This window comes from Gobio gobio (assembly GCF_949357685.1).
Source record: "Gobio gobio genome assembly, chromosome: 14".
NCBI lineage: Eukaryota > Metazoa > Chordata > Actinopteri > Cypriniformes > Gobionidae > Gobio > Gobio gobio.
Genome location: NC_137107.1, coordinates 15,590,612 through 15,662,700, shown reverse-complemented (window position 1 = coordinate 15,662,700; position 72,089 = coordinate 15,590,612). Strand labels below are relative to the sequence as shown.

At 39.4% G+C, this 72,089-nt stretch overlaps 1 protein-coding gene across 4 annotated transcripts; it reads right to left on the bottom strand.

The window, feature by feature from the left end:
- Positions 1-15,814: 15,814 nt before the first annotated feature.
- On the bottom strand, positions 15,815-55,579 carry LOC307137928 (uncharacterized protein). 4 transcript variants are annotated; one of them, XM_079835961.1, is made up of 4 exons: positions 55,348-55,575; positions 55,015-55,132; positions 17,936-18,041; positions 15,815-17,723 (listed from the first exon to the last, which is right to left on the bottom strand). In XM_079835961.1, the coding sequence occupies exons 2-4, from the start codon at positions 55,036-55,038 to the stop codon at positions 16,861-16,863; spliced, it is 993 nt and encodes a 330-aa protein (XP_079692087.1). In that variant the 5' UTR covers positions 55,039-55,132; positions 55,348-55,575; the 3' UTR covers positions 15,815-16,860. The 4 variants fall into 4 exon arrangements, with proteins under 4 accessions (XP_079692087.1, XP_079692086.1, XP_079692088.1 ...); XM_079835960.1 differs by having other exon boundaries at positions 55,483-55,575; XM_079835962.1 differs by adding an exon at positions 50,373-50,470 and having other exon boundaries at positions 55,015-55,542.
- Positions 55,580-72,089: the final 16,510 nt, after the last annotated feature.

Below are 72,089 nucleotides of genomic sequence, written 5' to 3'. Positions count from 1 at the left end.
TTATTTTATTTAATGACATTTATGTCAAAGATACAGGAGAGTGATAATACACACATAGCAGCCAATAAAATCTGTTGTTCAATATCTGACTGCTTGTATTGTCTCATGACTGATTAAAAATTTGCCTTGTTGTGTGCAGTAGAATTTTGATGCATTGCAATGCATCGTAGAATCGAATTGAATCGAATCGTTACCTGGTGAATCGGAATCGAATCGAATTGTGAGGGCAGTCCCAATGCACACCCCTAGTAGATGCCATTCTTCTGATGATGTAACAAGTACATCAGGTGTTATGGGAAGTGTTCCCGGTTCCGGCTGACCTAGTTAATGCAGCCTAACAATAATTGAATTGAAAAAGTATTTTATGTGTATGCCATAGTAAAGAGATGTGTTTTTAGTCTAGATTTAAACTGACAGAGCATGTCTGCTTCCCGTACAATGTTAGGAAGACTGTTCCAGAGTTTAGGTGCTAAATAGGAAAAGGATCGACCGCCTGCAGTTGATTTCGATATTCTCTGTATTATCAACTGGACAGAATTTTGAGACCGCAGTAGACGTGATGGAGTATAATGTGTTAAGAGCTCGCTCAAGTACTGGGGAGCTAAACCATTTAGTGCTTTGTAAGTAACAAGCAAGATTTTAAAATGTATGCAATGTTTAATAGGGAGCCAGTGCAGTGTTGACAGAACCGGGCTAATATGGTCATACTTCCTGGTTCTAGTAAGAACTCGAGCTGCTGCGTTTTGGACGTTCTGGAGTTTGTTTATTAAGCGAGCAGGGTGTGGGATTACAAATTTATAAATTGTTATATCTAGGTTCCAATGTAATAGAATATAACTGAAAACATTATCTATATTGTGTTTTACATTTTGAAGTAAACTTGAGGACATTCTAAGGAGATTAAGTCAGTGTAAGTGTTTGTGCTTCCTGACCATTTAGCATAAGCTCAGAGCACAATATCGTTTGCTGATTGGATTCGCATCTATGCATTTTAATGACACTGTTATGCTGATTGAATTAGGATGGCTGACACCGTTATGTCTGAGGTGTGTCCTTTTACCTATACAACATTTGCATTCCTTTGTTTGCTCCTCCCCTGCTGTAAAATCCCTCCCCCTGAAATGTAGATAAATTGCATTGTTTTGTACTGTTAAGTTAGGCTTAAGTTAGCTAAGTTAGACTTAGTTAGGCAGCATGGTTCTCAATAAAGAGTAACGTCTGCTTAAAGATATCCCAACGTCTCCTGGTCTCTTCTTCAAACAAGGAAAAGGAAGTTCACAACAGTTTTGGTGCCCGTGACTAGTGCTGGGCGGTATAGCGGTTCATACCGAATACCGGTATTTATTTATTTTATGATATGAATTTTGATGATACCGCAATACCGGTATTTGTCGCTTAAACAACGTTCGGAACGCGGCGCAGCGCGTCTTTGTTTGAGAGGGGACCCATTTCATTGATACACTGTAGTAACAGTCAGAGCACAATTGAGATTGCATTACAGCACAGCCTATGGCTGAATCTTATACTCTCATTCACTATTCCCTACGTTATCACTTTATTTGAAGGCGTGAATGAATTTCAATGAAAACGTGCGTGAAGTCGGACAGGCAATGTGTGTACATCGGCTGTACACTCGTTATTGCGGTGCAATGGGATAGAAAGAGTGCACTCAATAACGTCTATAGGGTGTCGGACACCACTACAAAGCGCTGTCCCCTCCAAATAATGCCCTATTTGAGGTTATGGGGGCGATTTCGGATACAGCCCTTGATTACTGTGGAGAATTCAAACTACACGCGGCGCGCAAGAGAGAGCGGTTTCTGCGCGGAGCGCCGTGATGGGTTTAACAGCGTTCTCCATATGGATCATATATCAGATATAAACCGGAGCGAGCGCGTTTAAATTTCTTATGGACATATTTCATAAACTCTAGTGCTCTAGACATGAACCAGAAGCATGTATGCGCGCATATTTCATCACGTCTTATTAAAATGAAATGTATATGCACTGATTACACTGATAGGCTACAACCGTTTGTCTGATCACGAACGCGCTGACACGATGAATTATTCTGCTACACAAAAGACAATGAGGTAAATTAATAAATAAACGGACAATTAAAGGAAGAATGGGCCAAAAAGTAACTGCTTTATTCTTTCTGTGTTAAACTGATCGGTGTCATTCGTTCAGAGAGTGCTCTTAAATGTATTGCAAATATCCACGTTTCTCCTCGTTTTGGCAGTTTGTTGTAGGGTTAGATTTTTAAAATGCTTAAGGTGCCCTCAACTCAACTTTTCATATTCAGATGTCTGTAAGTATGACTGAGCGTGTTGCAGGTCTGTGTTTTATTGGTTGTTGTCTCTCCACAGCATCATTTTGTGGGGGTTTGCACACCTGTATTAACTCTAGTGTGGAATTTTTCTACAATATTCACTCATCATGACAGTAAAATAGGGCATTCTAGTCAATCTCCTGCAGTATTTCCTCTCTTAATCAGTAGAAAATGTGATTAACACCCGGTCATGCATAGGGGAAAAAATACCGTCATGTACTGTGAAACCGATATAACTTAGAAAAATACCGTGATATACATTTTTGGTCATACCGCCCAGCACTACCCGTGACCCGGGTAGAGCTCCTCACCTAAATCCAGAATCCAGAATGAAACTTCAAGCTCCAAGATCTGACTACGTTCCAGACTGAATTCTTTCTGTACAACCAAGGGTTGGTGAGTGTCACTCTATCCAAAAGAACCTTAAAGACCCGTACAAATTTGTTTTCCTCTGCGCTGCCAGGGAAAAGTTATCAGACAGCTGTAGGGTTTGGTTAACTAAGTTATCCTCTAAAAAGTTTGTTTTAGAGATGAGTTACCCTCTGTTTTCAAGCAGGGGAGATTAGCATTGAGCTAATAGTGGTTTAAGCCTCTGTTTCGGCAGGGAACTATTGTTAAGCCTCTGTTTTCAGGCAGGGAAGAATTGGTTTTGCCTCTGTATTTTCAAGCAGGGAAGATTGACATCAAGCTAATAATTGTTTAAGCCCCTGTTCAAGCAGGGAAGAATTGTTTTTGCCTCTGTATTTCAAGCAGGGAAGATTTAGCATCACAAGCTAAGAAATTTTGTAAGCCTCTGTTTTCAGGCAGGGAAGATTAGCATAGCGTGCTAATATTTTGTGTTGTCCTCTGTTTTTTGGAAAGGAAAGTTAACAATAGTTGATGTGTGGTAACAAGTCTGTTGATCAGATTAGTTTTAGTGTTTTGATCGTGTGGTAACAAAGAAACTCACAAAAATGTTTAGAAAGAATGCTGAACTGATCCCAACAACTGAAAAAGGTGGTCTCGCAGCTCCTTTGTGGAGTGCAAATATATTTAGTTGTCACAGAGAAAGTTAGGCAAGAACTAACGCAGAAATATGAGATCCATCCAGACAAGACTTGGTCGATTGATGAATGTAAAAAAGTTTTAGTAGCATGTATTTGCAAGAACAATGTGAAAGGCATTATTTGTTGTCACAGAGAATTTGGTTTAGTGCTAGCTAGACAACAGTCTCAGCATATCTCAGAGCTAGAGAAACGGAACAAAGAGCTCTGTGCTAGAGTAGCATCTTTGACTAAGAAATTGCACTGCAATAAAGCTGCAGAGAAAACTGATGTGAATGAAGTTAGTCAGCCTGTCGTTAAAACAACATATTTTTCTCGTTAAAACGACATATTTCTCTCGTTAAAACGACATATATTTTCTCCTAATAAGGACATGTGTTATACAGTGATGTCTACAACATATTTCTGTATCCACATTAGAGAATTCATATAGCCCATGTGCATTTGTCACACTTCCATGTCTGAAAAGCAGAAGCAAGCTCAGCGTAAAATAGGCTCTTCCGCTGCCTGTATCAGTGGCAATGCCCATAGCACGAAAGTATTGTAATTTATTGATGTAGCCTACAGTTCATAACAGCCACGGGTAGCAGGTGCCATGGACCGCTCATGTTAGCATCAGTGGCGTAACTTCAACCTAGAAATCACGGACCCCAGTGCACAAATATCATAACTATCTATAATAGGCCTACTGTAATATATTGTATGTTATACTGTAATACATATATTCTAGAAATGTATTAAAAAGAGAGATGCTTTCAGCCTTACTCAAAGGCCGCGGAAACAGGCCAGTGGGTTCGTTACGCACGTCAATCCGTTCCCGGCGTTCTTATTTTGCTTCTTATTTATTAAATATAGGCTACAGGCAATTAGTTTATGAAACCTTGATCAAAATTAAAATACAATTTATAGAAAACGAAATTCACTTTAAAGAAATTATTTCTGCAAAACAACACTCAAAACCCCACTCCATGTCTCCAGACATATTGCGAGTCTTATAGCCTATCTTACTCATGCCGACGAAAGCGCCCGCAAATTCTTTAATATTTATACGGTTTTTTTACCACTTGTTATTTTGGCTTGGAATTTCGTTTGTTGGAAATATGAACTGAATTTAGAAATTAAATTTGAAATTAAAAACTTTGCGTTTAATAAACAAAATACATTTTTGAAGCGTTTGGAATGGAGTAGGCTACATGCAAAACGTAGCCTATTTAGATTCATAGTTAGGGTGTTTGTTTAAATATTAGCCTATTATATTATTGTTTTAATTTCATATGTTGATGATGAAAAGTGAGCAGCATGAGTAAGCTAGGCTATAAGACGCGCAATATGTCTGGAGACATGGAGTGGGGTCAGACATGATTTTTATTGAGTGTTGTTTTGCAGAAATCATTTCTTTAAAGTGAATTTCGTTTTCTATAAATTGTATTTTAATTTTGATCAAGGTTTCATCCACTAAATGGCTGTATATTTAATAAATAAGAAGCAAACCAAGATCGTCGGGAATGTATTGACGTGTGTACGAACCCACTGGCCTGTTTCCGCGGCCTTTGAGTAGTCTAAGCCCGTCTTTCTGCTTTTAATAATTTTTTTGAATATATGTCTTATTTACAGAAGGCCTATAGATAGGCTAGTTATGATATTTGTGGCTGCACCAGGGTCCGCCATAAGTTACGGCTCTGCAAGGCGCAGCGACGTTCATGGGGCGTCGCAGTGATTCTTATGTTTATATTTTTTTTATATGTCGAATAAATTATTAATTATTATTGTTCTGCGTAGTTTGAAGAGAAACATTTTTACATCTTTATCCCGGATATATATTTCTTAATCAGGAAGAGGGTGGGGGGGTCAAATGGGGGGTCAAGGCGTTTTTTACCCTGGCGCCGCGAGTGCTGAGTGCACTGTAACTTTACTCCACGTTGCTCCAGGGGGATTGTCCCTGTAATAAGTGTACTGTAAGTCGCTTTGGATAAGAACATTCCCCGTAAGAACTACACGGACCCTAGTGGCATGTTTGTTTCTGTGTCAACATGTCATTCGTCACTACAGACAATCAACACAGAGCAAGTGATATGTGCCTGTAGAGCTGATGATTCTGAATGTGTGCTAGATGACCAGGGAGCTTTTGTTCGCATCTGGTCAGATGGCCTTTTAGCCGAGTACAGAAAAGCATTGCCATTCCTTGATCTAACTTGGTCTAACAAAACCCTCAGAAGTAACCTAGAAAGTTTAGCTATATGGGAAAGGGATGCTGATGTTAAGGCAAAAGTGGGAGTAGCAGCAGCTACGTTTAGCACAAGGAATCCAGACAACAGATGGCCTAAGAGAGAAGGCAAATGTACCTACTGTGAAAAATTAGGGCACTTCGAGAAAGAGTGTAGGAAGAAGTTGCGAGATAGTAAAAGAAATACATTGCATAATTCTGTTCCTTCTCAGCCCACCTACAACTCTGAAGTAGTTCAGATAGAGTACACTGAAACTTTAGGACAGCTTGCTCAGGCTCTTCTAAGAGCACAAAAAGAACAGGAAAAAAACTAAGTGTTGGGGCTGTGAGGAGCTACCTTTCCCCTGTAATCCATCACAATGACAAGAGAATTTTTGTGAAAGGTAGCATCACAGCCCCGAACATTGTTTTACAGCGTGCACCAGTCACAAACCCATCCTCATGTATGATGTCTGCAATGACTGAAGTTTTGTTAGAGGATGAAATGACTCGTGATTGTGTTACGCTTACATACGCAGCTACGAGTGAAATAGCAGAAACTCCCATTGAGAATGCAGAATTGGAGTTGTTAGTTGATGGTTCAGCTCAAGTGATTGAAGGTAACATTACAGCAGCTGCAGTGTTGTGTCAGGGAAGGAAAACTGGGACTCATGAGTCACACTGTAAAGCTGTTCCCCCACCAACAGGGATAGGATAGGACACGGATCAGTGAGGAGCCCAGGAAAGAACCGAATGCAACAGGCATCAGGGGCCAATCCTTGGGTGAAGATTCCCTCATAGGCCTTCCCACACTAGTCCATCCATACCTCACTGTTCTTTAGGTGTCACTGGAAAGAACTACACGGACCCTAGTGGCATGTTTGTTACTGTGTCAACATGTCATTCGTCACTACAGACAATCAACACAGAGCAAGGGATATGTGCCTGTAACTTTTTCCAAGTTACATGACTAGAAGATGGGGCTTATGTTAACAAACATAAGCTATAGAATGGACTGATGAAGGTTTAAATTTGTATTATGTGAGAGTTATTAGAACTCTCAAAGGGGGAAATGTAAAATTACAAATTTTAGAAATGTTTAAAGTACATTGTATTTAGCATTTAAGGTAAAAAATTATGATATCAGATAAATTAGTCTGCTATGCAAATCTTCCAGGCCAGTTCCTGTTCTCTTAATTGTAAGTAAAATGAGCCCCATTTGTCTTTAATGGCTCTTGGAGCCCCTGAGTGATTGAATTATCATCTATGCATTTTGAATGACACCGTTATGATGATTGAATTAGGACGGATGACACCGTTATGTCTGCGGTGTGTCCGTTTACCTATACAATTACCTATACAAAGTTTGCATTCCTTTGTTTGAATGTCTCCTTCCTTGCTGTAAAATCCCTCCCCCTGAAATGTAGATAAAATACAATTTACAACTCATTTTAGTAAGATTTGTTGGAAGACTTGTTGGAGGACCTCAGCGGAAGAACAGCACAGTTCTCAATAAAGAGTAACGTCTGCTTTAAAGATATCCCAACGTCTACTGGTCTCTTCTTCAAACGAGGAAAAGGAAGTTCACAACAAGGGCAACCACCCAGTAGAGCATTACAATAATGAGGTCATGAACGCATGAACTAACTGTTCAGAATTTTGCATTGAGAGCATGTGCCGTAATTTAGATATATTTTTAAGATGGTAGAATGCAGTTTTACAGATGCTAGAAACGTGGCTTTCAAACGAAAGATTGGTATCAAAGAGCACACCCAGGTTCCTCACTGACGACGAGGACTTGACAGAGCAGCCATCAAGTGTTAGACAGTATTCTAGGTTACTACTTGTGGAGCTTTTTTGTCCAATAATTAAAAATTCAGTTTTTTCTGAATTGAGTTGCAGGAAATTACTGGTCATCCAATGTTTTATATCAGCTATGCATTCCATTAATCTCGTGAATTTGTAAGTTTCGTCAGGGCGTGAAGAAATATAGAGCGGAGTATCGTCAGCATAACAATAAAAACTTAACGCCATGCTTCCTAATGATATCTCCAAGTGGTAGCATGTACAGGGTGAAGAGCAACGGTCCTAGCACTGAGCCCTGCGGTACTCCATACTGAACTTGTGATCTGTGTGATATCTCTTCATTTACTGCTACAAACTGATAACGGTCACATAGGTATGATTTAAACCATGCCAATGCAATTCCACTAATGCCTACATTCATTTTCGTCGATAGTATCGAATGCAGCGCTAAGATCGCGTAACACTAATAGAGAGATAAAGCGACGATCGGATGATAAGAGTAAATAATTTGTAACTCTGATGAGAGCAGTCTCAGTACTATGATACGGTCTAAATCAGGGGTCTCCACACTCGGTCCTGGAGAGTTTAGCTCCAACCCCAATTAAACACACCTGAACCAGCTTATCAATGTCTAACTAGGGCCTTGTAAGACACTGATTAGCAGGTTCAGGTGTGTTTATTTGAGGTTGGAGCTAAACTCTGCAGGACAGCGGCCCTCCAGGACCGAGTGTGGAGACCCCTGGTCTAAATCCTGACTGGAAATCCTCACAGATACCATTTCTTTCTAAAAAGCAGTGTTGCCACAGTTACTTTGAAAAAGTAACTTAGTTACTTTACAGATTACTTGATTTTAAAACTAACTAACGTTTTTGCCAACACTTTATTGGAAGTGCATTTTTAATAGTAACGTCAACAATGTATCTCCTGAAATTGTATCTCCTAAAAAAATACTTGGACTAATTTTATAAAATCTAAACATGTTAATGAAAAGGTACAAATTACTTTGTGTTCTTATTAAATACATTTATGAAAAACAATTTATATGACATTTTTTAATTTATATTTATATATGAATGTAAATAATTATATGGGCCTACACAAATAATATCAAATTACAAGATTTATAGTTTATTGTAAACCTGATGTGCAGCTCTGTAAAGGGACAACAATTATATGATCGATACGTGAGAACAATATATTTTTTAATAATCTTTAAGTGCACAAAACTATGAAAATATATGAAACGCTTCAAAACAGAGCGGCAACAAAGCGCTTATGCGCATCCCGGGTGCAGAATGATGCGCTTAAAGCAACATGGAATCAGAGGGCGCAGTGCAGCGCGAGTGCACATTGAAAAGCTCACGGCATAAAGAGAAGATGAGTGTTGAGCCCACAAATCCTAGTCTACTATGTAGCCTATATCAGTCCAAACATTCACTGATTATTTGTTTCTTCACAAAAGTTTTAAATTCCGGTTATTGTGCGTGTGATGCTAATTAATAGTCCTTGTGTTGTCACCTGGGTAGCTCGAGCACAACATCTTTCAGAAACCGCTAGATAAACTCCAGCAAGATAAATTATTTTATCAACATATCAAGTATTATAACGGGAATATATCATATGGAGTGAGCTTTACCGTGCTGCTGACTGTAACCGAACGCGACGCGCAGTTTTGCTGAACGGAGAATGACAGAGCAGCGGAGGAAAGATATTCAGCTATGGAATGGCTTTAGATGACTTTGTAGGCTGCTAGCAAATAATAATATGCGAATAATGATTGCTGAAGGATAATGTGACGATATATATTTCTGATGATTATTTAATTATCACGACATGCCTAATCTGAGCAAGTGACTGCCTGTCTTGAGTTTTTTCGACTGACGGAGCGGCCGCCTCGTAATTCTCCTCTATGCAGGAAAACCCCTGCTGAGACTCAACAAGAAAGCAAAAATATATATTTTTAGTAAGGAAAATGACAAAAATAGTAACGCACAGTGACTTGGATAAATTACTTTAATCTGATTACTGGTTTGGAAATAGTAACGCGCTAGAATGCTCGTTACTGGAAAAAAGTAGTCCGATTAGAGTAACGCGTTACTAAGTAACGCGTTACTGGCATCACTGCTAAAAAGGAACATAATTGTGAAGACACTGCCTTTTCAAATATTTTTGACAGAAAGGGTAGATTTGAGATTGGCCTGTAATTGACTAATTCTGTAGGATCAATTTGTGTTTTTTTAAGAAGTGGTTTAATAATAGCCAACTTAAAAGTTTTCGGTACATATCCTAATGACAACGATGAATTAATGATATTAAGAAGAGGATCTATGACCTCTGGTAGCATCTCTTTTAATAGCCTAGTTGGTACAGGGTCGAGCATACATGTTGTTGATTTTGATGATTTAAAGAGTTTAGCCAATTATTCTTCTCCTATAGCAGTGAATGAGTGTAATTTTTCCTCAGTGACACTACAATGCTCTGTCTGATGTGATACTGTAGTAGACGGCTGCATGGTTAAAATTTTCTTCCTAATATTATCAATCTTACATGTAAAGAAGTTCATAAAGTCATTTCTGCTGTGCTGTTTACAAAAATCAGAAGTTGAAGCTTTATTTTTGGTTAATTTAGCTACTGTATCGAATAATTACCTCGGGTTGTGTTTGTTTTCTTCCAAGAGAGACGAGAAATAAGCAGATCTAGCAGTTTTTACGGCCTTTCTGTATGCGATCATGCGCTCTTTCCACGAATTACGAAAGACCTCTAGGGCTCGGGTGAACTCGTTGTACCACGTGTGTTGTATCTTCCCCCATTTGTTAAAGAAATGAAGCCAGCGCAAGTTCTGCCAGGAAGACTCAATCATTACGTCACTAATTACCTGCTCATCTATCCAATCATATCCTTTTTCTGTAGCATAAAAAGGTAGTAATTACTCATGTCTGAGTTCGCAGATACCGTCGCTTCAGCGCCACCATCCTCCCCACCACCACCAAGATGGGACCTTTCCTCCTTTTTTTTCCATGTCGGTTATTTCGGTTTTCACGTGACTCCGCCCCGTCAGTCACATCAAGTGCAGTTTGCAGGCACACAGACAGGCACAAATGGATTTCCTTAACGGCTGAACACAGCAGACAGAAACTTCACAACAGTTGCAGAAGTAACGTCAGGTGCAAACCCAATCTCTGGTCATTTATTGTAGTAATCAATGAGTGTCATTGCAAAATGACAACCTTGGGGAGCATTATTCAAAGGCCCGACTACATCAATAGCCAGTTTCTCCCAAGCAGTTGTTGGAGTAGGCACAGGACAAGGTGGAGCTGCATGGGTAATAGCAGTCTTGTCATGTTGGAGACAGGTGGAACAGAATTTGATGGCATTTTCCACTTGACAGTCCATGCCAGGCCACAAGTACAAGTCCCTCAGTCTCTGTTTTGTGCGCACTATCCCTTGATGAGTGGCATGCACCAGCTGGATGAACTTTGATTGCAAAACTTCCGTCATGATCACTCGGTGAGTACCACAAATTACATATCCATCTTATACAGCCAACTTATTCCGGATACGATGATATGGAGCTATAGCAGAATTCTAGCTTTTTGCACTATGAGGCCACCCCTTTTCAATGCAGGTCTTATCCTGTTGAAGGATAGGACAGGCATCACAAGACCTCCGCTCCTCTACAGTAACAGCTGCAAATTCAGGAGACAGTAGAGCCACCATCTCAGGCTCTTGGTATTGGCTGTGGTCAGTTGATGGAAGCGGAAGTCTGGACAAACAATCAGCTGTGACTGTCTCGGCCAGGTTTGTATTCCACGCTGTAATTAAAAAAAGGGAGGCATGCAGACCATTGGGCAATTCTCAAACCTGCACCTCCAAGGCCTTTTGTGGAAAGCAGTGTAGATAAGGGGCTGTGGTCAGTGCAAAGTGTGAAATGGCAGCCCCATAGGTAGGTCCGCCATTTTTCTGTATCCAAAACGCATGCCAAGGCCTCTTTTTCTGTTGTAGAATACTTCCTTTCACAGTCAGACAATGTTCTAGATGCAAAAGCAACTTTTTTTTCAGTACTGCCATGACACTGGGTAAGCACAGCACCTATGCCATAATCTGAAGCATCCGTTGTGACTGTCGTCGTTAAAGCAGGATCAAAAAAAGCAAGGGCTGGGCTAGCAGTGATAAGATTTTTCACACAGCTGAAATGTTCCTGAGCCTCCTCTGTCCAGCAAAAGCCAGTAGACTTTCGGAGCAATGCACGGAGAGGTTCCACCAATGTTGCAAAATTGGGAATAAATTTGGAATACCAGCCTGCGAGACCCAAAAAAGAATGCAATGACTGGGCATCATGAGGAACTGGTGCTTGTTGTATAGCCAGAACATGATCTGGATTTGGATGCAAGCCTGAAGCTGAAATAACATTGCCAAGAAAAGGTAGCTCAGTTTTCCTGAAGTGGCACTTCTCCTCATTAAGCTTCAAACCACTGCTTTGCAAACGCGGAAGTACAGCTTGAAGTCGTTTCCAGAGGTGTCAAAAGTATTCACATTCATTACTCAGGTAGAAGTATAGATACTAGGGTTTAAAAATACTTCTGTAGAAGTTGAAGTATCAACTCAAGCTTTTTACTCAAGTAAAAGTGTAAAAGTACTGGTTTCAAAACTACTTAAAGTATAAAAGTAAAAGTAATGTAAGGGGAAAAAATGCCATTAAAGGGGTAGTTGCCCCAAAAATGAAAATTCTGCCATCATTTACTCTCAAGTTGCCATCATTTACAAGTTCAAGTAACCCTCAAGTTGTTGCAACCGGTATGAGTTTCTTTGTTCTGAAGATTGAAAAATGTTTGTAACCAAGCAGATTATATGCAATCATTGACTGCCATAGTATTTTCCCCTACTATGGCAGTCAATGGTTGCTCTATCTGCTTGGTTACAAACATTTTTCAATCTTCAGAACAAAGAAACTCATACCGGTTGCAACAACTTGAGGGTGAGTAAATGATGGCAGAATTTTCATTTTTGGGTGAAGTATCCCTTTAAGGACAAAAGATTAGGCCGTGCCACAGTGCATACCCCACCTCCTCAAAAAAACATTTTTCTAAAGGCCATAATGACTATAATGTTATATTAAAAAGTTAATGTTGAACATTTTTACATGCACTTGCGTTTCAGCCGCATATATTCCCATTGAAAATGAACGCATTTTAGGACAATGCAAATACATTAAAGAACCATATTTTGTACTACTGAGCATTAACATGTTTCATGGAGAGGAAGATTTGATGACTAATTGTCTATAAATATTTTAAAGGTGCAAAAAGTCAAAATTCAGAGGCATGTTATCAATAACCATTTTTTGAATGTATGATCAGTGTGGCCAGATTGGGTAGACAATTTCCAGCCCAAAATCCTCACCAAATGTACATTTATATTTTAAAAAAATGGTTATTGATAACATGCCTGGTTATTGATAACAATTTTGCACCTCTTACAATACTTATAGGCAACTAGTCACTCCAAGAAAAAAAAAAAAAAAAACCTTTAACTGACAAAATAATGTGATATTATTTTATTGCCATACCAGTCAATGTTGATAAGCAAGTTACAATTTTATCTCCTTAAAACATAACATTAAAATTAAAAATGAATTAAAACAAATCCCAATAAAACGGATCAAATATGACTATGTCCAGGTAGAAACTGTCAAAACGGCTATCCCTCAGAAAAACACATACATCATTTTCAATGTCAACAGTAAGAAGCCAATTTACGTGCAAAAAGTGCCCAATATAGAGATTGGAAAAAGCAATGTAATAAACAGGCATTTAACACGTTAATGCACACACCACTGCCAAAATGCGTAATTCATTGATACTGTACAATAATCCGTCAACAAATAAATAACAACAATGCGCTTACCTTTGTGTTGCACTTTGCTTTGACAAAACTACAGTATGTCTTTCGTGAAGTACATGGCACATGCACTTAGCACAGTCAAAATGGATTAATGGTTTATTTTTACATCTTTCAGCAGCTGTCGGTGTTGCTAGTTGCAGATAAGTCCTAAGTGTGTATATGATGATGGACAGGAGTCACGGTTATATTTATAAAGAGTCTTCGAGTCACAGGTGTAAGTCACGTTTGAGAGTTGAGTCACTCTCCCACTCTTTACTGTAGATACAACTTTTACAAAGATACAACTGTATATTTATTCCACTGGTATAGCGATCACTGGAATATACAGCTACGAGTTATCGCGCTAAAACCCCGGCTAAAGTCATGAATGAGCTCGTCTGCCTGCTGATCGCTGATTGGCTGAAAGTGCGTGCTGCTCTTCGACGAGAACCCGCCCTATCTGGCAACATGGTGTGTGATTTGTGCAGGTGCAGGCGTGATTGATCGCGTACAACCCAATAGGGTGTCAGAATGGTTTGTGTTTATCCTTCTCATCCAACCACAATCAAATCTGGATATTTTTTTTTTTTAATGACAAGCCGGAATTAAAACATGCCGAAATGGAATAGGAGTAACGAGGCTATTTTTAAAATGTAAGGAGTAGAAAGTACAGATAATTGCTTGAAAATGTAAGGAGTAGAAGTAAAAAGTAGGCTGAAAAATAATTACTCCAGTAAAGTATAGATACTCAAAATTTCTACTTAAGTAAGGTAACGAAGTATTTGTACTTCGTTACTTGACACCTCTGGTCGTTTCTCATGTACTTCTGGATTCTCACCATAGACAATGATGTCATCAAGACAACATTGTACACCATCCTGACCAGCCAAAATTTGAGACATCATTCTTTGAAAAGTACTAGGTGCTGAGGCCACACCGTAAGGGACCCGTGTGAAACGAGTTCATCATGCACTGTAAAAAACACAACTTGAAAAAAGTTGAAATTACTGATTTTGTTGTGTTGGTACAGTAAAAATTCACACACTGTAAAAAACACAAATTGAAAAAAAGTTGAAAAGACTGATTTTGTTTTGTTGGTTCAGCAAAAATCCACACTGTAAAAATCTCGTACAACAAAAGAAAAATCTTAGTACTAATTTCCCCTGGCTTTTTCTTGTTTTTTTTCTGACGAGGAACACTGAGGGATGGATCTTTTTTTATGCTGTCTTATGTTTGAATGACTAAATGAATGATAGGTCGGACTATTTAAATGACTGTATTCTGATTATAGACTAACTATTACGCCATTGATGCTGTTAAAGCTACCTCAGGACATTGAAGATACTGACTCTCCAACAAGTGAGACTTGACCGAAAGTGTTCCAGCTGGCTTATATCATTGCGGAAGTTCTTAGGAACGTTCCGTGCATATGGCCCATTGGGAAAGTCATTCACTACAGCTGCCATTAGAAGCTCCGTTTGCAATACAAACAGTAAGTGTTCTGAGACAGGCGTGTAGCAAATCATAATGTAATAACTGCACATAATGTAATAAGTATTACATTATTATTGTAATACAATCTTCATAATGTAATAGCTTTCTCAATATGTAATAACATCTTGAGCTCATAATGTAATAATTTTTACATTATGAGAAAACTATTACATTATCAACTCACCAAAAACATGTCATTTTCATTACTGTAATGTTTTAAAACAAAAATATTAGTATTCCCTTACAGTACATTTGTAAAAATCTAAAGCAGTGAAATTTAAATATTCATGCAATTATTATTATTATATGTTTATTAAACATAAAGCATTAGTATTCCTTTAGAGTACATTTTAAAAATCTAAGTCTTAACCTGCCTACAAAATCCACCAGATTACTGACACTGCTACTATTATTATTACTCCTCCTCCTCTTCCTTCTACTACTGCTACTATTTCTACTTCTACTTTTAGAATACATATGGTATACTTTCTGTTAAATGACAGTGTTAATTTACAACAACAAAAAAGACCAGTATCAATATACCAGTGAGGTGTGTGTGTGTGTGTGTGTGTGTGTGTGTGTGTGTGTGTGTGTGTGTGTGTGTGTGTGTGTGTGTGTGTGTGTGTGTGTGTGTGTGTGTGTGTGTGTGTGTACGGGTATATGTGGTTTATGAGGACACAAATGTGTTTAATGTGTATTACAACATAAACATGGTTTATGAGGACACTTCCTTTGTAAACCAAATGGCTTAAAACAACAAACAAGTTTTGTGTGATGGGTAGGTTTAGGGGTCGGGTAGGGGATAGAAGATACGGTTTGTACAGCATAATTATTACACCTATGGAGAGCCCCCGTGAACTGCATATTCAAGAATGTGTGTGTGTGTGTGTGTGTTAGGCTGAATGCAGAAACAGAAAAGATCCTGTACAGAACCGATGGCATGTTGTGCATGCGCTGTCAACACAATGAACTAATCGCTCTCTGGGATAACTCATTGTTCCCGATTCATATTAAAGATCATGGAGCCACATTATATATGGGATTTAACCTCAATCAAAAGGTTAAAAAATCAAAGTTTATTAAGAATATAGAAGTATATTGAGATATCTTTAATTATTTTAGAGTTACAGGCACAAACAAATATTCAATTAAGTTGATGGAAAAAACAAGATACATTTCTACTATTTGTTCTTCAGAAAATGTGCGACCATTGAAAATGTTGAATAAAATAATTATTTTTGTTTGTTTTCTTTTGCGCACGAAAAGTATACTCGTCGCTTCATAAAATTAAGGTTGAACCACTGAACCACATGGACAAAACTCGAATCTCATCAAAAATATCTTAATTTGTGTTCCGAAGATGAACAAAGGTCTTACGGGTTTGGGACGACATGAGGGTGAGTAATTATTGACAGAATTTTAATATTTGGGTGAACTAACCCTTTAAGATATCTTTAATATAAGTCACAGGCATGCAAACTTTGGGCAAAAAACACAAGTGCTTTTTTCCATTTTTGAACTGTTACCGTTGGCATATAATGCAGCAAATGTGACTAAATTCAAAAGATTTAACTAATAGATCAACCAATCTCTGTGTAAAAATAAAATAAGGAAGCTGTTCTAAAGTCATTTTACCCCTGAAACTCAAAATCTCAGAAAATTGTCATTCGGACAGAATGACCAAATACATTATATTGAATTACTCTGTAAATATACATCCATCACATTTAATACTTGGGTTTTCTACTTAATTTATATTTGTCTTTCTTCAGAATTTAATTTTTTTAACAAAATTAAAAATTGAGCAGGGAAAGTTTCTGAAATGTGGTTGGTTTTGACAGAATGACCCAAATGTGTTTATGTCTGAGAACCTTTTATACACATACTTGACTGCAGATACTAAATGACATACAATCTGTGGTACAGTACAACTATTTTGAGTATCCCTTATTCTGTCAAATGTATTATATCATCTACAGTCAAATCTGTGGAATTGTAAATGTTCACTTCATATAGAAACACTGATTTATTCTGATGAGAATCTGTTTCAAAAGAGTGAGAATCAGGGCAATGTGCTCATGCACAACATTTGACACCTTCAGTCAATGCTTTTTCTTATGAGTCTGTAGAGTAGATAGTTGGGTGAAACTCTTTCCACAGTGTGAACATTCGTAAGGTTTCTCTCCAGTATGAATTCTCTCATGATCTGCCCAGGATGATAAATAAGCGAAACTCTTTCCACAGTGTGAGCACTCATAAGGCTTCTCTCCAGTATGAACTCTCTCGTGTATTTTCAGGTTTCCTGACAGAGCAAAACTTTTTCCACAGCAAGAGCACTTGTATGGTTTCTCTCCAGTATGAATTCTCTGGTGTTTTTTTAAGTCACTCGATGTAGTGAAGGTCTTCACACAGTGAGAGCAAACATGAGGTCTCACACCAGTATGAATACTTTCATGCTCTTTTAAATTTTGCAGTAGTGAAAAACTCTTTCCACAGAAAGAACAAAAGTGAGGCTTCACAGCAGCATGAACTTTAAGGTGTTGTTTCAAGTATGATGCCACAACAAATGTTTTATCACACTGATCACAGCTGAATGATCTCACTCCAGAGTGAGAGCGCAAATGATTGTTGAGAGCGGTTTTGTGCTTGAAATTCTTTCCACACTGAGTGCACATGAACCGTTTTTCTCCAGTGTGAATTATCATGTGCTGATTAAGGTGTCCTTTACGTATAAAACTCTTTCCACACTGAGAGCATGTATAAGGTCTTTCTCCAGTGTGAATTCTCATGTGTCTCTTAAGGTCTGATTTATGCGTGAAACTCTTTCCACACTCAGAGCAGGTGAAAGGTCCTTTGACTCCAGTTTTTCCAGCTGGTTTCTGTGTGAAATTCTTATCAGTCTGTGAAATGATGTTCCCTTCCTCATTTGTGAAATTATGTTTGTCTTCAGTAACTTCCATCGGATCTAAAATCAACATTAAATTCCCATGATTTAATTGAAGACGGACAAATTAGAAACAAAATCAGGGAGCCCAAATAGCAAAAAACTGTTTACTACAGTATACAGTACAGTAGAGTCTACTAGTATCAAGTTTTATTTTAGATGTATTGTTCTATGTCAGTTTTCATCTTAATGTTCCTCATCAGTCATTAAAGAGAATGAAGAAAAACACCAACCTATTTGTTCCTCTGTATCTTCATCTTTTATTCTGCAGGGTTCTTCCTCAAACTCCATGGTGTCAGTAGTTTCTCCTGAAGTAATTCCTCCTGCTTGCTGCTTCTCCTGTGGGAAGATGGGAATATTCCCCAGCATTTAAACTCTCATTTAGCAGATTATTATCACACTTACAATCACTCTTAATTATTCAGGTGCAAATGTTGGCTCAAATAGTTACACTCTAAAAAACACAACTTGAAAAATGTTGAAACGACTGACTTTGTTGTGTTGGTTCAGCAAAAATGCACACGTTGTAAAAAACACAAATTGAAAAAAGTTGAAAAGACTGATTTTGTTTTGTTGGTTCAGCAAAAATCCACACTGTAAAAATTTGGTACAACAAAGAAAAATCTTAGTACTAATTTCCCCTAGCTTTTTCTTGTTGACTCAACTTTTGTAAATAACAGTTATATGAACTGAAAATAAGTTGTCTGTGACACAAAATAATTTTTTTGTTGACTCAACTTGACATTATTTGTTTTCTGGAGAGATGCAACTGTAACAAATCTTTTGTAGTTGAGCCAATTCAACAATTTTTGTCTATTGGAAACATAAGTTCTTATTAAGAATTAACAGGTTCAGACGTAGAATTTTTTATTGAAAATGTTTGGTCACCATTTTGGTGATGAGCGTTTCCTTTAGTTGGGCAGTTTGACTCTTGGTGTTTTATGTGAGTTTGTGGTTTTTCTAACAGTGTTTACCAAAGCACTTAATTTGTTGCAAAGAAAGCCGTAACCAATGATCAGGTGGTCTAGAATAGATAACATTATAGCATTATAAAGTGGAGTAGTTTACTACTTTTATTCATGATCGAAAGTGATTATTTATGAATAATATATTGTATTTACCAACAAAAGTTTTATGCAGCAGATATGTCATTCTGAATTTCAATTCTGATTTTTAAATACGTTGTGGGAACTTTTTTTTAGACAAAAACACAGACATCAAGAATCAGCATTAATCTCAACAATGGTGACATGTTTCAAGCCACAATACATGCTGGGAGCCATCATTTTAATACTTTGTTGGCTCCCAGCATGCATTGCAGCATGAAGCATGTCACCATTGTTGGGATTCATATGCTGATTCTTGATGTCTGTGTGTGGCAAAATACTATTTTTTTTCTTCTTCCCGTAATGCATTTTAAATTCAGAATGTCTGATCTGCTGCAACAAAGTTTTGCTGGTAAAATAATGTTGTAAAATATTGGTCAGAATTAATATTGTTGATTTATTAGAGTTTGTGAGGCTGAAAACTTAATCATCTTGGTTTCTTTCTTAGCAACAAATTATGTGTTTTGCTAAACACTGTTGCAAAGGCCACATACTCACACAAAGAGGCTAAAGGCCAATTTATACTTCTGCGTCGAGTGCACGCAGAGGGTACGGCGTACCCTACGCATAGACGCGTTGGATACGGCGTACCCTACGCCGTACCCTGACGCGCACCTCTCCAAAAATGTAACAACGCGTCAAATCTACGCGGACCGCAAGCGCTGTGATTGGTCTGCCAGAACCCCTCCCTCAGGTCAATAAATAAATAAAAAATCTGCGATAGGAGTGTGTGTGTGTGTGTGTGTTCAGAAATGGGATGATAGTTCCTTACGTCTGCTATAACACAATATTTTGCAGTCCAGCGATTCTTTATGGTAGTAAATAAATACATAGATCCGCTGAGTATAGTTTATTTATTTTCGCATTTAAACCAAAGATGTTAATCAGTGATTGCATATCAAGAAAAGGGACACATTAGGGTACATTTCGTGAATGAAGTCTCCGTAACAGCAATCGATTGCTCGAGCCACCGCTACTGAAAACAGCGGCCACGAGCACTGCATGATTTCACAAACGCATTCCAGCGCCAGATCGCCTTATTTAACTTTACTAATCAACTAGAGATGCTTAATTTGTATTAGATACAACAACTCAAGCTGCAAGAAAAGCCGCTCTCTCACTGCTGCTGATAATCCGACATGAATGCACACATTCTACACAACAACAAAAAACTGCTTCTTCTTCGGCTGTTGTCTTGATTACACCAACATGCCCGAGGACACTGCCTACTAGCGTCTGCATGTGTAATTGCACATTGACGCAGACAACAGCGCAGAAGTATAAATGCTCACGACGGCGTCGGCTACGCGCGTAGCCTACGGCGTACACTCGACGCAGAAGTATAAATGGGCCTTAACTCCCCAACCAAAGGAAACACTCATCACCAAAATGGTAATGATTTTCAATAAAAAATTTAACTTCTGTTTCCAATGGACAACATTTCTTGAATTGGCTCAACTACAAAAGATTTGTTACAGAATAGTTGCATATCTCCAGAATACAAATAATGTCAAGTTGACTCAACTAAAAAAAAATATGTCACAGACAACTTATTTTCAGTTCGTATAACTGTTATTTACAAAAGTTGAGTCAACAACAAAAAAGCTAGGGGGAAATTGGTACTAAGATTTTTTGTTGTTGTACAACGTTACATTGTTTTTTACAGTGTAGTACTCAAGACCGATCTTAAGACCATTTTTTGAAGGTCTTGGTCTTGTCACGGTCTCAATCACATTTGTACTCGGTCTTGTCTCTGTCTCAGACTTAGTGGACTCAGGATTTAGTTTCAAAACCGGTCAAGACCACAACTGCTGGGATATTACTAAATTGCCGGTGCATTGTCTGATTTATGTATTAACATCATTGATGTGATTGGAGTAAAACGTACTGCTTCAGATGCAATAAATAACTTATTTCTACTTTGATTTATTTGTGCCAGTTTAGAAATGAGGGACTGTGTCAAAAATGTCAACAAAATTAATACAAATGCTCACAAAATTCAAGATATTGGTTCAAAAAAGTATTTGTATGAGATCTAGATTTTTATTTATAACGTAATATCACAAGAGAGCTGTTTTCACAAATTAGGCGTACATTGAAAAGACGTCCACTGAGGAGCCAGAATGAACGTTTTTATGACGTCTGTTTTTGACGTGTTCTGCACGTCCGATATAGATGTTCATGGAACTTCAAGGTTAAAAACTTGTTAAAATGTGCTCATTGTGGACATATTTTCCATTTGTAATTGCAAAGCAACTCGCAGACAGTGTGTGTTTTTCTAGAAATCATGAAAATAAAAGAAACTTTTAGCTCACACCTGTAGACACTTTAGACAACTTAGCATCTGTAGTTCACACATCTTTGGATCATGAGAGAATCGTGGGATTCAATCCAGGATCTTCTTGCTGTGAGGAGACAGTGTTTCCCACTAAGACACTGGTGCTGCCCTTTATCACAGACATAAGACACACTTTGACTATTCCTGTCAGACGTCTACAGAAGCTCTTACTGAGAATTAACAGAGGTTTAGATGTTGATATATATATGTTTCATTTGAAGTCACCATTGTGGTGGGAAGCGTTTGCTTTAGTTGGGCTCTTGGTCCCTGTACTTGTGTTAGCTTTTCTTTGACTGCTGTAACTGTGTGTGTTAAACACAATAGTTGTGGCTGAGAAATCAAAGATAAAATGACATCAGGTGTTGTCAGCTCCTTGTTGATAACTAAATCATCAGAATGCAAGGAGCTAATTTTGTGTTTTAAGTTTTGTGTTCTTGTTAAGCACAATAGTCATTTGTTTAAAGCCACTATAGCCTTGTGAATCTGCTGTATTGGCACCAACAGCATTAAAATGATCACTTATCCTGAATGATGATAAAACAGTATGTGCAAACGTTTTGAGCAAATATTTCACGTAGTCACACACAGACATCAAGATTTTGCATTTGATTCACAACAACGGTGACAATCAAAACAAAAAATGCTTCATGCTGCAATGCATGATGGGTAGCTTCATAGTACAAAACTCATGCTTGATTGTCACCGTTGTTGTGAATCATATGCTAAATCTTGATGTCTGTGTGTGACTATGTGAAATACTTGCTCAAAACGTGTACACATACTATTTTATCGTCCTTCAGGATAAGTGATAATTTTAAATGCTGTTGGTGCCAATACAGTTGATTAATGAGGTTATAGTGGATATAATGAATGACTATTTGCCAAACAAGCACACAAAACTAAAATGCAAAACAACATCAGATGCTCACTTTCCAAAAGTTTAGTCATCAACAAGGAGCTAACAACACCTGATGTCACTTTATCTTTGCTTTCTCAGCCACAACTACTGTGTTTCATACACACAGTTACAGCAGCCAAAGAAGAGCTCACACAAATACAGGGACCAAGAGCCCAACTAAAGCAAACGCTTCCCACCACAATGGTGACTTCAAATGAAATCAACATCTTAACCTCTGTTAATTCTCAGTAAGAGCTTCTGTAGACGTCTGACAGGAATAGTCAAAGTGTCTCTTATGTCTGTGATTAAGGGCAGCACCAGTGTCTCAGTGGGAAACACTGTCTCCTCACAGCAAGAAGATCCTGAATTGAATCCCATGATTCTCTCACGATCCAAAGATGTGTGAATTACAGATGCTAAGTTGTCTAAAGGTGTGAGCTAAGTTTCTTTTATTTTCATGATTTCTGGACAAACACACACTGTCTGTGAGTTGCTTTGCAATTACAAATGGAAAATATGTCCACAATGAGCAAATTTTAACTAGTTTTTAACCTTGAGGTTCCATGAACGTCTATATCGGACGTGCAAAACACGTCAAAAACAGACGTCATAAAAACTTTCATTCTGGCTCCCCAGTGGACGTCTTTTCAACGTACGCGTCTAGGGGCAAAGACATTGAAAAGACGTCTTTTGGACATAACTTTGCTTAAAATTTTGTTTTAGCGAATACTGGATTTCGATTATTTGACGTTAAATGCATTATATAAGTCACTTTGGAATAAATCACGGCATGTTTCATGATAAAAAAACTTGACTTTACAGTACGGAAAATCCGGTAGGATATAGCAAATTATTTCGCGGACCCCTTGCACTTTCCTGGACTTAAATCGCTGGTCTACACAGACGAAAGCCCTGTCTAGGCTCTGCCCCGCCCCGGTACGGGTTGTGTCGAGCCATTCGTAAGTCTGGTTGTTTAATGAGAAAAATATGAAATGTAGCTGCAATAAACACGTTAAGAATCCGCAGCTGTAGCAGCGGAGGACTTTTATTCTGCTGTGCGGAACTGAGGAAGAACCAATGACAGAATAGTTTGATCTTCGGCTGACCAATCAGCAGAAAGGGGCGTATAATTCCCGCCCACGTGTAGAAATCGAATATTCAAACTGTTTATTATAGGGATGCTCATTACGGTTAATTTTCCCGACCGACAACCGCCGCTCATTATCCGATTATTAACCGTTAACTGATAAGATTATAATATTGAATTGGCATTTAAATAAATTACAATTGAAGAGTGTCTGTGACCCGTTAAATAGACACTTTTTTTCCACAGGTTTATTTTACTGTGCAAACCACAGCATACAGAAGAGATCAACAACATCATCAGAGCCTGCACATTATCAAATGTTCACGCACCTGCAGCGGTTCTGACAACAGAGAAAAACAGAATAAAATATAAATAAAAAGCATAAAATTAATAGGCCTACACTAAATATTTTTCACTTAAATAATTAACAAATTAAGATGACAAAAAACACTGAATCCGTTTGAAGCTTTGAAGAACCGGAATAGTTTTTTTTTTTCCGTCAAACTATGTTTTTTTCATCATATAAAAATAGCAGGCCTACCTCAATCCACACCTTGACGGGTTTTTTTAAGTAGCATGTCTAAGTGGTGCAGGGGTGCGGGAAGTGGGGGTGCTGCAAAGGATTTCAAAGGATTGCAAATGCAATGCAAATTTTTTTTCATTTAATTCATTTTTAAAATTCAATTTATTTGTAATAAACATTTTAAGTGGCCCATTGAAAAGTATTATTTATATGTTGAATTATGTTTTTAAAACAGAGGTCATATTGCGACCGTTGCGGTGTGTGCGTAGATACAAATATTTCCTACAGTGGAGAGCGCCTTTCTGGAGATTCCGTTCATTTTTTAAGCTCATTCCGCTCAGCACCGCGCGCTCAACCCAGAACTCCCTTTGTGACATGCTGGATCAAATATAGGTCTATCTGAAATAAATAGTAAGGGCCGCCCCTGACTAAAGTTTTTTTTCTTTTCTAGTTGTTCATTTAAGCCGTTGTTTACATGGCCTCCATGTCATTGTCTGTTATAGGCTATTTGCTTATTATTTATTAAATCCGGGCAATTTGGTTGATAAAACATAGATTAAAATTAAGATGCAATTTATACAAAATGAAATTCAGTTTAAAGAAAGGCTTTCAACAAAACAAAACTTATTGAAGTGTTATTGAACTTATTGAAGACCCCCGTCTTCTGACATAATGCATCTTACGTGTCCTCTTCACTTTTCAACGTAAATTAAATTAAAAGATAACATAATATTTAAATTGAAACTAATTATGTGTTTTAATGGCTACAAGTATAGTAGGCTACAGTACTGAGAAATGTAATGTCGGAGCGGGATTTGAGCGCACGTCATTTTACCGGTGAGCGGTTCATGAGTGAAGTTCTGCATTGCTTTGCTCACATGCTCTGGTAAGGTAGGCAGGTTTTTTGTGTTAATTTTTATTTCCTGTCGCTGTGCAAGCTTGTTTATTGTATATGAATGCATGTGTAAACCTTTTATTTAAAGGTTTAATGTAGGCCACAGTCCATTGCATTACGATTGCAAGAACCAACGTTGTGAAAAATGTGATTTGCAAATGCAGTCCTGGTGTGTAGGCTACAAAAACAGTTGGGGGGGGTTTGACAAAACAGTTCAAAAGATATTTTGAGGGGAAAAAAATAAATGTATTAAATAACATTTGAAAAACCTGTATAAACTGAACACCAAATAACAATATTAACTATGCAAATTATTAACATAATACCTAAGTAAATTAAACTATATAGCCAAAGCTATAATACTTCTGTTTTCTTTGTAATAAAATACTGTTGAAAAACAAACAGAACTAAAGTCCATAGTGGAGATGATTCGAGCATTTTGAAAATTCTTCTTCAATCAATCTTACATTTACAAAGAAAAATGGTTAATGTTTTTTCGCTCTGAGGACGGAGGACGGGGTTTGCTATTTGCCAATCGGCCATAATATAGTGTGCGGATATGGTCATATAGCTGTCTGTGGCATGGGACGTCCATCCATCGGTGGTGATTGCGATGGATTCAGCAGTACTCAACCCTACCTCCACCTTAGCCTTTGTTTTCTCCAGAAGTTTTGGTAGCACATTTTGAGAGAAATGCGCCCTGCTCAGTAATGCATAACGGGGCTCGAGCACACTAAGTAAATACTTGAATCCCTCGTTTTCAACAACCGAAAAAGGGTGCATATCCAGTGACATAAAAATTCCAATTGCATCTGTGTGCTCGATCTGAATTGGCTGGAAACTTTGCTTGGAATAAACTAGGCAGTGTAGGCTGCTGCTGTTGGGTTGTTTTCTGTGCACGAGCTAAACTGATGTCGGGATGGTGCCTTAAGATATGCATCTGCATGTTGGTTGTGTTGCCGGCCGGTTGGGGAAGCTTCTTGAAACACTTATGACAAATTGTGTGGGTCTTGTCAACTACACGATTGCCATCCTTGTTCTCCACCGGGTAGCCGAAATGTTGCCATACTGCTGACTTAAAAGTATTAGGAGGGTCCGCGATCTCTGGGTTGGTTGCCATGTTTCCTCGCGTTCTTCAACTAGCTTGCGTGACGCGTCACATGATTGGAAAGCTTAAGGTATCACACGTAATTGGAGGACGCTTACAGATAAAATTAAAGAATTTATTCTCAACCAGTTTTGTGGTGTAGGTCTGCGTATTTTATAATGTTAACTTCTGTTTGGAACAGGACAGGAAGGATAATTCTGGGAGTTGGAAGGGATGTGTCGCGATTCTGCCTTCTCACATCGCGATACAGGTTCGTGGACCTGCGTATTGCGATTTCGATTTCATATCGCATATCGTTACAGCCCTAATATTAAACATTAATAGCCACACAAATGTGGTCCAAGCAACGCCTACATTATCTTCACTGCATGTATATTTAAATATCCTTAAAAAATAAAGTTATGAAACTTCTCTTTGCCCTCAGTCAAAATGATTTGGCAGACAACAAATTATAGATTCATGACACCAAAGATTGCCCATTAGATATACACAAGACAAACCACTACAGGTCATCAGAGCCAGCGGCAGACGGCAGAAGGACTGGCCGAGGAAAGGTTGCTCTCGCCGGGGTTAATGAGCGCTGAGTGCCCGGTGATCGCCTGGATCTCACAACTCCAAAAACACAAGATAATTTTTTTTATATAGGCGCTCTCTTTATAAATAAACCAGAGATTTGAACTTTAAACAACTACATTCTCACCTGAAAAAGTCTTAAAACTAAATTTTGTGACATAATAGTAGTATTTTCAAATTATGCAGGGTCTCTCATCACGTCACTTTACCACGTGACAGCAGCAAGCAGGTTCCTGATTGCTTAACCTGGCGCGAATTGACACCAAAGTTCAGATTTTTCAACTCGGGCGTCAGACGCAAATTCGCTTCAAACGCGCGAACGCACAAAAACCACCACTCGCGCATAACGCGCAAGACGCTCAATTTGCGTCATCCACGCGAAACGTGTCTATCGAGGCGCAGGACCTCCAGACGCGTATCAACGCGCCTTTCCATTGACTTAACATTGAAATCACTCACTCCTGACACTCTATTCGCGTTTGGTGTGAACGCAGCATAACATTCATTGCTGGGGGAAAACATTTCCTGTTAAAGGGGTCATATGATGCCCTTTTTGTACAAGTTAATATGATTCTTTTGTGTCTAAATGAAAAGTTTGTAATATACTCAGTAGTATTGTAAGAAAACACTCATTTTACCTGGTCAAAAACAGCTCTGTTTTCAGCAAGCCATTTCAGTGCATGTGACTTTAAATGATAATGAGCTTTGCTCACCCCGCCCCTCTGTTCTGTGGGGCGTTTTGACACAACAGACGTGGAGTGTTGCCTTGACAACAGTTGAGGGTATATATTAGAGAAATGGCAACGGGAGTCTCTGAGGACACAATTTGAACTGGAGTCAGACTCGTATCAAGATGACGGCCCCAACGAAGTTCGACAATTAAGGTTTTTGATGTTTATAACCTTTCTGAATGGTTGGTTAACGTAATGTCACTTTGATCTATCTTTGTATGTAACGTTACTGGCAGGGTAGCGTAGTGAGATACGAATGCTATGTGTTTACTGGTGTATACGTTAGCTCATTGTTACCATGTTAACATTATCACCAGCGTACACAGTTTGTAATAACCATAATGCGTTGTTCATTATAAACGTGGGATTATGAATTATATTGAGAACGTCATCATACATAGAAAGCATGCAGTAATGTAACTTACCCTGTAAACTTTAGCCGCATTCATCGTGAAGCGTGCAAGCGATTTGCAAAGATTAATATAAAGGTTAATAAAACATTACGCTAATTTCTTCTGGAGGTGCAGCAGGAACATAAATAGTTGGTAGCGATCCTTTTTTCAGGAGCAGCTTCTTAGCAAAACCTGCTTGTCATGGCACATTCATTTATTATATCTTGGCACCATCTTGTGGCAGTTTGGTGTAACAGCAAAAGGACATTGAGCTGTTTTCTTAGTGGTTGGTTTAGGTCATGTGGCTCTTAGGTTAGAGGTTAACTAGGAAATAACCGCAGTGTTCCAGATTCTTTCCATGCGGTTGGACAAGAGATCGCTTCTCTCTGTTTATTTTACGTTTTGTGCCTTGGAAAGGCTTTGCCTGTAAGTTATTACCTTTTTTCAATATTTGTACAATGTATGTGCATTATATATATATATATATATATATATATATATATATATATATATATATATATATATATATATATATATATATATATATATATATATATATATATATATATTTGTAATTCATAAGTTTGAGTTTAAAAACGAACTATTCTACAGTGATGCTAATTTGTTAACAGCAATAACACAGTATGCAGAGCTGTATGTAGCCTTTGATATACGTGTTAAGAGAATATTGTAAACAATGGAAATTAATTTGTGTTTATTTTAAGAACATTTTGTAATAAGACATCTGTGGTCTTTTCATGTTTCAGTTTTACAAAAAAAAGAGAAAGAAGAGGAAAGAACATTACAGTAAAAATCTCAACTTTACTTCTGCGTCTGCCCCTTTTTTTGACTCCTGTTATCTATCTGTCAGTGTTGCGTAGATGGAACACGCATCTAGGGCAGAATAGTAAAAAGGCAACTGCACGGCGGGCACTTCAGTTCAAGGAAAGCAAGCTCAAACTCCATTCCTCTTTCATCATCACACTGTGCGCTACTAATCTGCATTAGCAATTCATGATGGCGGAGGCTGAGGAAACTACAGAGCGAAGCCAAGCATTAGAAACCAGATCTATAGCCTCTGCTTCAACTAACAGATCGAGAAGCTCCACGGCTAGCATTGCTGCGGCAAAAGCTCACGCTAAGTTGGAAGCTGCACGGGCCAAGACTGAATTCCTTAAAAAAGAATCTGAAATCCTTATTGAAAAGGCTCAACTGAAAGTGACAGAGGCTCGCATGGAGGCGTCGCTATCAGTTCTAAAGCATGAGAGTGAAGTGCCTCAGAACCTCAGAAGTCAGGGCAAACACCTTGCCATAAATCCCAAGTGCCACCATTCACGTCATGTGACGCCATATAAGACAACACCACAGCCATCGTTTAACAATGACACGAATGTGAGTGAGATTGCCAGGTACTTGGCTCGCAGAGAGCTTGTTAATTCAGGTCTCTTCAAATTTGATGATCGTCCTGAGAATTATTGGGCGTGGAAGTCATCATTTGTCAACGCTATTGAAGGTTTGCACCTGTCAGCGGTGGAGCAGTTAGACCTTCTATCAAAATGATTAGGAGAACAATCTTCACATCATGTGCGAAGGATCAGAGCTGCGCATACAGGTAATCCTGACACAGGCTTAAGAAAGGCTTGGGAGCATTTGGAAGATTGCTATGGCTCTCCAGAGATTATTGAGAAATCTCTCTTTGATAGGATCGATAGCTTTCCAAAGATCAGCGGCAAAGATGTGAAAAAGCTTCGGGAACTCTGAGATCTTCTTCAGGAAGTGGAATCAGCGAAACATGAAGGCTATCTACCCGGACTTACTTATCTTGACACCGCACGAGGTGTGGCCCCCATCGTAGATAAGCTACCATACAGTCTTCAGGAGAAGTGGATGGCTCAAGGTTCTCAGTATAAAACTTCACATCAAGTTGCTTTTCCTCCATTCTCGTTCTTCTGTGATTTCATCTGCAAAGAGGCTCAAACACGCAACAATCCAAGTTTTGCTCTGTCTTCAAGAATCCAAAGTGTTTTGAAACCGGAGCAGCCATTCAAGAGACAAGTGAAAAGCCCAGTCTACGCTCACAAGACAGAAGTGTCATCAGGTGCTATGAGTCAGATACGCAGCTCAAACTGTGAGTTGGATGATGTGGATAAAACCTGCCCGATTCATAAGAAGCCCCATCCTCTCAAACGCTGCAGAGGCTTTAGGAGCAAACCTTTAGATGAGCGCCAAGACATTCCTAAAGGAGAAAGGGGTTTGCTACAGGTGCTGTGCTACTACCACTCATCTGGCCAGGGACTGTAAAGCAGCTATTAAATGTAAGGAATGTGGCAGTGATGCTCATGTCGCAGCACTTCACCCAGGACCGCCACTTTCTACCTTATACGAGTATGGCGGGGAGGGAGAGATAGACACACCGCAACCTGTCACCTCCAAGTGTACCGAAGTCTGTGGTTATGGGAAAGGTTCACGGTCTTGTTCGAAGATTTGCCTGGCTAAGGTTTACCCAGAAGGCCACCCAGAGGAAGCAATCAAGCTTTATGTGATCCTGGATGATCAGAGCAATAGATCACTTGCTAGAACCAAGTTTTTTGACTTGCTGCGTATCAAAGGAGAGAGCTCAACATACACCCTACGTACCTGTGCAGGTGTGACAAAGACAGCAGGCAGAAGAGCCACAGGTTTCACTATAGAGTCTTTGGATGGAGAGATGAAGGTGAAATTGCCAACTTTGATCGAATGCAACAACATGCCAGATGACAGGGCCAAGATACCGACTCCTGATGCTGCACACTGGCACACTCACCTGAAGCACATCATTCATAGCATTCCTCTTTTGGATCCAGAAGACCAAATCCTACTTCTTTTGGGTCGTGACATCCTTCAGGTTCATAAAGTACGGGAGCAACGTAATGGGCCTAATAATGCACCCTATGCACAAAGACTAGACCTAGGATGGGTCGTAGTAGGAGATGTTTGCTTAGGAGCTGTACACAGGTCTGCAGAACTAAGTACTTACCGCACCCATGTACTTGATAATGGACGTCCTTCTCTACTTCCTCCATGTCCCAACAAATTCAGCGTCAAGGAGAAGTTTGATGCCAAGCCTCTGCCTGAGATCTCTCTAGCGTGTGACACCTTCATCTCTGATGACTACGCTATAGGGGATACCATCTTTGAGAGATCAAAGGATGACAACAAAGTAGGTTTGTCCATTGAAGACAGGCGCTTTCTGGACACCATGCACAAAGAGATGTTCATGGACGAGAGCAATAGTTGGGTTGCACCACTCCCATTCAGAACACCTCGCCAGCGACTTCCTAATAATAGAGCGCAGGTACTGACACGCCTAAACTCCCTTTTGCGCACACTGGAAAAGAAGCCTCTGATGAAGTCTCATTTTGTTACCTTCATGCAGAACATCTTTGATCGTGACCATGCCGAAGCAGCCCCTCCTCTTCGAGAAGGCCAGGAATGTTGGTATTTACCTATGTTTGGGGTGTACCATCCGCAGAAGCCCGGTCAGATCAGAGTTATCTTCGACTCCAGCGCACAAACACAGGGCATCTCCTTGAACGATGTTTTTCTCTCTGGTCCAGATTTAAATAACAGCCTCTTGGGAGTCTTACAACGTTTCAGAAGGGAGCTGGTAGCTGTAACTGCAGACATCGAGCAGATGTTTCACAGCTTCATCGTGAAAGAGGAAGATAGAGACTTCCTTTGATTCCTTTGGTTCAAGGACAATAACACCAGGGAAAAGATCATCGAATACCGCAAGAGGGTGCATGTGTCCGGAAATAGTCCATCTCCTGCTGTAGCCATTTATGGTCTCCAACGCGCAGCGGCTTATGGAATGGAGGAGTATGGTTCAGACGCCAAACACTTTGTAGAGAGAGAATTCTACGTCGATGACGGTCTTTTGTCAACACCCACAGCTGCAGAAGCAATCAACCTGTTGACACGAACAAACGAAATGCTAGCTACTTCAAATTTGAGACTGCACAAGGTCGCTTCTAATAGCAAGGAAGTAATGGACGCATTCCCGACCGAAGATCATGCGAAGGGTTTCAAAGATCTGAACTTGGAAGTCGACCCTACGCCCATCCAACGTAGTCTCGGACTTAGCTGGGACGTGAAGAGGGACACATTCACTTTTCGTCTAACAGACATTAGGAAGCCCTTTACTCGCAGAGGGATACTTGCTACTGTCAACAGTCTCTTCGACCCTCTTGGGTTCGTTGCCCCTATCATCATTGAAGGGAAATTCCTGTTACGGGAACTCTCAGGTGAGGCTCTTGACTGGGACTCTCCTCTCGCTGAAGTTAAGGAAGAAGTATGGAATGCGTGGAGGTTATCTCTGCAAGATCTTAAACAGCTTGAGATTTCCAGACCATATGTTCATACTACTCTCTCTACGGCTCTGAGAAAGGAACTCCACATTTTCTCAGATGCTTCTGTCAGAGCGATTGCAGCAGTGGCATATCTTCGTGTCATCAACAGTGAAGGAGCATGTCATACCGGGTTCGTCCTTGGGAAGACGAAGTTGGCTCCGCAAGCTGCTCATACCATTCCCAGGCTGGAACTAGGAGCTGCGGTTCTAGCTGCAGAGTTAGCAGAGACGATAATGAATGAGCTGGACTTTACTCTAGATGCTGTGGAATTTTACACAGATAGAGTTATCCTGGGATACATTTTTAACCAGACAAGGCGTTTCTACGTATACGTAGCCAACAGAGTGCATCGTATCCGCAAAGTGTCAACCCCAACACAATGGCACTATGTCTCTACAAAGCATAACCCTGCAGACCACGGCGCCCGCTCCGTTCCAGCAGCCCTGTTGAGCACCACCACCTGGCTTACAGGACCTGCCTTCCTGTCGCAAGTGGATCAGAATCCATCTGTGGAGGAAAAGGAATTCGACCTCATTGGGCCAGAGTTGGACACAGAGGTTCATCCTCTTGCTACTACTCTATCCACCGACGATTCTTATCTTGAATGTCAAAGATTCGAGTGATTCTCTTCTTGGAGGTCATTAATCAGAGCCATAGCTTCTCTCATACATGTCGCTCAGACTTACAAGTCGTCTGATGACAGAGAAAGATCCTGTAGATCGTGGCACTATTGTGCTAAGCCTCGTACAGCGAAAGAGTTGTCGCAAGCAGAGGAAGTTGTAATCAGAAGCGTTCAGAGGGAAGCCTACCAATAAGAGCTTACCTGCATTGCTGAAAGTAACGACATCCCTAGGCACAGCGCTCTGAAAAAACTGAATCCTTACGTAGATAGTAGAGGACTTCTCAGGATAGGAGGTCGGCTTAAGAATGCAACTCTGGATCTCGAAGCGAAGTTTCCTTTGATCGTCCCAGGACGCATTCATGCTGCAAAACTGCTTGTGAAGCATTACCATGAACGAGTCAAGCATCAGGGACGTGTGTTTACTGAATCTTCTATTCGCAATGCAGGGTACTGGATTATTGGTGTTGGGAAGCTTATAAACAGCACTCTACACAGGTGCATCATGTGCAACAAGCTTCGTGGAAAGCTAACTGAGCAGAAGATGGCAGACTTGCCCATCGATCGCTTAAGCATGGAACCCCCCTTCACGTATGTTGGTCTGGATGTTTTTGGACCTTGGACATTCGTCGCAAGGCGTACACGAGGAGGACAAGCTCAAATAAGAGATGGGCTGTTCTTTTCACCTGTATGAGCACTCGTGCCATACACGTCGAGCTGATTGACTGCATGGATTCATCTACCTTCATAAATGCCTTGAGAAGGTTTTTTTTCTCTGCGAGGACCTGCTAAACAAATTCGTTCTGACTGTGGGACTAATTTTGTAGGAGCCTGTAAGGAGCTGGAAATTGTGTTAACAGATTCTCAAAAGCCTAGTGTGAAGAGGTTCCTGAGTGGTGAAGGTTGTTCCTGGGTCTTCAATCCACCTCACGCATCCCACATGGGAGGAGCCTGGGAGCGGATGATGGGGGTCTCCAGGCGCATACTGGATTCCATGCTCCAACAGATCAGTCCTTCTTGCTTGACACATGAAGTGTTATCTACTCTGATGGCAGAGGTTACAGGAATTGTCAATTCAAGACCTCTTGTTCCTATATCAACAGACCCAGACTCACCTTTCTTGTTGACGCCAGCCATGCTTCTAACTCAAAAGAGTCATGCACTCGTCTCACCTCCAGGCGATTTCAAGGAGACCGACCTCCACAGACAGCAATGGAGAAGGGTGCAGCATCTTGCCAATGCTTTCTGGAGTAGATGGAGGCGAGAATACCTCGCAACACTTCAAAGTCGAAGTAAACGGCAAAAGGAACGACAAAATCTAAGATGTGGTCCTTCTCAAGGATGCTCAAGCCAAGTGCAACGAATGGCCTATGGCTCTTGTGACTAAGATTTTCGCCAGCAGCGATGGAAAAGTGAGAACAGTTGAACTAAGAGTTGCAAGGAATGGGACAATCAAGACATTCCTCAGACCTATAACGGAACCGGTCCTTCTCATGCAAACAGAGGACTGATACTTTGTGGGGTCTACTTGTGTAATCATTCCTTTATCTCAATTGGTTATAGTGGTATCCAAACAATACCAGGCGGGGAGTGTCATGGCACATTCATTTATTATATCTTGGCACCATCTTGTGGCGGTTTGGTGTAACAGCAAAAGGACATTGAGCTGTTTTCTTAGTGGTTGGTTTAGGTCATGTGGCTCTTAGGTTAGAGGTTAACTAGGAAATAAACGCAGTGTTCCAGATTCTTTCCATGCGGTTGGACAAGAGATCGCTTCTCTCTGTTTATTTACGTTTTGTGCCTTGGAAAAGCTTTGCCTGTAAGTTATTACCTTTTTTCAGTATTTGTACAATGTATGTGCATATATATATATATATATATATATATATATATATATATATATATATATATATATATATATATATATATATATATATATATATATATATATATATATATATATATATATATATATATATTGTAATAAGTTTGAGTTTAAAAACGAACTATTCTACAGTGATGCTAATTTGTTAACAGCAATAACAGTATGCAGAGCTGTATGTAGCCTTTGATATACGTGTTAAGAGAATATTGTAAACAATGGAAATTCATTTGTGTTTATTTTAAGAACATTTTGTAATAAGACATCTGTGGTCTTTTCATGTTTCAGTTTTACAAAAAAAAAAGAGAAAGAAGAGGAAAGAACATTACAGTAAAAATCTCAACTTTACTTCTGCGTCTGCCCCTTTTTCTGACTCCTGTTAGCTATCTGTCAGTGTTGCGTAGATGGAACACGCATCTAGGGCAGAATACTGCTTTATACTGACCCTCGTTTATAAAGCAGTCTGGTGAGAAATGATTTGCGCAAACATGAAAGCATTGACGTTGATCGGGAGGAGCATTCCCTTCGAAAACAAAACTCAGCCACTGCGTCTTCAGCGGTTCGGATTTAGGAACATCAAAATGACTGCTGTGTTCGTTATTACACCCAAGAACAGAACACCACAATCGCTTAGACGCCATTCTGCTCTAGCGTATCAACAATGGCGGACTGATGACAGCTCGCTCAGGGCGGGTCTGTGTTGAAACGCTGCTGTCAATTAACAATCGTGGGAGGGGCGTCCAACCGTGTGATGTCACACGGTCAGACGGCTCGATTTGAGACAGGGGAAAACATAATGAGATTTTTTTTTTAAAAACACTGGATGGATTTTTATCATTATAGGATGGTTGTGTACAGGCACTGCCAACACACATTTCCATACAATCAACTTGTAAAAGTGCATGTACCATTATATGACCCCTTTCATGTAATCTGTACAAGTAGTTCAAACTAATATCATTTATAGAATTTGTAATGCAATCATATCTGACATACACTATAAAAGCTTCATTGTTAAACACTTCACTTAAAATATGTATATGAATTTCTTCTAATTTTTATTGAATTTAAATTCTGCTTCCTTTAATTCACATTCAAATTGTAATTCTAGATCCTGTTTTTGACATCAATTCAAATTCAAGAATTGAATTGGAATTCAGGAGTCATTCTCAATTCAATTCTGAATTGTGCACAAGCCTGGCTCTCTGTGCAAGCAGGTTGTCACGTTGGTTATGTTGACGGAAGTTAGCCTATTTTCAGGGGCTGCGTAATATCATTGCGCCTGCTGCAACCATGGTACGGCAGCAAAGTTCCTTAATTATTACGCAGTAATGAGAGTATAGTTCCTAGCCATATCGGTCTAGAAAATAGCAACTTTTCATTTTCCGCCGGTCTTAGTACACGATGTAACTACATTACAACATGTAAATAGGAAAATGTTGACGTTATTTTGTCACTTATTGAGCAGTAGGTTAGATGGAGCCGTTTACCTCCAGTCTTTGTACTAAGCTAGGCTCATACAGAGTCATGGCATGCCCGGAGATGAGAATGGTATGTATGGACTTTTTTAACTCTGGGGGATATGGTGAGTAAGCTAAAGTCCCAAAAAGTCAGCGTGTTCCTTTAAGTAAAAATCATGTTCTATTTTGTACATTTCCTACCATAAATATATCAAACATGTATGATTTTCTCAATATTTCATTTTTTTGCACCCTCAGATTCCAGATTTTCAAATAGTTGTATCTCGGCCACATATTGTCTTATCTTAACAAACCATACATCAATTGAAAGCTTATTGATACAGCTTTGATGTATAATCTCAATTTTTAAAAAAAGACCCTTATGACTGGTTTTGTGGACCAGGCTCACATTTGTAGCCTTGTTGTAAACAAACATTTAATTAAACTTGACAATTCATGCTGCTGATGGGTATTTGTAACGTCTGTGTGAAAGTGTGGCACATGGTGTTACAGTTTTTTACAATCGCTATGACAATTTTTTCAATACTTTAAACAAATTTCCTAAACTCTTAACGCACCAATACATCACGCAATTGCCAAAACGATAAATTTCATGCTCAAAATCACACATTGTAAACTAAACTCCAAAACTAATTTTCAAAATACAATAATTCACTAACACAATACACAACATGACATCATGACTTTTGACAACGCATTTTGAGCTATCCGCGTGTATGTGTACGCTGTGTGATTCCGCGTGTATGTGTACGCCGAAACGAACCATCATCTCCGCGTGTATGTGTACGGCATGTGATTCCGCGTGTATGTGTACACCGTGTGATTCCGCGTGAATGTAAATGGATTTATAAACATACTAAATTATGTTTTTTTGAAAATGTAAAAATGCAGAATGTTTCTTGTGATGGGTAGGTTTAGGGGCAGGGGCAGTGTGTGTGTATGTGTGTGTGTGATGGGTAGGTTTAGAGGTAGGAGCAGTGTAGGGGGATAGAATGAAACGGCATTGATAAACACGCTAAAAAGCGATTATGCGTCTCGATAGCACGCCAAAATGGCATAGCGAATTGGCATGTCATACATACGCTATTTCATGAGATCAGTCTGCAATACACTATGTCTACCTAAACCCTAATACTCTTCCAACAGGAACATTTAGTCAATCATAGCAAAATGTTATAAAAACACTAATACTAGATGGAATTACAGAAACTGCATAATTTTTTGTTGTGTCAGGTCTGCCCTTATACAATAGACAATATATTTAATTGATCATAAATTGTGTCTTTTGAAGACTCTCCACATTTTAGTTTTGTTGGGTTTAGTAAATGCATGAATTTTGTTTCTTTTGCTGCAGAAATTCAATACAAAAAATGAATGACCCATTTATAGAATGCCCTTCAGTTTTATTTCATTATCAGCAATCACCATGTTGACAAAAAGTTCCTGTCCTTCATTTAGGAGCTTTCCTCTGCCCCCTGAGGGAAGTAGACGTTGAATCCTTAGATAGACAAAATACAGTTAGGGACCAGATGCATACAGTCACTGTAATACATGGTCAAATTATTTACACTTTGCAGTAGCCCAGCAGGCACAGTACATCAATGTGACGTCAGAAAGACGTTGGACTGCAACCAATCCAACGTCAGTCAGATGTCATATTTTGGTTGAAAATGAAAATCGGGTTGACGTCTAAACCCAATGTTGGTTTGACGTCAAACTCCAACGTCAGACAGACGTTTAATTTTGGTTGGAATAAGCACCTCACTGTTTAAAAAAACAAACAAAAAAACAAAAAAAACACGTAAAAAGGGGTGAAATGTGTGGCAACACATTAAATCTCTGAAGATCTCAGCAAGATGGCGGCGCGAGTACATCGCGGGGCTCGGGGTCTCTCCAGATTCTGCAATTTTGCAGAATTTGTCTTGCTCATCTCGGGTCTGTTCGTGCAAAACAGTTGTGCCTTTACATCATACACCCTTTGTGAGATTTTGGATATTGGTTCGCGAATTTCCGACAGTTTTATGGACAATCTTCGACTCCTTCCTGAGATCGCTAGGACACCCGAGGCTATGCACTCTACCCGGCCAGGCGGAAGTGCTCGCAGGCGGTGTCGAGATCGTAAACAAAGGCGGGGGAAGCGCGGAGGACTAAAAGCTAAGCTAAGGCTAACACCACACCGGCTCTCTTTACCCAGCATTTTCCTTGCCAATGTACAGTCTAGGGATGGAACGGTATGGAAATTTCACATCACGATTATAGTGACCCAAATTATCGGTTATCAATATTATCACGGTTTTCTTCAAATGAGACGAATGGGTTCAAAAAGAACAGAACGATAAACACACAGCAAGAAACTTTTGAACTGTAAAGTCCTAATCTTCATGGAAACCTGGTTAAACAGCGGAATACCGGACACCACTATTGAGCTAGCGGGACGCCACACACTCCGGGCGGATAGAACATTAGATGGCTTCGGTAAGACCAGAGGTGGTGGATTGTGCATTTACATTAACAAAGCTTGATGCACAAACTCTGCTATTGTTGGGAGTCACTGTTCAGCTAACCTTGAGTTTCTCATGGTTAAATGTAGACCTTTTATCTACCGCGGGAGTTCACTTCCATCATTATAACTGCAGCCTATATCCCCCCGGAATGCTGATGCCAAGCTTGCTATGAAAGAACTTCACGCAGCCATCAGTAAACAACAGACTGATCACCCGGAAGCTGCTTTTATTGTTGCAGGTGACTTTAATCACTCAAACTTAAAGTCAGTGCTACCCAAGTTTCACCAGCATGTTTCCTGTCACACCAGAGGAAACAAAACCTTAGACCATGTTTACACAAACATGGCTGGAGCTTACGTTGCGACACCCCTCCTCCACCTGGGACAGTCAGATCACCTTTCTTTGTTCCTCACCCCCAAATATGCACCCCTCATCAACCATGGCCTGCGGGGGCAGATTCCACACTCCAGGAAAGGTTTCTACACAGACTGGAGTATGTTTCCTTCTCAGGCCACCAGTGGCACTCACACGGACATTGACTACTACACCTCCTCTGTATTGGATCATATCAATACCACCATTGACAGTGTTACAACCCAGAAACAGATCACCACATACCCAAATCAGAAGCCATGGATGAACAGGGAAGTGCGACTCCTGCTGAAGTCACGCAACACTGCCTTCAGATCAGGAGATGCACAAGCCTACAGCACATCCAGAGCAAACCTGAAGAGGGGCATCAAAAAGGCCAAGCACTGCTACAAGCTAAAGATAGAGGGACACTTTTCCAACTCTGACCCTCAACGCATGTGGCAGGGCATTCAGGCCATCAGTGATTACAAACCCACCCACTCCACCCCCGCAGCCACTGATGTCAACTTCCTGAACGAGCTAAATTACTTTTATGCTCGCTTTGAAAGAGACAAAAGAGAAACTGCCACCAATCTCAAACCCTCAGCTGACCACCCACCAATCACACTCTCCTCCACAGATGTCTGCAAGGCACTGAGCCGGATCAGCGCGCACAAGGCTGCTGGACCAGACAACATCCCTGGTCGTGTTCTCAGGGCATGTGCGGAGCAGCTCGCTGGGGTTTTTACAGACATTTTCAACCTGTCTCTGCCCAAGCAGCTGTACCAACATGCTTTAAAAGCACTTCCATTGTGCCAGTGCCAAAACACTGTAGACCGAGGTGCCCTAATGGAAAGTGCGCGTGCGTGTGTGTGAGACGGAGAGACGAAATCGTCCCGGCCACTATTTGAAGGGACAGCCATTCGTAGTGGTGTCCGAAACCATAGTGGACGTTATTGAGTGCACTCATTCTATCCCACATTGCACCGCAATAACGAGTGTACAGCTGATGTACACACAACGGCTGTCTGAATTCGCTCACTTGTTTTCATTCACTCCCTCAAGTGAACTGTATTAGTGAATTAAAGTAAGCAATAGTGATTGAGGGTTTAGGGGGCGATTCCGGATTCGGCCACAGAGAGCATTAAAAAGCCTAGTACACACTATAGCTAGCAAGACCTATACATACTGCATCTCACCTGATAACTGTAGCTCTTTGGCGAACTGCTGTAAAATGTCCTCATGGACGACCCTGTCATGATACACACTGCTTGCTGTTCCTGCCAGAGTTCAGCGAGTTTATCCTCTTTTTCAAGTGTCTAAATTCGCCGAAAGCTCCCAGACTTTTTTCGACATGTTTAAAAATTATCGTGAGGTCGGGAGGTGCTCTTAACGAGGTCGGCTCGTCTCGTAATTCCTCTGACACGCTGCGAGCCACGACCATAAGAACATCAACGATTTCCACGCGATTGAAAAAAATCGCCTGCGAGCTCGTACGATAGCAAAAATCGCACCGTGTCCGCTCGGCTTTATGCACGTATGCTGTTTGTTGACTTCAGCTCAGCATTCAACACTGTCATCCCAACCAATTTAATAGCCAAACGTGGAGACCTGGGCATCAACACCTCAATGTGCAACTGGATTTTGGACTTCCTAACTGACAAACCCCAGAATGTTCAATCAGGATTCACCTGCTCCACGTCCATCACACTTAACACTGGTGTACCACAGGGCTGTGTGCTAAGCCCGTTTCTCTACTCCCTCTTCACCTCCGACTGCAAGCCTGTGTATGGATCTAATTCCATCGTCAAGTTTGCGGACGACACTACGGTGATTAGTCTCATCAGTAACAACGATGAAACTGCCTATAGGGAGGAGATCCAGCACCTCGCCACACGGTGCACTGAAAATAACCTGCTCCTCAACACCACCAAAACGAAGGAGCTCATCGTGGACTTCAGGAAAGAGTCAAGAGGCACACACGACACCATCCACATCAATGCTATCCCCGTGAATATCTATCCTGGTGAACTGTGTGGCAGTATGGTTTGGGAGCTGCTCTGTTGCGGAGCGCAAGGCACTGCAGCAGGTGGTGAAAACTGCCCAGCGCATTACAGGGACTCCACTACCTGCCATCGAGCACATCCAGAGGAAACGCTGTCTGCATCGAGCTCGCAGCATCCTTAAGGACTTGTCTCACCCAGCCCACAGACTGTTTTCTCTCCTGCCCTCCGGCAGGTGTTTCAGGTGCCTCCGGAACAGGACCAGCAGACTAAAGAACAGTTTTTTCCCCAGAGCTGTCTCTTTATTGAACTCGAACCCCCGTTGATCCACTTCCCTCATATACTGCTAACTCTCCTCTCCCCCCCTCACATCTGCCTTCACTTGTTATTTGCACGACTGGAATGTCAATTTGCACTACCGACTGTTTATAACAGTAACAACTGTTTACTTATGCATCTTGCAATACCATACGTAACTGGACTGTGCTCATTTGCACTGCCGACTGTTATTTACAGTACCAACTGTTTACATATGCATTTTGCAACTTACTTCTAACTGTAATATGCAATCACTTTCCACTGCACTTTTACACTTTTTTCGGATAGCTTCTGTCCATACTTTATTGCACTACCTTAATCCACTGCTATATTCCTCATCTTAGCCTAACATATCATTGTATACCTCTATCTGTAAAATTCTGTTTATAGTAATAGCCATCTGTATATTATATTATATTCATAGTACATTATTCACCAGTAAATTCTGTTTATAGTAATAGCCATCTGTATATTTATTCACTGTACATATTCACCTGTAAATTCTGTTTATAGTAATAACCATCTATATATATATATACAGTGCCCTCCACAATTATTGGCACCCCTGTTTAAGATGTGGTTGTGGACTTCTAAAAATTCTCCTTTTTTTTTAAACAACATAGAACCCAAATGCAAAAAAAGACAAAAATCCAACCTTTCATTTTATTACATTACTTTGGTGGTAAAAAAAAAAAATCACACATTTAGAAAAAAAAAAACTTGAAATCATGTGTCCCACAATTATTGGCACCCCTGATGTTAATACTTTGTACAACCCCCTTTTGCCAACAAGACAGCACTTAATCTCCTCCTATAACATTTCACAAGATTGGAGAACACAGAGAGAGGGATCTTTGACCATTCTTCTTTGCACAATCTTTCTAGATCATCCAGTGTCCTGGGTCCTCTCTTATGCACTCTCCTCTTTAGCTCGCCCCACAGGTTTTCAATTGGATTGAGGTCTGGGGACTGAGATGGCCATGGGAGGACCTTGAGTTTGTGACTGCTGAACCATTTTTGTGTAGATTTTGCCACATGTTTTGGATCATTATCCTGCTGAAAGACCCAATGACGACCCATCTTCAGCTTTCTGGCAGAGGCCATCAGGTTTTTATTTAAAATGTCCTGGTAGTGCAAAGCGTTCAGAATGCCATGCACCCTAACAAGGTTCCCAGGGCCTTTGGAAGAGAAACAGGCCCACAGCATCACAGATCCTCCACCATACTTCACGGTGGGCATGAGGTGCTTTTCGGCATACTCATCTTTTGTCTTACGCCAGACCCACTTAGAGTGTTTGTTGCCAAAAAGCTCAATCTTAGTCTCATCTGACCAAAGCACACGATCCCAGTTGAAGTCCCAGTACCGCTTAGCAAACTCCAGACGTTTACGTTTGTGAGTGTTAGTGAGAAAAGGCTTTTTTCTTGCATGCCTCCCAAACAGCTTGTTGGCATGTAGAGAGCGTCTGATGGTTGTTTTGGAGACTTTGTGACCCCAAGATGCCACTCTTTGATGCAATTCTGTGACAGTGAGCTTAGGACATTTTTTTACTTCTCTTACCATCCTCCTCACTGTGCGTTGTGGCAAGATAAACTTGGGACCTCTTCCAGCCTTGTTTGTCACTGTTCCAGTTGTTTTAAACTTCTTAATGATTCCTCTGACTGTAGATACGGGTAAGTTAAGGCGAGTGGCTATTTTCTTGTAGCCATTGCCTGACTTATGAAGGTCGACACACATCTGCCTTACTTGAATGGTGTGTTCTCTTGTCTTTGCCATGTTGACAAATGGGTAAGAGAATTAGGCCTCTGTGTCACGTAATATTTATACCCCAGGGAAACAGGAAGTCATGAATTACTAATTAAAAGTTCCTAGATACCCTGACCAACTTTAGCAACTACAGAAAAATATATTTAAAAAAAAATCAATAAAAATTTTCAGAGGAATTGTTAGGGGTGCCAATAATTGTGGGACACATGATTTCAAGTTTTTTTTTTTTTTCTAAATGTGTGATTTTTTTTACCACCAAAGTAATGTAGTTAATGTAACTTGTACTTTTTCTCTTTTTTTTGCATTTGGGTTCTATGTTGTTTAAAAAAAAAGGAGAATTTTTAGAAGTCCACAACCACATCTTAAACAGGGGTGCCAATAATTGTGGAGGGCACTGTATATATATATACAGTGAGGAAAATAAGTATTTGAACTCCCTGCTATTTTGCAAGTTCTCCCACTTGGAAATCATGGAGGGGTCTGAAATTGTCATCGTAGCTGCATGTCCACTGTGAGAGACATAATCTAAAAAAAAAAATCTAGAAATCACAATATATGATTTTTTAACTATTTATTTGTATGATACAGCTGCAAATAAGTATTTGAACACCTGTCTATCAGCTACAATTCTGACCCTCAAAGACCTGCTATTAGTCTGCTTTTAAAATGTCCACCTCCACTCCATTTATTATCCTAAATTAGATGCACCTGTTTGAGGTCGTTAGCTGCATAAAGACACCTGTCCACCCCATACAATCAGTAAGAATCCAACTACTAACATAGCCAAGACCAAAGAGCTGTCCAAAGACACTAGAGACAAAATTGTACACCTCCACAAGGCTGGAAAGGGCTACGGGGAAATTGCCAAGCAGTTTGGTGAAAAAAGGTCCACTGTTGGAGCAATCATTAGAAAATGGAAGAAGCTAAACATGACTGTCAATCTCCCTCAGACTGGGGCTCCATGCAAGATCTCACCTCGTGGGGTCTCAATAATCCTAAGAAAGGTGAGAAATCAGCCCAAAACTACATGGGAGGAGCTGGTCAATGACCTGAAAAGAACTGGGACCACCGTTTCCAAGGTTACTGTTGGTAATACACTCAGATGTCATGGTTTGAAATCATGCATGGCACGGAAGGTTCCCCTGCTTAAACCAGCACATGTCCAGGCCCGTCTTAAGTTTGCCAATGACCATTTGGATGATCCAGAGTAGCCAAGAGAAAGTCATGTGGTCAGATGAGACCAAAATAGAACTTTTTGGTCATAATTCCACTAAACGTGTTTGGAGGAAGAAGAATGATGAGTACCATCCCAAGAACACCATCCCTACTGTGAAGCATGGGGGTGGTAGCATCATGCTTTGGGGGTGTTTTTCTCCACATGGGACAGGGCGACTGCACTGTATTAAGGAGAGGATGACCGGGGCCATGTATTGCGAGATTTTGGGAACAACCTCCTTCCCTCAGTTAGAGCATTGAAGATGGGTCGAGGCTGGGTCTTCCAACATGACAATGACCCGAAGCACACAGCCAGGATAACCAAGGAGTAGCTCTGTAAGAAGCATATCAAGGTTCTGGCGTGGCCTAGCCAGTCTCCAGACTAGGGCTGTAACGATTTGACCAAAAATAAAACCTCTATGCACAATTAATTGAAGATTAATTGAACATTTTGCCTCGATTACGATTAAAGGGTTAGTTCCCCCAAAAATGAAAATTCTGTCATTAATTACTTACCCTCATGTCGTTCGCCACCCGTCAGACCTCCGTTCATCTTCGGAACAGAAATTAAGATATTTTAGTTGAAATCTGATGTCTCTGAAAGTCCTCCATTGGCTCAATGGTACTCTACACTGTCAAGACCCTTAAAAGGTACTAAAGACGTCGTTACAAAGTCCATCTCACTACAGTGGTTCTAAAATAACTTTATGAATCGGCGACAATAGTTTTTGTGCGCAAAAAAAACCTAAATAACGTCTTACATAGTGATGACGATTTCAAAACAAAGCATCATGAAGCTTCGAAGCGTTATGAATCACTGAGTCGATTCAGCGGTTTGAATCGCCAAATTTCAGCAGTTTGGCGGTTTGACACGCGATCCGAATCATCATTCGGCTCAGTGATTCATAACGCTTCGCAGCTTCATGATGCTTTGTTTTGAAATCGTCATCACTATGTAAGACGTTATTTAAGGTTTTTTTGCGCACAAAAACGACATTGCGAACGACATGAGGGTAAGTAATTAATGACAGAATTTTCATTTTTGGGTGAACTAACCCTTTAATGAACGATTATTTTGCTTTTTTTTTTTTGCTTTTCATTTTTTGCCCTCGTAAGGTTTTTGAGTAAGTTCCTGATAAGGTTTATACTGTAAATATTTTCTACTAAAAGGTGGAATTTTTTTTTCTAATGAAAAAGTGCATTTCTTTGTGATTTTAATATACTTAAATAATAGGAAAATGTTCACTTTCAGCAGTTCTTGTCTATGGGGCAGATTTCTGTTTGTTGTACATCAGATAGGCTAAATTAACACTGTAGGCCTACATTACATTTATCTGAATGCTTTAATGAGAGTGATTGTGTGTGTGAATTACTCATACCGTCTCTATTTATTATGAGGCTGTGATTTGTACTTACTTCAAAGGTATTAAAATATATGCCTATACCGGTTGAGTTTCTAAGCTACTTTAGTGACTTTACTTTAGTCACAGGACAGCGTTGACACTGCGTTTCTGCGCTACTCTCTGCGCGCGATCTTCACGTGATGTGCGCGCTTCTGTCTGAGTGTTCGTTTGTCACAATATAGTTCAACATAATACACATCTGATGGTCTAAAAATCGCTTAATGTCCAAATGGGCAGGACTTAAAACACATACAAATAACAAAGCTTTGTGAGGACACAGGTGAAAGAGGTCTGCCTTCAGGGCGCGCGCGTGTGCGCGTTATCAGAGACGCGACATGGCTCGGCTCTGTGTCACAGAAAAAAGCTGAGCACTGAACGGATACGTATTGTTGTTTTTGAATAGTGCACAATCGCATTAAATGGTCAAACTGTCCAGCCTATAAACACATTTACTTGACAAACCTTATGAGGACGAAAGTGAAAGCGATCTGGCTTCGAGGCTTGCGTGCGTGCCCCCTGTGTGTGTGTCAGCGCGTAGGCTATAAGAACGGTAATTAACTGACCTGTATAAACTGTGTAAAACATGCAGTTACAATAATGATTCTGGACATCTATAAACAAAGATAACTGCTCCTGCATCTCTCTGTGTGTCTGCAAACTGCACTTGATGTGACTGACGGGGCGGAGTCACGTGACTAAAACCGAAATAACCGACATGGGAAAATTACGTCGGTTAGAGGTTCTGAATTTCGGTTTCGATTATTTTCCGATTAATTGTACAGCCCTACTCCACACCTAAACCCAATAGAGAATCTTTGGAGGGAGCTCAAACTCCGTGTTTTTCAGCGACAGGCCAGAAACCTGACTAATCTAGAGAAGATCTGTGTGGAGGAGTGGGCCAAAATCCCTCCTGCAGTGTGTGCAAACCTGGTGAAAAACTACAGGAAACGTTTGACCTCTGTAATTGCAAACAAAGGCTACTGTACCAAATATTAACATTGATTTTCTCAGGTGTTCAAATACTTATTTGCAGCTGTATCATACAAATAAATAGTTAAAAAATCATACATTGTGATTTCTGGATTTTTTTTTTTTTTTAGATTATGTCTCTCATTGTGGACATGCACCTACGATGACAATTTCAGACCCCTCCATGATTTCTAAGTGGGAGAACTTGCAAAATAGCAGGGTGTTCAAATACTTATTTTCCTCACTGTATATTCAGTACATATCCATGTCCTTGGTGGTCATCCACTTATTCAACCATTGTATATCCTGCACTTATGCAACCATTGTATATCCTGTACTTGCTGCTATTGCACTTCTGGTTAGACCTAAACTACATTTCGTTGCCTTGTACCTGTACTTGTGTAATGACAATAAAGTTGAATCTAATCTAATCTAATTAAACAACTCCACAAACAGCATTACCACCTGTATCTTTAAAACTTTTTGGTGGACAATCCCTCAGATTAGAACACTGCTGAACAATCACAGGACTATTACACTCAATAATGAGAAATTAATAACATAATATATAAACAAATAATAGACTATGATAAGTGAATCAAACACTACATGTAGGGGTGGGAGAAAAGGTCGATGCATCGCGAGTCATTATCCAACGATTCAGAATCGATTCTCAAAAATTCAGAATCGATTCTCAAAAATTCAGAATTGAAAATGTGTTCAATACAAACGCGCGCGTGCGGTCACTGGCCAAACAGAAAAACCTGTTGATAGGCGAACGTTCATATGCTGGTGAATTGGCTTCGTTTAAGATAAAATGGACAAACTACGACCTGCTCAGGGGCGTCACACCCGTGGGGACACTTTTCCCGGTGAGAGGGTGCACCCGCACGTTTTTTCCGCAGTTTTGCACAACCGCCTTACAGCAGTCGCTCCTCCGTTTCTCTGGCCGCTCTGTGTCTGCGCTCGCTGCGGCTGCCTCCCCATTTCAAAAATGTATTTCGCTTATTAAATGCAAAGTTTTTAATTTCAAAAGCATTTTTAAATAAAAGTTCATATTTCCAACAAACAAAATTCTGAGCCTAAATAACGAAGTGGTGCTCAAGTAGGCTATAAGGCGCTTTCCTTGCCATTAATGCTTAATAGCACTCTACCGTCTCCAATGCGGTGGCCGGGACATAAACCTACCAACATCCGTGGCATAATTTTTGGAATAACTTATCGAATATTGCTGAACTACTGCACAATGATTCAAATAAATGGAAAATTCTGAACAAAGACTTCGTTTTGGTGAGTGATTCGTTAAATGTCTCTAACATGACTGTTGCAGCTCGGCAAGTTCTCTCATGGGAAATGTTATGCGCACACACTGAATTTGGCTTCTCAGCGAGCGCTAAAGTTGTTTTTCTTCTGCATTAGCCTATGTTTTAAATATTTTTTTGTGGCTCTAACCAAAGTAAACTTTTTTTTGCTTTTAAGAAATTTTTTGTTAAAATGTTCTAAAGAAACCGAAAAATTGTCACACTTAGTTGTAAATTGAGAACTGTTTATTCTTAATGATTGTTCTTTGCAATTGTATGGCTTATTATGTTTCATTAGAGCTTGTTAATCTTGAATATAACTTTGTTAATAAAATAATAGTATTGAAAGAAATCTTCATAATCATTTTTAATATGGCAATACTGTCAAACAGTAGCCTAGAAATCTAGACGCACCCTAGCGGCAGAAAATCTATTTTGCCGCGAGTGTAGTCTAGCAACTCTCGGTAGACCTGAGAGCTGGAAAAACCAAACTCTGGTCAGGCCAATCACAGCGTGTGTAGAGTCGGTGGGCGGATTTAACATAATGAAGGCACGTCACGGCAGAGTTGCGGAGGTTCTGCGTGCTACTCGTAAACAAAGCTGACGAACAGCGGTCTTTTGAAGTGGCTTTGGCCGCGACTCTGGAAGACTTGGAGTTAAGCTTTTCTCTGAGAAAAGAACGGCACTGAATTAAAAAAAAAATTTCATTCTTAAAAAAAGAAGATATGTTCGAAGTTTTGCCTACCAGATACGGCGAAAGTCTATCAACTAACGTTAGCTCGGCTTCACCTTCTTCTTCGCTTTGGTTGGTTGTGGCGCTCATGGCGCTATCCAATTGCATGCAGAGGGAATTTGAAAGACAACCGTTTATCGAATATTGGTCAATGACTAACTAAAAACTAAAAAACTTCTAACAAAAAACAAAACACATTTTAGCTCCAATTTTGGTTAAAATGTAAAGTTCATGTATTTGCACAGCAGGATAATTAGTTACCAAAAATGTATGTTAAGAATCGTTTTGGCAATTGGATCGTTACTCCCAGAATCGTAATCGGATCGAATCGTTAAGTGCCTTAAGATTCCCACCCCTAACTACATGATGATCATATCTTTAATCATCATCAAATAGCTAACATCACCTGAACAAAATTTATTTTGTAGTTCTTGCCATAACAAACACAGTTACAGCAGCCAGAGAAAAAATAATGTTAAAAGGACAAGAGTCAAACTACCCAACTAAAGAAAACACCGATCACCGGTGACTGAATTGTCAACAAAACATTAACATCTAAACCTCTGTTAATTCTCAATAAGAGCTTCTGTCTGACAGAAATAAAGTAAATCTAGTTAATAATAAGTGAAGCTAGTAATAAGTGTATTTTGGGGGGGGGGGGGTTCCAACCAAAAATTCAACGTCTGCCCAACGTTGGAGCTTGACGTCAAACAAACGTTGGATTTTGACGTCAAACCAATTTTCATTTTCAACCAAAATTCAACATCTGACTGACGTTGGATTAGTTGGAGTCCAACGTCTTCCTGACGTCACATTGACATAATTTCTGCCTGCTGGGAGGAGAAGCCCTTATACAATTTCCAACCTGTAGGTTTCTTGAAAAATCTGGATAATGGATGCCACTGTGTCCCGGCTGAGATTTGGCTGTACTCGTTCACCAGCCCCTCTGTATGATAGCCTGTGGTTTATGACATGGTCTAAGATAGTAGCTCTTATTTCATCAGTTACCCTATTCTGGCCCTTCTTTGAGCACCACCATGCATTCTAACTCCTCAATCTCTACATTGCCCTTGTCCAGGCATTCCTCTCCCTTGCTCTTGTCCCACTCTTCTCCCTTGTCATGGTACTCATATTCCTCTCCCTCATGCAGTCCTTTTTTCTGACTTTCTTTGTGTTGCTCTATATTGTTCCTTTTTCACACAAGAGCAGCCCAAATAGGCCCTCTTTTACTGTATACCATATGGTCATGTGATTGAAAGAACATCAACACCTGAACAATTCCTAGATGGGAATCAGCTGTGATTTATATTTTACATTTACATTTACATTTATGCATTTGGCAGACGCTTTTATCCAAAGCGACTTACATTGCATTCAAGGTACACATTTTACATTTTGTCAGTTCTTGCTTTCCCTGGGAATCGAACCCATGACCTTGGCGTTGCTAGCGCCATGCTCTACTGTTTGAGCTACAGGAAAGCTTTTTTTTTGCAAATTTATATATTTGCATAACTTCAATTGGCTGTTTATCAGTACCAATGGAATAAAATACAGGGGATATATTTGTGTTTCAATTCTCAATATAAACAGCTGTTTACCTTGACTTTAGCCTATAAGGTTAGGGTTTAGAACAAGCTGTTATCTGTTCTGACATGGTGTTAAAGCATTGGTAAATTTGGCAGTAAAAATCCATTATTTTGGTCTTGGTTGAGCTTGTGTGTAAAAAGTTCAAGCATTTTAAATGTGTGTTAACTATATGCATTTTGTTTAAAAGTAACAATAAATGTGTTAATTGTATAGCCTACACAGACAGATGTTGTGCTAACTGTGTTAAGAGTTTAGGAAATGTGTTAAAAGTATTGAAAAAATTGTCATAGCGATTGTAAAAAAACTGTAACTGCAGGCATTTCTTTAAACCGAGATATTTCTGAATTTTGCCCAATCTTGGGAGGTTGCTGGCTTGGGTTTACTTTGGACTAATGATAGATGACAGCAGATGATCATGTTAATGAAAAAAAAAATTCCACCAGTTAATGAAAAACACATAAGAGCAACTTATAGTTTTCATTTAAAAAAAATTTAACACACCTTCCTCTTCTCCTGGCAAGATACTCTGCTCTTGCTGCAGGGTCAGAGTTAACACGCTGCCTATGGCGAGCGTTTTTTTCTTTGCTTGGCAGTAGCATCTGGTAAAATAGACGTAAATAGTTATAAATAAATAAAGAAAAAATTACTAATAAATACTCTAAATTATTTTTTTGTACTTTTTATCATAGTGTACACAGATTAAAAATGAACCATCTGAAATGTTTGTAAATTACCCATATTGGATAAAAATCTATTCCAAATAATACTAAAATACAGTACTTTATGTATATTAACCATCAATTGAATATAAAAAGCACAAACACTGCTAATCTAGGACATATATCTATCATGGAAAACACTCTGCAGTGGTTGCACCACATGATATTTTTTAATTCACTCAAAATTTACAGAAATAGAATTGGCCATCAAAACAAAACAATCTAGATTCCCACAAAAGGTCACCATGAAATTTATAATAAAACTATATAGTTGTAGAAATAACTTAATATTCATTGTTTTTTTGAGGTTGCACCACACGATATCCAAATGTGGTAACTACATACCAGCTGTTAAAAAGGTTTTTTGTTTTGTTTTTTGAGAGAGAGAGTTAGAAACCTGCTTGCTGCTTCAATGGGTCCTTGGCAAATTGTTATATGATGCAACTTCCTGTCTCTGAATGGATTTAAACAAAGTCCAAAAATTGGTAGTTTCTTGATGGTCGCACCACTTGATATTTCATAAAATGGACATCATTGGACAATGTTTGTTTGTATATTATGAAAGAAATAAAAAAACAAGTGCTTTGCAATTTTGTGCAGGATTACTAAACACTTTGGAAATCATGCCAAATAGTATAGAAAATAAATTTGAATAAATTTAGAGTAATTTCAAAGATTCCAAAACAGAAGTTATGGCCGGACGGTCGCACGACATGATATTGACACTTTAACAGAAAATTACAAATAACTAATGCTTTTTGAAAAATTAAAGTAAGTACATACATGGGAGAGGAACTCAGTGTTTCCCACACATAGACTAATTCGTGGCGGTGCGCCACAGAATCAACACCGGCCGCCACATATTGCGCGTCGTTATTCTTTAAAAAAAATGTTTTTTACGCTATTTAAAACACGCGTATTCCTTCAGCTGCATTTCCTTTCCCGGCTCTCTCTCTTTCTGTCACTCACGCGCGTCTTTCACTCAAATGGCCAAACCTGCTTTTGATATGAAACAAAGTCTAAGCTTTTAAAATGTTTAAAGTTTTAATACGAAATTCAAACAATAAATAGCGTTTTGGCGCTAATGAAGCAGTTAAAGCCAGAGGCGTTGAAAAACAGAGTTGCGACATGCTCTCATCTCCCGGCGGCGCGCACAGTCACGTGGTTCACGGAGTGCTCAATAGTTCCACACAAACCCGCGCTGTCAATACATTTGAATGGATAGACGATAGTTTCACTATACAGGTGCTTGCAGCATTTTTTGGTAAACAGTACAGCATAGTGTGCATTGATTATTACGTCAACTATTTACAGTATAATTTTATTATGTAAAGTGATGGAGATGCAACATTGTTAACATGTTAATTTTTCTTGTATTTAGCCCTCAGGTATTCCATACTAATTGCTCACACTTATACTCATTGGTGGTCAAATGTGACCATACACCTTAACTATTTTTCAATTAAATAAATGTTCTATATTTTAGTTTAATAATATTTATTGACTATTTTGAGGAGATCATTTGGTACTAAATAGGCCTACTATTTGTGCAATAATTATGGTCCATTAATGACCATTTAATGAATTAAAATATTTTTCTTATTTATATTACAATTAGTGTAATTAAGGTTAAAATAGAGAATTCCAATGCAAAGAGGCAAATTAGAGTCATTTTGTGGCTGGAAAAATGATAAATTTCATTTGTAATGCCATGGTTTACCTACTAGGTGCCTGTATGGCTCTTTAATAAATATACATTTGTCTAGTTGCTCAAAAAAGTATTGCAGATCATAACTGCTTACTTATTTTTAGGTTTTGCATTTTAATAAATATTTAGATATGATCAAACTCTAGATTTCTTTAAATGTGAAATTTTAAAATGTTAATAACTTACATCCTAATATTTTTTAATGATACTTATATAAGCACACACACAAGTGAATATTAATGAATGCGAGCAAATATAATTTAACCCAAGAAAAGTTTAAAATAGTGCTAAAAAGGCAAACTTATTTTTCCCTATATGTACAGTAGGCTATATACATATGAATTGATACTGAATAAAGATCGAAATCGATATTTGTGCCATTACCCCCCCCCCCACACCCCAACCCCCCATCAACCCCCACCAACACCCGCCCCCACCACCACAAATTGGTTTCTAATCTGTGGGAAACACTGGGAACTACATATATATGGTATCTTTTTATGCATTTAAACCAGTTTTTAGATGAAATAAAAATGCAACCGGACAGAAAATTTAGGCGTCACGTCTTTGACTCAAATGCTACTAATTCACGCCAGAATTTCCATTTTGCATGAAAGCGCGTCCTGACAGTAGGGGTGTGAACCTACACTGGTCTCACGGTTCGATTCGATTACGACTATCATGCCATCGATTCGGTTCAATTCGATACACAATGCATCACAATGCATTGACAATCACACTGCATCTAATTTCAAAATCAAAGACCGCAATAGGAGAGCGTGCGGTTCAATAGTGATCAATAAAATGCAGCTCATATCTATTGTTTTCGGTGATGAGAACTCCATTAAATCTGCATATAGTGCGGGAAATGTAGATCGGATTTATATCCATTTTGCAGAGATTCATTTATGTGCCCAAGTGTAAATGAAATCGTTTAGATAAATCAGAAAGCTTTGATTTACACACAGGGCGTGAGTTCTCCAGGTCGTGCTTACCAGATTGTTCATAAAAGCCGAAATGTGCCCAGATGTCGTCTTTAAAAGTAGTTCGAGCATTTTAATTACTCACACTCACGTCTCGCCTCCCTCTGCCATTGTATGCTACCGCGACAACGCACGTACGTGACAAATGACGTCAGAAAAGAATCAGTACATTAGAATCGGTTATGGTCTATTACTGAACCGATACCGAATCGTCCTCGTCTGCATCGTGATGCATCGAAGAAACGATTAATTTCGACACCCCTACCTGACAGTCTGCCTTTTAAGCTTCAAACTTTACTGAACGAGCGCCGGTGCGGTGACAGAAGGCAGTCGAGAGGGAGACAATTGATATTCAGGGCAAAAACATTTATTTAGCTGAAATATCTGCTGATGGATGCTAGTTTTAAAAGTCAACATAATTCACATATTTTATGAGAGGGGTAACTGTAAAGGGATAACAGCGTGCAATCGAATATAAATGTAAGACGTTTCTACAGGATAAAGAAATTACAGTAACAGTTACAATGTCCATAGCAAATGTGTGTGTTCCTGCAGAACATTCAACTTATCTGCTAACACTGAATTTGCATTTTTTGTGTTTTTGTTTTTTCTTTAATATCATTTTAATGTATGGATTTAAACTGTCCTTTTGCTTAGTAGCTTGTTTGCACATAATGTACAGTACAAACATAACCTTACAAAAATTAACCGTGGTTTTATTATAGTAAAACCACGTTTTTTGGTGTACTGATTACCATTTGTATAACCACACAAATACCATATAGTTAAACTATGGATTTGAAGCAAAACCATGGTTAATTTGTGGTTACCATTGAATAACTACAATAACCCTGTTATTTCTTATTATTATTGTTGTTATTTGTTTTGTTCATTGTAAAACCATGGTTAATTTATGTAATGGTAGATCTATTCACTATGTATGTTTTCATAGCACTCATCTGACACGTTTGTTTGAAGGACAGTATTGGGCAGGATGTGGAATAGTGTGTTTTGTCAATAAAATGGTCTCCTCTCCACCAATAAGCTGGTGTGTGGTGGGCGTTCTGGCGCAATATGGTTGCCGTCGCATCATCCAGGTGGATGCTGCACATTGGTGGTGGTTGCGGAGATTCCCCCCTTCTATATGTAAAGAGCTTTGAGTACCCAGAAAAGCACCATTAAATGTAACAAATTATTATTATTATTAAAATAAAATAAAAATCTTTTTATCCGATTAATTAAAAAAGTTATCGGCCAAATAATCAAATATCAAAATATTAGTTAGTTGCCGCCCTAGTAGTTTTTTTGTTGTCCATTTAAAATAATGACTCTTACTAAACAGTTGATTAGCAATGTTGAATATGTTAAACCCCTTCATTTTTTTATGCAAACTAAAGTACTTTTAATTGATGAGTCATATAATTTGTTTTATTTATTTTTTTAATTTCTCATAGTTTGCAATTAGTGCATTACACACAATATTTAAGAGGTCGGATATGAATAAATTCATTATTAATAAACCCCATTCAATCATACGTTATGCCATGAACAAACGTACTGATTTTGACATTTTCATCCAGACTGTAAGAGTTGTTAACAGATTGAGTTTCTAACACCATAAACAGCTAATTTATGGAGTCTATTAGTATCTAATTTTAGATGTATTGATATATTTCAATTTTCATGTTAATGTTCCTCATCAGTCATTAATGAGAATGAAGGAAATCACCAACCTGTTTGTTCCTCTGTATCTTCATCTTTTATTCTGCAGGGTTCTTCCTCAAACTCCATCTTTACACTAGTGTCAGTGGTTTCTCATTAAGTAATTCCTCCTGCTTGCTTTTTCTTCTCCTGTGGGAAGAAGAAACTCTCAAGAACGGCTTCACTGACTGAAGGTGTTAATTGTGGTCGCTGTTGCTCATCAAATTATAAAATTATTCAGCTTTAAGTGTTTTGCACAAACAACTGTTTAGAAACGGTTTACCAGGTTTCATTACATAAAATGAAAACACAACTCATAATCTTCACAAATAGTATTGTGAAAAAACAGTAAGTAACGAGTTTACGTTTCACGAGTGTACGTTACTGTACAACATCAGTCGGTTCATTTCGATTCATTTTTAATTCACTAAATGAAACGACTCGTTTAGTCGTTTGGATTTAGATTTCTCCTATTAAATTGTAAAAATGAATGTATTCACAGTCTGAAACATCAAATTTAGAGCAGCGGCTGTATTCCAGTTCACATGTTTGTGTTCCCTTCCCTCGGTCACTTTTCTTCTTCTCCTAGACTCGGATGTGTGTTATTGCTTTGGTCCCATGAGCGCCCTCTACTGGCGGAAACCAATCCCTATTAAAGGGATAGTTCACCCAAAAATGAAAATTTGACATTTATCTGCTTACCCCCAGGCCATCCAAGGTGTCTTTGTTTCTTCAGTAAACACAAATGGAGATTTTTAACTTCAACCGTTGCTGTGTGTCACTCATAGAATGCATGTCAATGGGTTCTAGTTCTATTAGGGAACTTCAAATTAATCCATGCGGCTCGTGACGACACATTGATGTCTTAAGACACGAAACGATCGGTTTGTGCGATAAACCGAACAGTATTTATATAATTTTTTACCTCAAATACAACACCATGTCCAACAGCCCTGAAAGCGCAGCACTTCTGGAAAGGAAGGTCAATGTACACAATCTAGTGTAGAGACATCACTTCCTGTGTGTGAGGTCTCTAAGGCTGCGTCCCAATTCGCCTACTTATACTACGTCCTAAAAGTATGTACTCTTTTTGTGAAGAAAAAGTACATACTTTTGAGTGTGTAGCAGAAGAGTATGCAAGCTTTGGGACATACTACTTCGTCATCTTTAACGGACTCTGTTACTTGCATCCCGTCACCGTTTAAACTGCCCTGTCAATCATCGTCACAGTTAAAATCCCCCACTTTCAATTTAATTTCCTACCGTATCGGAGAGAAATGTAGTCGCTCGTTGATCTGCCTTTCGTGGGTCTTTAATGCAGAGACTCCTCTCATGTGTTTGCAAAGTTAATGGCCAAACGTATCATTACAAAAGTTCTCAATGCTGCTGAAGGAGAAATATAATGTGGATAATATTGAATAAATATCTTTTCGTCAGGTTAAATACTGATAATTGCTCACTCAAACCACTTTATCTAATCCTCTCCACTTAACCGTCAGACTCGCGTAACCGGCATGTTTGTAGTTTTTTAAACGCTTTTTATCCGCGTTTGTAGTTCTAATTGAATCCTCCTCCATCTCGCAATGGGTTGTGGGCAATATCAGCCGTTAGAGTGCTGACCGGAAATAGTAAACCATCCGGGAATCTTTGGAATACTTTTTTCAACATACTAAGATTTGGGACATACTAATTCTTTTTTCGAAAACTATTTAGTACGGATAGTATGCGAATTGGGACGCAGCCTACACTAGATTGTGTACATTGAACTTCCTTTCCGGAAGTGCTGCGCTTTCAGGGCTGTTGGACATGGCAGCGTCTAGGTCCTGTAACAACAATGAGTTTCGGGGAATAATTAATTAAAATTGTATAAATATTCATGAGTCTATGAATATGATTTGCTTGTTGTACAGACAATATTAACATATAATGGAACCTTTAATCATTTAAAAGTAACCTTTATCCAAATTGATTTCTTCATCAATTATCAATCTTACAAACCTTAAGAAACATTAATCTGCTTGATCAGGACAAATAATATTTCTTATGCTTGTACAATTTGTATTACTGAAGTAGTAATACAGGAAAATCAAGCTTAAATGGGTAGCTAAAATCTTACGTCTCATTGACTTCGATATTTTTGAGCAAAACAATACGGATTCAATTTAATGCAATTATTGGGTTTTAATAAAACAACTACAGAATACAAAGCTACGAGTCACACGGGGGTAAATATGCATATATATGTAGGAGAAAACAAACGATATGGGACAAACAAGGAAAAATCAAACTTAACGAATAAAATCAAAGGGAAAAGAATGATGGAAAGAGAATTAACGAGGGAGAGAGAGAGAGAGAGAGAGAGAGAGAGAGACAGAGAGAGAGAGAGAGAGAGACAGCTTCACCGCAATTTCACCAGAGCCCTCAAGAAATTCACTATTCCGTGAATCAGGAATAATTCAGACAACCTTTTACAAGCAGTTTGATTGTGAAATAGAATACTTGCATTATGGCTTTCTCGTGTAAGTGTCTGAGCTTGAATCGTCGGGGAAGTTCGCTAAGGAGTTGCGGGTCCCGGGAGAATTTCTTTGAAGTTTAGGAAAGTCGCTCCAGAAGTCTGCCGGTTTCTCTCTCCGTAGCGGGGATGCAAAAGGGATCCTTCTCTCAGGGTGGCGAAGGCCGGGGTGGTCTTCCTCGTCATGGCGGAGTGCAAAGAGTTAATGATCAGCTCCTGTTCTTATAGATGGAATGGCCGACGCCCAGAGAGTTGGAGGGGTCCAATCACGTCCGTGGAGACAGAAGGCGCGAGTGTTCCATTGTCTTGGATACCCCTCCTCTTGGTTAATCAATAGGGTGGTAATTTTACGCCTCTATTTCTTGGAAAGCTGGTACTTCTGTAATAATGCATCTTGTTGTAATTTGTGAACGAGATTCGGTACAGTCTGGTCTCTGCGATAACAGAGATACCAAGAACTGTCACATTAATGTCTCGGGGCTATAACATTCAACGCTCCATTCTCTTGCGGAGACATTGTGGCTCCTCGGGTTGTTAATTAACTTAGATAGTTACAGTATTTCTCAATTGCTAAAACACATTTCTTGACACCTTCACCCATATTCTAAAAACTTTAAACACAAAACCCAGTCTTTAAACTACATTCACAAAACCCCTGACTCTTCTGGCAAAATCAAACACTTGCCTCAAAACCATTTGATCGGTGCTCAAAATCAAACAATGCTTTCAAAACATAAACACAGCCAGTCAATATATAAATACTCATTAGCATTCATTAGACACTACATCAAAAAATTGAGAACACAGCGTCCAGGGCATGTAGTTACAGAGAATTTGTCTTTTATTGCATATAGAAAGTAATTTTGCCATAAATAAAAGTAAATAATTCACAACTCAGTACAGCAAATATATTGCATACTGTAAGTAATACAGTATTGCATTTCTGTATTTTCAGCATAAAAATAAAGTAAGGCCAAAGAACAAAGACAACTCTAAATGAAAAGTGTATTACACAAAATATTGTGCAATTGCAAAATCAAAGTCATTGAGAGCCTCTTGCTGTTGGGAGAACAAAGGAGTCCTTCCACCCTCATTTGGTAGTCTTGCAATTCTACAAAAGGGAAAATGCTCTTACAAATGTATACATACAGAAACAATAGTAATGGACATCACATTCATATGTAAAATGTATTGTAAATCTTTTTCTTTTCTCAGTAAACTTTCAGTGGCACAAATTAGAAAAACAATACATGTACCTGTTCTCTTCTCTGAATGTCCTGATTATGGTGGCCACAGAGAATCTGGACAAATTGGGTTGTACTCTTTGTCCTGCTTCCCTCATTGTCATTCCATGAACAAGAACATGGTCTATCACACTTGCCGAATTTGATCTGAAATTACTATTCTTGCTCTTCATTGTCATTGTACTCATCCTCCTCGTCCACCACCTCTTACACAAACTCTTCCTCCTCTTCCTCTCACATTGTTTCCATCCATTGTGGTATCAACACTCAACGTACCTGGGCCACCTGTGTGCTCTGAACTGGCTTATATTAGGTAAACAAAACATCTTAGCATATCTGCTGCTCAGGTGGGTCTGGCTGTGTGCTTACATACCGTCACGAAACAGACTGGTATTTAAGTGAATGTTCATCATTTGTTTGCCTGTCACTTTTAAAGGCGTCATGTAGTCTTTGTTGCAGCACTAAATTACAGTTACAGATACTATTCAATTGCACTGTTGTTATAATGCTAACAGTTATTATCTGACGTGTTTGCTAGCTAGCTGACTACAGTACATTAATCAATCAGTGTAAGTAACGTTAGCTCTTTGAATCCTGGGGTCCGTTCTTCAAAAAGTTACGTTGATGATTTGGCATGATCCGAGTTGCTGTCATAGCAACTGTTCCATAAACTCAAACCTGCTCGGGAGCAGATTTATTTAATGTAAACAGGATTAGATTGCATCTTTTTAAATCAAGGTGATCCCTAAAGTCTGTCCCAGCCACTGCTACTTTCTTTCAAGAGTACACTAATGTGAACCAGGGACAAAAATAATAATAAATAATAAATACATTTGCAAATAATATTAACAGGGCTCTCAAGTCTCACGAAATGGGCGTGAGACACACGCATTTCAACCTGTTCATACGCTCACACGCCACACCTTGTATTTCTCACGCAGAGAAATTTCCAGGATAATACCCACCAAGTTGCGCCGCTATTAAGAGGAATCAAGTGAGTTTCCACATAGAGTTCAGGGGCCTGTACCATGATGGTAGTTTAACAAACTCAGGGTTACAGGATTAGTTTTGTGTTGACAAAACCAAACCAATCTATTCAGGCTTTGTTGGTCCCATGATGCTGATCATCAACTTTCTCTGTCAACTCAGGCTTTGATCCTGAGTTTAGGAGTTTAGCTGTGACATCAGTAGTGAACAGCCAATCACATGCTGTGGATCAGTAAAACTGAGATTCACTTCTCACGAGAGAAGCAGTGTGATTAACTTCACTCTTCTGCAGAATATACATGATTGAAAAATATTAAGAATTGAAACAAGGACTTCCGGTTATGGCGGCCACGTGAAAGGACGTGTTTTGTAACCCTCTGCTGTTATTGTCAAAATCTCTTTAAAAACCTCTCTTTTACAACAAAGTGGCGCGTTAAAACACTTGTGTGGACAGAATTATGCCTAAAGCAGCAAAAGCTAGCCAAGAAGCAAGCGAAAAATCAAAACAACCCAAGATGACGGACTATCATCTTCGTGGCGAAGTGCAGAAGGCTAATGCTAATGCTAACTCGAGCCCTTGCTCTAGCTCTGTTTTAATGGCGGTGTCCGACGGACAAGATAAGCAGAAAACCCAAAACAGCAAGTTAGACGAAATACTGTCCAGTGTTAATTCCATGAAAATGGATTTTTCCTCTAGATTTGACAAAGTGGTGGAATCCATTGACGGTTTGAGGAAAGAGATAAATGAGTGTACCCGGCGAGTATCACAAACGGAAACCCGCATTTCTGATGCAGAAGACGTGATAGAAATCCTACGTGCTAAAGTGAACACACTGGAATCCAATGGGAAAGTACTGGAAGACAAAGTTATGGACCTCGAGGCAAGATCTAGACGAAACAATCTAAGACTGGTCAACCTGCCGGAGGGAGCTGAAGGACAGGACCCATGTGTGTTTCTAGAGAGGTGGTTACCGGAGATGCTCGGCACAGGGACAGTTGTCATAGAACGAGCGCACCGTATTGGACCTAGGAGGGAGCAACGCATCACCTCGTACTCTCATAATGAGATTACTCAACTACAGGGATAAACAGGTGATTTTTGCAGCAGCACGAGCAAAAAATGACATTCGGTTTCAAAATCAACAGGTACGAATCTATCCGGATACAGCAGCTGGACTACATCAACTACGAAAACAGTTTGACTCGGTTCGAGCGGAGTTACGCAAACTGGGATTGCGGCACGGAGTGGCTCATCCGGCCAAACTATTGGTGACTTTTAAGGGTCAGACTCACTCCTTTACAACGGCAGCGACAGCACGAGAGTTTGTGAAGAAAGTTCAGAAGGCAGCAGAAGAGGATGAATCACCGCCAGCCGTGGACTAAATCACATTCTTTCTTTATTTTCTTATCAACGAGAAACTTCCAGATACGATGTGCGGTACACATCTGTCTTTGCTTAGATTCTTGATATTGAGTTCATTCGAAATATCTGAAGTTTTGAAGTGTCCAGTTTTATTGGTGCAATTTTTATTTTATTTTATTTTTCTCTCCACAAGGACAGGATGATTGAATATGGAAGCGCACTTATTGTACGTTATAAAAGAGCACAAAGGGTGTAAACTTGCAGCGAAACAAGAGTGGTTAATTGATTGTTAATAATAGTGTACAGCATCGGTAGCAAGGGTTTTGGTTTGACTAGAGAAGAGTGGTTAGGCTGCTCCTCAATGTATGTGGAGTGGTCACATGCAATAACGGGAGACGTACTGTCGAGGGAGGGATACGGGGAAGTAATGAGGGGTAGTTTACGTTCATGGTGTCGGATATATGTTCTCATATCCGGGTTGGTTACGCTTCTCTATGGAAAAATTCTATTCTATAAGCTAAATACCTATTTCCTGATTTTACAGTGTTGATATATCTCAAATGTTACAAGCATTGAACCAGAAGTTTGTTACGTGGAACTGCAGGGGGCTACAACGCGTTAAGAAGATTAAACAAGTTATGACTAAATTAAAAGACATGGACTCTAAGATAATATTTCTGCAAGAGACACACCTTGTAGAGGAGGATGAGAGAAGGGTTAGGAGGAGGTGTATTACAAAAGTAGTGTATTTACAGCAGCATTTACATCTAGAGCAAGAGGAGTTATGATTCTGATCCATGATTCCATTCCATTTCATGTAAAAGATGTTATTAAAGATAAGAAGGGCAGATATTTAATAGTTCAGGGATCTTTATTATTAGAGAATTTAAACTTGGTTAATGTATATGGTCCTAATCTAGATGACCCAGGGTTTTATCAAGACTTATTCCTTTTACTTTCAGCACTACCAGGGCGTTTTGTGATTGCAGGGGATTTTAATTGTACCCTTCACCCAGGCATAGATAGATCCGCAGGAACAGACCAATCACATAATAAATGTAGGATGACTTTACAAAGCTTTATAAAAGATTTTGGATTGCTGGACATTTTTAGGGAATTGCATCAACAAACCAAAGTCTATTCATGTTATTCGGCAACATTTCAGACATACTCGAGAATAGATTATTTCTTAATTTCACCAGAACTACTATCCAAAATCCAAGATTGCTTATACGACAGTATAGTAGTCTCAGATCATGAACCCTGTTCTCTTATATATAGAGACGACAAACTTACACGTGATCCACCTAGATGGCGCTTTCAGCATAAATGGCTGCAGGATGAAGAGTTTGTTAAATATATTGGACATCAGATTGAAGAATTTTTTCAAATAAATACAAACCAAACGTCAGTGTGCGTGAGATGGGATGCTTTTAAAGCATTTCTTAGGGGCCATATTATTAGCTACACGTGCAATAAATCTAAGAAAGCTAGAAGGGATAGGTTGGAATTAGAAACTAAAATCAGGACCATTCAGGAAAGGGTTTATCAAACAAATGATACAGAGTTGAAAAAAGAACTGCTGTTACTAAGAGCTGAATATGATAAACAATCTAGTTTTAGGGCTGCGTCTAGTCTTTTAAGATTAAAACAGTCATTTTATGAACAAGGAGATAAAGCAGGAAAATTACTAGCCTGGCAAATTAAACAACTTGAATCATCAACACCAATTACATCTATTAGAACACAGGAAAAAACGCTCACAGACCCTAGAGATATTAATAATGCATTTAAAGACTACTATCAGAAATTATATGATTCCAAAAGAAATCACGATGATAACGACTTAAACAATTTTTTGAATGCGCTAATTATTCCAGTTATTTCAGATGATTCAAGGGTTAATTTAAATATAGAAATAAATAAGGATGAAATATCACGGGCAATTGATGGAATGAGTTCTGGTAAGCAAGCAGGACCAGATGGTATCCCTATTGATCTTTATAAAAAATTTAAAGACAAATTGCTAATACCTCTATTAGATATGTTTACAGAGGCATTCGAAAAAAGCGAACTTCCATCTTCCATGAATCATGCCCTAATTTCTTTGCTGCCAAAGCCTGGTAAACCCCCTGATAAATGCGAAACTTAAGACCTATCAGTTTACTAAATTCTGATCTTAAGATTATTTGTAAACTCTTAGCATTAAGGTTTCAAAAAATCCTGCCGGATATAATAAATAGGGATCAGAATGGGTTTATAATTGGAAGACAAGGGTATCATAACGTAAGAAGGGTTTTGAATGTCATTTGGTCTAAGGAAAACACTCAAGATACTGCGCTCCTATCGTTGGACGCAGAAAAGGCCTTTGATAAGGTCGAATGGCCCTATCTTTTTCATGTTCTGGAAAGGTTTGGATGTGGAACTAACTTTATCAAATGGGTCAAAATGCTCTATAATAACCCGACTGCGGAAATCATGTCAAACAAGTTATTTTCAGAGCCAATTAAAATCAAAAAGGGTTGTAGGCAGGGATGTCCACTCTCCCCCTTGCTATTTACACTAGCAATAGAGCCTTTGGCAACAGCCATTCGCGTCCATCCACAAATTTCTGGAATTACAGTGGGACCCACGGAGCACAGAATCTCTTTGTTTGCGGATGATGTCATCTTATTTTTGACAAACCTCAAGATGTCAATCCCGACGGTGGTGAAAGTAATTCAAGAGTTTGGGAAAATATCAGGTTATAGAGTAAACAATACTAAATCCTCCATTCTCTTATTAAATGTAGCTGAAAGGAACAATCCTATTTGTGAGATTACTCAATTTAAAGTAGTGGAAAATTTTACCTATTTAGGTGTCCAGATTTTTCCAGTATTGAATCAGGTTGTTAAAACTAATTATGAGAATCTAATGAAAACAATAAATGATTCAATTAACAGATGGACATCCATGCCTATATCCGTAATGGGAAGAGTCAATATTCTAAAAATTAATATACTGCCAAAGTTACTTTATATTTTTCAAAATGTTCCACTGCCGCCACCTCCTGAATTTTTTATTTGGTTGAAAAAAATTACTGTGGGCTTTATATGGAATAATGGTAGGCCTAGGATTCGTCTCTCCTTACTCTATTTACCATTCGATGGTGGAGGGCTAAAATGTCCCAACTTCAAATTCTACTATTGGGCCACACAGTTAAGGACTATCATCTTTTACTTTTCAAGCGAAAGCAATCCACATTGGGTCGAAATGGAGTCTCATGATTTAAAATGATCTCTCCCATTTTTCATGTACTCTGACAGAGCAAAAAACCTACAGAAACAAACTAGAAATCCAATAAGTCATTTAAAGAATCAAACAATTTGTCACAATTTAGCCCAATATGGGGCAACCAGCTCTTTGTACCAGGAAGGGCAGATGCAACTTTTAAACGATGGGCATCGGCAGGACTCAAAACAATTAATGACTTATATCCATCAGAATCTGATATATTTATGTCCTTTGAAGAGTTACAATCCAAATTTAAACTTGAGAAAAAGCACTTTTTTAAATACCTCCAGTTGAGAAGTTTTATGAAAACAAATCATAGTAATCTAAGTAAACCTCCCCTTACATCGCTTGAAAAGTTGATGGTTAAAAATAAATTGAGAAAAGGCATTATTTCTATTTTTATAATCTGTTGATCTCCACTGTAGCAGAAAATTCGAGGGATAAACTTATGTCATGGAATGCGGATTTATCATTATCACTTGGAGAGCAGGAGTGGGAAAGGGCTTGTGTTAAAACCCATACCATATCTATAAATAGTCGTCTTAGAATGCTACAATATAAATGGCTCATGCGCGTATATATTACACCTGTACAACTAAATAAATATAATAATAATATACCGGATGTATGCATAAAGTGTGGCTCTAAAGGGACTCTAATACATTGCATGTGGGAATGCAGACAAATAAAAATTTTCTGGGAAGAGGTAAAAAATGTAATTGAAAAAATTACTTCCAAACAGATAGTTTTGGACCCCAAACTATTTCTTTTAGCTTTATACCCAGACAAACACAACTATAGCAAAACTGAATGTACTTTTATAAATATAAGTTTGTTGTCTGCAAAGAAATGTATAGCTTTGTCTTGGAAGAACGTGAACAGACCCAGCGCCACCCAGTGGTTAAAGCAGATGATGTCCAGCCTCCCCCAGAGAATAACATACATCAGGAAATCTAAACAACATTTATTCGATAGGATTTGGGGACCTTTCATTGACTTTATTAAGGACTTAGACTTGACAGATGATTCTTTGGATTTTTGAGACAAGGAAACCAGTAGTTCCACAATTTGAGCTTAAGTTTAAATGGAGGAATAATACTCAGAGATAAGATTGTATGTTATATTATGTTCATTATTTTCTATGATTATTGACCTATGTTGAAGGAGAAGCGTTGTTCACTGTGCTAGTTCATTCTTGCTTATTTTTTGCCTTTTAATGGGTTTTAATTCATGTAATGCAGTCACTATGTTTTCATGGACAAATTTGTATTAACAAGATTGTGATTGTATTTACATGAAGAAAATCTTAATAAAATATTTTTGGAAAAAAAAAAAGAATTGAAACAAATTTACACAGAAGAAAAGAGCTGTCGAGGACAACTTTAAGAAAAATCTTATACATCAATGCAAGTAAAAGTTATGAAGTTAGTTTAGTTGATATATAGAGAGAATTGAACATTTATGCTCACATGTAATTTTTTATAGATTTAGTTAGTGAATTTAAAGCTTATTTGTATGACCTTTATATAGGCTATTTATTTTAATATTAACAAAATGCATATTACAGTTTTTCTCGATCGCTAAGACACATTTCTTGAAAGCTGCTCTCCTTTTTTCTAAACTGTGAACACAAAACCCAATTTTCAAGCTACATTCACAAAACCTCAGACTCTTCTTGCAAAACCAAACTTTCACCTCAAAACAGTTCAATCTGTGCTCAAAACTGAACTATGTTGTCAAATCGTGCCCCGTGTCAATCAAAATTAAAAACACTACTGAACAGTCACTAAACACTACGTAGAAAAATAGAAAACGCAATGCTCAGGACATGAAGCTGGAGAAATAAATGTTTATTGTTCACTGTGTAGGCTAAATGCATGTTGCAAAACAAAACAAAAAACCTGTTCATTTAGCACTTGTACAAAAAGACAAAACAGAAATCTTATGCATTTGCCACTTGTGTACAGTAAGCCCATGTGAAAATAAAGTACAAAAATATGCATGGAATACTTGGCCTACGAACAGTTAGACCAACCCTCCATTACAATACTACAGTATATGGTACAGTGATGTACTGAAACATATATTTACTTACAGTATACTGTAGTACAGTATATAGTATGGCATACAGTAATTGCTATCAACATTTACATACTGTACTATAATGTCAAAAAAAAGGTAATTACCTGTTCTCTTGGACACAGTGGACACAGTGAATCTACTGATGTTTGGTTGTACCCTTTGTCCAGCCTCCCTCATGCTCATACCATGGACAAGAACATGGTCAATTAAGCCGCGTTTCCACCGAAATTACCCGGAACTATTTGTACCAGGAACTTTTTTCCCAGGAACTTTTTCTCCCCCAGACCTGCTACAATCTAGTGCTGCGTCCCAATTCGCCTACTTATACTACGTCCTAAAAGTATGTACTGTTTTTGTGAAGAAAAAGTACATACTTTTGAGTGTGTAGCAGAAGAGTATGCAAGCTTTGGGACATACTACTTCGTCATCTTTAACGGACTCTGTTGCTTATTTACGTGCGACCCGTCACCGTTTAAACTGCCCTGTCAATCATCGTCACAGTTCAAATCCTCCACATTCAATTTAATTTCCTACCGTATCGGAGAGAAATGTAGCCTCACGTTGATCTGCCATTCGTGGGTCTTTAATGCAGAGACTCCCCTCATGTGTTTGCAAAGTTAATGGCCAAACGTATCATTACAAACGTTCTCAATGTTGCTGCAGGTGAAATATAATGTTACTAACATTGAATAAATATCTTTTCGTCAGGTTAAATACTGATAATTGCTCACTCAAACCCCTTTATCTAATCCTCTCCACTTAACCGTCAGACTCGCGTAACCGTCATGTTTGTAGTTCTTTAACACTTTTTATCCGCGTTTGTAGTTCTAATCGAATCCTCGTCCATCTCGCAATGGGTTGTGGGCAATATCAGCCGTAAGAGTGCGCATCGATCTGCACTTCGAATTCTGACCGGAAATAGTAGACCATCCGGGAATCTTTGGAATACTCTTTTCAACATACTACGATTTGGGACATACTAATTCTTTTTTCGAATACTATTTAGTACGGATAGTATGCGAATTGGGACGCAGCATGCGTTTCCACCGCGGTCTAAAGTACCGGGGAGATTAGGCAAATTAGTCCGGTGACGTGGGAATGCGCGCGACTGCTTCTCCCAGTTACCGACGGACAGTAATCACTTTTGCGCGATACTGTCTGCAACAATAACAAGTGTAGGAGATGCAAGCAGCGCTGCTTTTGCTGATTATGTACACACATTACTAACACTGTTTATTTAAACGTGCACTTTCACCTGGTTTGACCATTTTAATGCAAAATGGGATGATGGGCAATCCAAAATCTGAATGTGTTGTAATAGCTCAATTCCAAAACAAAACATTTTCTATAAAAGGATAATGAGGTTTCAGTCATGACAGATGTGTGAAAAGTTAATTGAATGAAAACAATAGACTGAATTAAGCAGTAGAAAGATTAGGTACTAGACTGCAAGTATTTTATTTTTTATCACAATAACATCTCTTAACATTCACAAAAAAAAAAATTCACATGACTAGTATTACAATATGCTTCATTAAATGCATAATTTTAGAGACTTCTTCCTCAAATTTGAAATGAAGCAGGACCACACTTATGGCTTCACTTAAGTTGTGGTTATAAGTTATTATACTACATTCACATAGTTATACATTTAAAAATATAATATTTGGGTTTTCTAGATATGTTTATGTGCATATTCAGAAAGACTTGCGAGCAGCAGCCCTTTTATTTGCTTCCTACACTATATGAATACAATTAGAATGTGGTTATATAGTTAGAATGTGGAAATTAAAGACACAGTGACATTTTACTTTATTTTAGACAGATTAGTTCTTACAAAATTAAAATAAAAGTGTGCAAAGACAAATAAATTACTAGAACAATAAAATGAAAATATAAAATGTGAAAACAACAATATAAAAAAAAAAGTGTATTTTTCAGTAACCTTTCCAAGAGCTGTGCCAACATGTACAATATATAAAGTACAAATGTGGTAGTGCAAATGCTTCATTCAAGCGGCTGGTCATTGTGGCTACTTCTTGAACGACTGGACAAACTGTCCAAGAACAGACAGAAACCCGGTCTGAAAGTCCCTCTGCTTTCTTCCGCTTCTGACTGGTGGAATGCCAGCTCTTGCCTCCTCATCTGTCCTCGGCCTGGCTCTCCAGTAACAGCTGAATATATTGGTCAGTTCTTGTCCATGCTGCAGGACGGCCCGGCCCATGTCCCTCAGTGCATCAAAAAAGTCACAGTCCTTTTTCCTTTTCCCTAAGTAGAAAACTTGCACAGAAACACATGGAAATTAATAGAATAAATTTAGAATAAAAAGTATTAACATAAGTAGAATTATAAATAAATCAAGTAAAAGATAAAAATAGGAAATAAGATAAATAAAAATATAAAAAAATATGTGGATATGATAAGTGAGATAAACTGTAGACTTAAAAATAAGTGGTTAACATAAAATATATATATATGTATATATAAAGAAGTATAATGTGCTAGGTTTATTACAGGTTGTTACGCAGTAACAATAGGAAGTAAAGTGCAGTGCAATTGCAGTATGTGGATGTTAATGTTAAAAAACCGTATGTTTATGCGTGTGCGGGGTGAAGTGAAGTCACGTGACTGAGTTCAGGAGTCTGATGGCCTGGGGGAAGAAACTCCTCCTGAGTCTTTCAGTCTTTGCCATCAGGCTACGGAAGCGCTTACCAGATGGCAGCAGGGTGAAGTGAGAGTTTGCAGGGTGATTAATGTCTCTGATGATTTTGGTAGCTCTACCTCTGCAGCGTTTGGTGTAGATGTCCTGCAGAGGCGGGAGAGTTGAGCCTGAGATGCGCTCGGATAAGCGCACCACTCTTTGCAGGGCTTTGCAGTCGTGACTGGTGCTGTTCCCGTACCACGCTGTGATGCACTGAGTCAGGACACTTTCTATCGCCCCTCGATAGAAAGTTTTCAGGATGGCTGGTGAAACCCTGAATTTCCTCAGCTGGCGCAGGTGGTACAGTCTTTGCCTGGCTTTTTTCACCTGTGTCTGGATGTGTGTAGTCCAGGTCAGATCCTCGGAGATGTTCACTCCCAGGTATTTGAAGCTGCTCACTCTCTCTACCGGTGTCCCGCTGATCATGAGAGGGGAGTATGACCGATGCTGTCTCTTCCTGAAGTCCACAATCAGTTCTTTGGTCTTGTTAACATTCAGAGAGAGACAGTTGTCCTGGCACCAAGATGTCAGTTGCTCCACTTCGTCCAAGTATGCCGTCTCATTGTTGTTGGAGATGAGACCCAGGACAACAGTATCATCAGCAAACTTGATGATCGAGGTGGAGCTGTGTGTGGACAAACAGTCATGGGTGTAGAGAGAGTAGAGCAGGGGACTCAGCACACAGCCCTGTGGAGCTCCAACACTCAGGGTGATGGAGGTGGAGGTGAACTGGCCTACTCTCACCGCCTGGGGTCTGCCAGTGAGGAAATCTTCAATCCAGAGGCAGAGAGAAGAATTCAGGCCTAGATCCAGGAGTTTGTGTGTTAGCTTAATGGGAACTATGGTGTTAAAGGCTGAGCTATAGTCAATAAATAGCAACCTGACATAGTTCCCACTTTTGCTGTCGATGTGAGTGAGGCAGGAGTGAAGGACGTGAGAAATGGCATCTTCAGTCGATCTATTGGGACGATAGGCAAACTGAAGAGGGTCCAAAGTGTCAGGAATGGAGGAGCAAATGTTGTTTTTAATGAGTCTCTCAAAGACCTTCATGACTAAAGATGTGAGAGCCACTGGACGATAGTCATTTAAGCAAGAGGGTTTACTGATCTTAGGTACAGGGATGATGGAGGATCGTTTGAAGGAGGTGGGGACAACAGATGTAGCAAGGGACTCGTTGAATATGGATGTAAAGAGCCCTGCGAGCTGATCAGCACAGGACCGCAGAACACGACCTGAAATACCATCCGGCCCAGCAGCTTTCCTGACATCCACACGTTTGAGTGCCCTCCGAACCTCGTCCTCCGAGACAGAGATCACGTGACCGTTGCTGCTCTGAGGGACTCTCTCTGACGCGTCACTCGCCGGAGTCGCGCTGCCGCGATTACCATCAAAGCGAGCGTAGAAAGAGTTTAACTCGTTCACCAGCAACGGATCAGCTCTCACCTCTGCAGAGGATTTAGTTCCAAAAGCACAGATGGTTCTCAGTCCCTGCCACATCCGCCGGGAGTCGTTGAGTTGGAAATGAGATTCCACTCTGTCTTTATAGCGGAGTTTTGCGGCTTTAACGGCGCGCCGGAGGGCGTAACATGAAGCTTTGTACTCCCTCATATCCCCCGTTAGGAGACCGGCATTGTAAGCGGTGGTGCGCGAGTTTACTGCAGTGCGAATTGAACTGTCCACCCACGGTTTCTGATTAGGGAAGGACGTTATAGTTAATGTTTGTGTGGCTTGCTCTGTCAGTGTGTTAATAAAGCAGAGCGCCACTTCTGTGAACTCGCTGACGTCTTCAGAACTCGCGCGGAACATGTCCCAGTCGACGTCATCAAGAGCTGCCTGTAGCGTGATCTCTGAATGGGATGACCAGCGTTTGACTTCCCTCCTCACCGGGGGCTCTTGAACGAGCCTTTGTTTATATTCCGGTGTGAGGAAAATGGCGGCATGGTCCGATTTGCCAAAAGCTGGCTGTGAACGAGCTTTGTAGGCGTTCTTAAACGGAGAGTAGCAATGATCCAGTGTGTTTGCTCCTCGTGTGGGACAGGAGACATGCTGGTGAAAGTTTGGCAATACTTTCTTTAGGTTTGCTTTGTTAAAATCACCCGCGACGATGAAAGCAGCGTCGGGGTGTTTGTTTATGAAGCCGCTGGTCACATCATGGAGGGCAGATAAAGCCAGCCCCGTGTCTGCTTGTGGTGGAATATAAACGGCAGTGGTGATGACCGAGGAAAACTCCCTCGGTAGGTAGAAAGGCCGGCAAATGATAGTTAAATGTTCCAAGTGAGGCGAGCAGGATCGCGAAAGAATGGAGATGTTCCTAGGATCGCACCATTTCTTGTTTATCATGAAACACACTCCACCGCCTTTAGATTTCCCGGCCTCGGCTGTTCTGTCCATCCGAAAAACAGAGAAGTTCTCGGACGGCGTCACGGCTGTATCCGGGACCGCTGGCGTGAGCCATGTTTCGGACAGACAATAGATGTTGCAGTCTCTCATGTCCCGTTGAAAACTTATCCTGGCTCTAAGATCGTCCATCTTATTCTCCAAGGATTGGACATTTGCGAGCAAAATGCTCGGGAGAGGAGGACTGAATGCTCTTTTTCTCAGTCTGTTGCGGATCCCAGCGCGTTTCCCGCGGTGTTTTTTGAATCTTCGCCGTCGACTCGAGTGGCCATTGTTCAACTCGGCGTCCCGGCGAATCTCAGATGGAAGATTGGAGAAAGTGTCCTGAAACAGGTCAGTGTAGCGGTAACCAATTTCCAGAAGTGTTTTGCTGTCGTAACAGATCAAAGCAGATGATCCGTTGGAAAAAATAGAGAGTAAAAGAGAGTAGAATAATAAATAAAAGCAAAGTCTTAGCGGAGCGACCTGAACGGCGACCGAGCACGGCGGCGCCATCTTAACTAAGAATTTATTTTATTCTATTTCTATTTTAATTTCTTGTAACTGTT

Coding starts and splice junctions, on each gene's coding strand:
- LOC307137928 (XM_079835959.1), bottom strand. CDS start 55,038: ATGAAGATACAGAGGAACAAACAG. Junction 18,042..55,014: donor AGATACAGAGGAACAAACAG/GTTGGTGATTTC, acceptor ATCTTCCCACAG/GAGAAGCAGCAAGCAGGAGG. Junction 17,724..17,935: donor AGATACAGAGGAACAAATAG/GTTGGTGTTTTT, acceptor TGTTGATTTTAG/ATCCGATGGAAGTTACTGAA.